The 70,971-nt window shown below is 32.5% G+C and overlaps 8 protein-coding genes, 1 long non-coding RNA gene and 1 pseudogene across 13 annotated transcripts; 4 read left to right on the forward strand and 6 right to left on the reverse strand.

The window, feature by feature from the left end:
- Positions 1–949: 949 nt before the first annotated feature.
- On the reverse strand, positions 950–2,346 carry LOC145586411 (uncharacterized). The gene is made up of 2 exons (XM_081643247.1): positions 1,995–2,346; positions 950–1,312 (listed from the first exon to the last, which is right to left on the reverse strand). Exons 1-2 carry the CDS (start codon positions 2,253–2,255, stop codon positions 1,130–1,132), a joined length of 444 nt encoding a protein of 147 aa, XP_081499373.1. The 5' UTR covers positions 2,256–2,346; the 3' UTR covers positions 950–1,129.
- A 7,117-nt stretch (positions 2,347–9,463) lies between these two features.
- Positions 9,464–12,396, forward strand: LOC145586412 (uncharacterized). The gene is made up of 2 exons (XM_081643249.1): positions 9,464–9,825; positions 11,870–12,396. Exons 1-2 carry the CDS (start codon positions 9,679–9,681, stop codon positions 12,146–12,148), a joined length of 426 nt encoding a protein of 141 aa, XP_081499375.1. The 5' UTR covers positions 9,464–9,678; the 3' UTR covers positions 12,149–12,396.
- Positions 12,397–17,168: 4,772 nt separating this feature from the next.
- On the reverse strand, positions 17,169–18,372 carry LOC145586413 (abscisic stress-ripening protein 2-like). The gene is made up of 2 exons (XM_081643250.1): positions 18,116–18,372; positions 17,169–17,576 (listed from the first exon to the last, which is right to left on the reverse strand). The coding sequence occupies exons 1-2, from the start codon at positions 18,269–18,271 to the stop codon at positions 17,400–17,402; spliced, it is 333 nt and encodes a 110-aa protein (XP_081499376.1). The 5' UTR covers positions 18,272–18,372; the 3' UTR covers positions 17,169–17,399.
- A 4,282-nt stretch (positions 18,373–22,654) lies between these two features.
- On the forward strand, positions 22,655–23,951 carry LOC145586414 (abscisic stress-ripening protein 3-like). The gene is made up of 2 exons (XM_081643251.1): positions 22,655–22,856; positions 23,474–23,951. The coding sequence occupies exons 1-2, from the start codon at positions 22,728–22,730 to the stop codon at positions 23,621–23,623; spliced, it is 279 nt and encodes a 92-aa protein (XP_081499377.1). The 5' UTR covers positions 22,655–22,727; the 3' UTR covers positions 23,624–23,951.
- A 9,451-nt stretch (positions 23,952–33,402) lies between these two features.
- LOC145585172 (uncharacterized) lies at positions 33,403–37,460 on the reverse strand. 3 transcript variants are annotated; one of them, XM_081641902.1, is made up of 6 exons: positions 36,779–37,460; positions 36,617–36,679; positions 35,681–35,744; positions 35,534–35,596; positions 34,320–34,780; positions 33,403–33,435 (listed from the first exon to the last, which is right to left on the reverse strand). In XM_081641902.1, the coding sequence occupies exons 5-6, from the start codon at positions 34,759–34,761 to the stop codon at positions 33,413–33,415; spliced, it is 465 nt and encodes a 154-aa protein (XP_081498028.1). In that variant the 5' UTR covers positions 34,762–34,780; positions 35,534–35,596; positions 35,681–35,744; positions 36,617–36,679; positions 36,779–37,460; the 3' UTR covers positions 33,403–33,412. The 3 variants fall into 3 exon arrangements, with proteins under 3 accessions (XP_081498028.1, XP_081498029.1, XP_081498030.1); XM_081641903.1 differs by having other exon boundaries at positions 36,617–36,702; XM_081641904.1 differs by lacking the exons at positions 35,534–35,596; positions 35,681–35,744; positions 36,617–36,679; positions 36,779–37,460 and having other exon boundaries at positions 34,320–34,835.
- A 1,517-nt stretch (positions 37,461–38,977) lies between these two features.
- LOC145585173 (uncharacterized) lies at positions 38,978–39,983 on the forward strand. The gene is made up of 2 exons (XR_014100579.1): positions 38,978–39,189; positions 39,634–39,983. It is a non-coding gene; the product is annotated as an uncharacterized LOC145585173 (long non-coding RNA).
- Positions 39,984–41,660: 1,677 nt separating this feature from the next.
- LOC145586415 (uncharacterized) lies at positions 41,661–43,388 on the reverse strand. The gene is made up of 2 exons (XM_081643252.1): positions 42,770–43,388; positions 41,661–42,194 (listed from the first exon to the last, which is right to left on the reverse strand). Exons 1-2 carry the CDS (start codon positions 43,283–43,285, stop codon positions 42,000–42,002), a joined length of 711 nt encoding a protein of 236 aa, XP_081499378.1. The 5' UTR covers positions 43,286–43,388; the 3' UTR covers positions 41,661–41,999.
- A 10,646-nt stretch (positions 43,389–54,034) lies between these two features.
- Positions 54,035–62,014, reverse strand: LOC145585175 (protein SET DOMAIN GROUP 41-like; annotated as a pseudogene). The gene is made up of 5 exons (XR_014100580.1): positions 61,242–62,014; positions 61,102–61,144; positions 60,911–61,011; positions 57,840–57,938; positions 54,035–55,016 (listed from the first exon to the last, which is right to left on the reverse strand). The product of XR_014100580.1 is annotated as a protein SET DOMAIN GROUP 41-like (transcript).
- A 192-nt stretch (positions 62,015–62,206) lies between these two features.
- LOC145585176 (uncharacterized) lies at positions 62,207–66,519 on the forward strand. 2 transcript variants are annotated; one of them, XR_014100581.1, is made up of 9 exons: positions 62,207–62,343; positions 62,424–62,489; positions 62,731–62,824; positions 63,351–64,982; positions 65,081–65,258; positions 65,328–65,450; positions 65,529–65,666; positions 65,746–65,939; positions 66,037–66,519. XR_014100581.1 is itself a non-coding variant. In XM_081641905.1 (8 exons), exons 4-8 carry the CDS (start codon positions 64,810–64,812, stop codon positions 65,830–65,832), a joined length of 699 nt encoding a protein of 232 aa, XP_081498031.1. In that variant the 5' UTR covers positions 62,207–62,343; positions 62,424–62,489; positions 62,731–62,824; positions 63,351–64,809; the 3' UTR covers positions 65,833–66,519. The 2 variants fall into 2 exon arrangements, 1 of the variants encoding a protein (XP_081498031.1); XM_081641905.1 differs by having other exon boundaries at positions 65,746–66,519.
- A 965-nt stretch (positions 66,520–67,484) lies between these two features.
- On the reverse strand, positions 67,485–69,342 carry LOC145584155 (protein FAR1-RELATED SEQUENCE 5-like). The gene is made up of 3 exons (XM_081641069.1): positions 68,581–69,342; positions 67,920–68,132; positions 67,485–67,799 (listed from the first exon to the last, which is right to left on the reverse strand). The coding sequence occupies exons 1-3, from the start codon at positions 69,340–69,342 to the stop codon at positions 67,485–67,487; spliced, it is 1,290 nt and encodes a 429-aa protein (XP_081497195.1).
- Between the last annotated feature and the right edge of the window lie 1,629 nt (positions 69,343–70,971).

The following is a 70,971-nucleotide window of genomic DNA, read 5'->3' on the forward strand; positions in this document are numbered from 1 at the left end:
GGTGAATCAGATTCTTCTTCAATTATCATTCTATTGTTTGATTTCTCTATTTTTGTGATTTGAATTTTCTGAAATTTGAAGATTTGAATGCTCTGAAATTTGAGTAAATGAAGGAGTTCTTAGTTTCGCGAAATTAATGCGTTTGCAATTTTGATAGAAATTGACGGCGCTCGAAATTTGAGGAAAATGATAAATGAGAAAAAATTCACACATTTTATAAAATTGGGCGCGGAGTTTGGTCAGGTATCTCAGGCCCGTGCCCTTTTAATTAAGAGCCTGGTCTCACGTGACTCCAGTCTCACACAAACCCCTTTTTAATAGAAAATAATAGAGTAAGTGTAAACAACCGCACAATATCGATTTACACTTTATAATTATTATGAACTCTTTATTTTATTTGTTATTATTATTTTATTTATTTTTTACAGTAAAGCTAGAACTTCTGAATGATCACGCCAGTTGTTTATGGCGTTGAATTATTAAATTATTGCTTGCTTTGTTCACTTTGCCTTTTTGACCAATTATAATTGTCCTTCTCACTTAATTGGCGGGACCTATATTCCACACAAATACACAAGCTCTTAATTTTTGCTACTAGATCAATGTATCAGAGATTATTAATAGTGTCACAAAGAAGTAATTAATTGGTAAAATTAATCATTTATTAAATTAGTCTTTTATCCCACTTTTATTCCTCATCTATCTTTATCGAACAAAAGTTAACTATTATTTTATCTTTATCCCACACGCTATTTCTCACTATCCTCATTTCATAGCAAGAGAATATGACCAACAATATGTAAAGGATGAAAGTGTAACCAAACAACAAGGAAGAGATGTATAAGTAGAATTTATCATAAATGAGTATAATCAAATTGATGTCCCCAAAAAAAAAAAAAAAAAAAAAAAAAAAAAAAAAAAAAAAAAAAATAGTATAAGCAAGATCAAATTTATGAAAATTTTTAGTAAATTTTATTATAAACGATTATATTACATGAGAAAGGGAAACCGGATATAATTTTCTCAATTACAAAGCCATCATAGAGCTAAATCACAAAGACATAGTAGAGCATATAATGATTAATAATGAACAAATTTAATAAAATGTTCATTAATTAAAGCAATTGACTTAAAAGAGGTGGTGGTGGTGCTTTCCTTCATGCTCTTTCTGCTCATCCTTGGCTTCCTTCTTCTCATGGTGCTCATGGAATGCATAGCCACCAGCCCCGACTGCAGCAGCTGCCGCGATTTCCTCCTCAATCTTGTGCTTGTGAGCATGCTCTGGGTCTTTCTTCGCCTTATGCTTCTCATGCTACAATTGTCACACAAATATTATCATTATATTCTAAAATTTCAAAATAGAAACATAACTCATTTTTGGTACTTTATAGACATTTTTATAGGTGTGTTATGGTTTCGAACCACCTTATATGACACACAATCAATAATAAGTTTTTCACTACAAAAAGTCAATGATTTAACTAGGAAGAAAATTATACAATTATTTATTAATTGTGAGGCAAAATTGAATTTATATTTAAATGGATAGATTAATCCTATAATAATTGTCACATTACGGTATCAAATTCTATGCCACCTATAAAATAGTTTATAACACTTTTTAATAGATGTAAGAGTGTACGAATTTATATCAGTGCATCCTGATCTATAGATCGAGATTATTTTTTCAAAAATAAATACGAGTAGTCATTGATCCTTCCAACTTCTGTTCAATAATACAGTAATAGTCAAGTACATTAATTTTAAAATGTCCGAATAAATTTATCACTAGTACGTCCTCCATCAGATGAAGATGATGATAATAATAATAATAATAATAATAATAATAATAATAATAATAATGCGTGATAATTTTATTATTATACCCTTATTAAGATGGAATGACGTGAATACTTCAATTATTAAAGGGATAATTACGTAAAACACCACGTCCAAAAAAATTACGTAGAAAAGAAATTAAAAGAAGTACGTACCAGAGCAAAGGCACCAGCAGCAACAGCACCAAGCTCACCCATATGCTCCTTATGCTTGTGGTGCTTCACTTCCTTCTCATAGTCCTTATCGTCGGACCCGACAACCGCGGTGGTAGTGGTCTCGGTGTATCCACTGCCGTAAGCGGTGTCGGGATAGGTGGTGGAGTCAGTCAAGACAACAGCTTCCACAGGAGTGTTCTCATCATCATTCTTCTTGTGGTGGAAGAGGTGGTGGTGGTGGTGTTCTCCTTCTCCAGACATACTAGTTTTTCCTTAGGAAAAATTAGAGAGAATTTAGATATTATAATAATTTAGAAAAACTAGGATTAATGTATGTGATTTGTGAAATGGATGATTTAGTTAGTCTTAGAGAAGGTTCTATTTATAATGGAATAATGGATGAAGTACATCTAATAGGATAATTAGATATTTTTTAAAAAAATAATAAAATAAAAAAAAAAAAAAGTAGGTATGTAATTGCGTTCATTTCGCCTAATGATCACTGTCCGACACGGTTTGTTTCCCCACATAATTTTTGTGACTGTGAAGAATATCTCTTTGATTTTTTTTTTCCCCCTCTAATAGAATTATTTCTATTTTTTTACTCCCTCCGTTTCATAATGTTAGTCATATTAGTCTCATTTAGAATCTTTTAACTCTTAAAAATTAGAGGGAATCTTCTAAATTTCTCTCTATATATAATAACAAATATAGTCATATGACATATAGTTTTATTTATCTCGATGAGTACTTTATTAATATCTAATTTTTATAATTTTTTCTTGTGTGAGATTAAAGATATTTGCAATAAAAAATTTGCATCAATATACGTAAATGGGACTAACATTATGAAACGGAGGGAGTAACAGTTTTTTTTTCAATGGATTTATTGTTATTACAAATAATTAAAGGGAGATTTTACTTCATCTAATAAATCAAAAGGGATTTTTTTTATCTAATAAGGGAACTTTATCAAACAAATCAAAAGAGATTATTATTTAATAAGGGAATTTTATCCAACAAATCAAAAGTGATTTTTATCTAATTAATCAAAATAAATAAATCAAAAGGGATTTTTATCTAATAAGGAAATTTTATATAACAAATCAAAAGGGATTTTTATCTAATAAATCAAATTTGCAAGGTAATAAATCAAAAGCAAGGGATTTTTATCTAATAATAAATAAAAAGGGATTTTGATCTAATAAAATCAAAAGGATTTTTCTTCTTGATTAAGAATTTACACTGAATATTGTCTAAAGATATTTGAAAAGACAGATAGGTATCATAAAGATATCATCTAATAAAATACAACTAGTATATCCTAAACATATGATTATATAAAGAATAATATTTTGTGTATATTTTCTATCACTTTTGTATAATAAAAAACTAAGTCTTAGATAATATTAAAAGCATAATCCAAAAGCTAGATCACGAAAGTGGAACATTTGGCGTCCTAAGCATTTTCTAAGGCAAATTAACGAATACAAATAAATTTTGAAATAATATTTTTTTAAAAAAATCGCATATATAAAATGTAGCATAAAATTATATATATATATGGGGTAGTAGTCAAAGGCCAAAAGAAAAAAAAAAAAAAAAAAAGGAGTATATATATATATATATATATAGGAACTTACGAAATTAGCCTTTACTTGGATGAAAAGAACTCGGCTTTTTATTGGTTTAGTTCAAAGTGTTGTTTGTGTTGATTCAAGGTACATTTTGTAGGGGGTATATAAAGAGAGAAAACGAAAGCTAAATTAAGAAAATAGAAATGGAGACAGTAATTATAAGGATAAGAGAAAAAGGAGGGAATCAAAAGAAAAAAATAGTAAAGGAATAATAATAAAGGTGTTGGAATGTTTCATCATAAATAAACCATCTTTGTTTAGCAATTAGCATCATAATACTTTAATAAGTGTTTGATGTATTCATTTTAGGATGACACACACAAATTGAGAAATGGTCCAATTTTATTTTATTTTTTGTCAAAATATTTGTCAATATATATATATAAAATTTAGAATGTCAAAATATTTTGTCCTCATAATAGTAGAAATATCTGTATCTTTATTTTATCAAAAGACAATATAAATATATTAATTTTTCTTTGAATTATTGTTCTAAAATAAAACCCCTAATGTATAGTTCAAGTTGATGATTAAACCTCTAATGTATAGTTTTGTCTTCAAGTAAGAATAAGACTAAAAGAAACATAAAGGATTAATTAGTGAGAAGAGAAAGTAGCTCACTAATCATGATAAGATTTTCACCAACTAAAAGCATCATAATGGTAGTGCTTTTGTTAAGACTAATAGTTAGTGATCATAATTCATGAGCTAAATAAAGCTCATTAGTATACAAACAAGTAATTTGTCTTTTTTTTTTTTTTTTTGGTTCTACAATCCATAATAATTGCTCACTCTTTCGGTTTTAGCTTATAATCCTTACTATTTTGTTTTTCATATTCATTTAAGGACGAATTTATGTACAGTTTTAGCCTCAAATGACCCACCATACACTTGAGACTACTTCTATTATTTTGATTAATAGACCCCACTCACATTATATTTGTTTATTATATTCAGTTTTCTATCTCTTGCACATGAGGTCATAATTGTCCTACAATCTTAATTTTAAGAAATACATTTTAAAACTTCAATTGTTTAGTATGAGTAACAAATAAAAAGTATAAAAATTTCAAATGTTGATCCTCTATAAACGAAGGGGTATTCAAATCTAGATTATAATCCTATAACAATAATTGTGTTTGTATAAATGCAATTTGTAAAGGGATTTTAAAACAAAAATTATAGAGGGTTATAAAACACCATTTCAATCCCATTCTAAGTCGATCATATATATATGGACACTTGTAATCTATTCAATAGTCTAAATTGTGAAACAAATTCTTATACGATGTGGCAAGATGATTATAATGTAGTCTTATGAATTTTGACAACCACAATTTTTTAAAATGGACAGTTAAAATTATTTGGCTTTTTTTTTTTTAATTTGTAATTTTAATTAAAATAGTTTTTTTATTATTTTAAATATATTTTTATCTTCCACAAATTATTTTTTAATATTTTTGAAATTCTAGGCGTAATATATATATATATATGTATATGTATAATTAAAAAAATTATTTTTGATTCAAATTACTAATTAAAGATAAATTAAAAAAACAAACAATCTCAGCCGTCCATTTTTTTTAAAAATTATAGTAATCAAAAGTCATAAAACTACATTAGAATTTTCACAATGAGGCATGCCAATTAAGTCATTAATTAGTCAATGCATAAATAATTATATTCAATGTTATGAACAATGTATAAATAATAAAATTATAGCCAAATAACAAGGTTATTAATTCAAAAGACAATAATGATATATGTAGGGTCAAATGAGAAGGTTTTTAAAATGAGAAGAATTAGAAGGATTTTATGTGTATAATTTTTTTTACAAAATATGCATATTTTTTTAACTAAATGTGCATAAAAGAATTTGAATCAAATTTAATGTGCATATATTTTTTGAACATAATGTGCACAATTTCGTTTTTTTCTAGAAAACTCGAAAAAATTAGTACAAACATCAATTATGCACATTTAGTGAAAAATAATATGCATGTTTAGTTAAAAATTTATGCACATTTCATCCTTCTTATCTTCTCATTTTAAGAAACTTCTCATTGATATATATATATATTTCTTTTTGTTTATAATTTTTTTGACGGATATTTAAATGAATTTATACTCTCGATATGCAAATATAAAGATATTCCTAATTTCCAACACTATTGCCAGCTTGTCATATGATATCTCCTTTTTGACCGAGCCTTTCCACATATGAATACGAGTAGTGAAGTATTTTTCAGTTGGCCAAATATTTTATTTTTTGGAAATATTTGTCACAGATAAATATAATTTTATGGTCTTAAATGTAGCCTTCATACCGATCTCAATTTAGCACATGGAATAGAACAAGTCATATAGGACAAATTTTTTTTAAAGTGGTCGGCCACTTTTATTTTAATTTATTTCAATTATTTTTATTATTTATTTATTTTTTTTATTATTTTTATTTGGAAGAAAAGGTTTAGGACTAATATTTAAGAACAGAGGCTGATATGAGTTGTAAATAAATACAATAAGCTCTGCTCAACATAAGGTTAACAGACTCATAGACACCTACAAAGTTACAAGCAAGTATGGCCGTATGAGAAGATTTGTATAGATGGTTGAAATTATCAAAGAAAAAACAATAAAAGCAGAGACACTTTTTTTTTTTTTTTTTTTTGACAAGAAGAGAAAGGATTTCATTAATGAAAGATAGCCAAACGGCACTAACAATTCCGAGGAAATCTAAAATTTCAATACAAATACAATTCACCTTAGAACTAGTTACATCGCAGATTTGATCAACGATCGCCTTTATAAAAATCTTCATCTGAAGCAATACAATATGTGAGTAGCACTAATTCGGCTTGAGATCCACATATGAATAGTTGTTTGGGTGAAAAAACTCATATAGCCTTCTAGACACTTTTGGAGATTGTGAAACCCTAAATCTTCAAACTTTGACAGACGAACAAACAAATAAATTAAACCTAATAGTATATCAAACTTCATCATAAAGATGTGATCTTTTATTGAAAGTAATTAGAAAGTTTTTTTGGGGCTTACTACCTGTAAAAATACCGATGGAAGCCCCCTACAAAAATTTACAATTGAGATCAGAAGAAAAGAGATGGAAGAGAAAGAGAGAGAAGGAGAAGATTGAAGGAAAACCTTCAAAAAAAAAGAAGAAAAATCTAGCAATGGAGGCTAGAAAAACCCTCCCAAGGGAAAAACCCTAGAGGGAACAAAAAAACCCTCCCAAGGAGAAAACCTAGAGGGAACTTGTTATTATGTTTTTAAGCAGAGACACTTACTAATGTTTCTCGGTTGCAAAAAAACTAAAGAAATTGGATTTATCCTTTAACCAAGAGTTGGTTGAGCAGGTCTCTTACACATGGAGGCTTGGCAACTTGCTACCCACCCTAAACAACCTTAGAAAGAATAACTCGACTCTTAAAAAGTTATCTTTTTTATTATGGAACATATAAAAAGAACGAAATTCTATTATTTTTCAAAATGAAACATTAGATATCCCTCGAACTTTTCAAAGATCGCAATTTGTGTTCAACGAGTGGCAATGTCGCACTCTCACATATACGTCTTGTTCCCACATCACGTGTGGGGCTTAATGTTTGGGCCAAGTCCATTGTCCTAAGCCCAGCGACCTGAATTTACAAAAATACTCCTTCATGATCCAACCCATCATTAATCATTGCAAAGTACAAATTTGCCGTTAATCTGGCCAATTAAGTATAGCTTTTGCCACCTGAAAGTACAACTATAAATAGCACTCTAATCATTAATGATGGTAACTTTTTCCTAATTCTCTCTTCTTCTCTCTCTACTTTCTCTCTCTAAGTACACACACTCTCTCTCTACTTTCTCTCTCTAGAGAATACCCTTGCTGACTTAAGCATCGGAGGGGCTTTCCCAAGTCACACCCTCGGGGAAACTAACCTTCCCTATTTTGTAGGTCGAGCTCTCGGATGTGCAAGCGGAGCCCTCAGACATCCCTTTGCTAGGCGGAGCTGAAGGACGTTTGGGGAATTCGGACAATAACTTTAGGACACCTTGATATACCTTATTACCCTAAGACACCCAAGAGTATTCTGTTTTTAGAAACACCTCTCTAAGCTCAGATCACCTATGCAGAGATCCCAAACCCATACCCACCACCAACCCATCCATTCCATTCCGCGTGCAGCAGGTTTCCCGGGAAACACCCCCCCTTAAACTCTTTCAAACTCAAGTTCGACGGTTCACTCAAAAACAACATAGTAGCAGTAGGTGTCATCATTAGAGACAACATTGGTTCCCTTATTGTAGCTCGCACCTTCAACCTTAGCAACACCATTGTTTTTGTTGTAGAAGCTACATCTTTTCAAAAAGCATCCTTCTTGCTCTTCAATACGGGATTCAACATTTAGTCATTGAAGGGGATAATTTCCTAGTAATCAACGCAGTCAAAGGAGTTTGGTCCATTCCATGGCAAATCAATCACATCATCGTCGACATCCTATATCCTCAATCTTCTTCAAAGGTTTCAACAATGAGATATTAACCATGTTTACAGAAAAGCAAACAGAGTAGTAGATTGGATCGCGGATGTAGGTCATCTTGTTAGTGATAACATGGATATTACTCTTTATACTTCCTCATCTTTGTACCCTATTATTTCCTCTGATGCATTAGGAATTCCCTTATTGAGGTGGGGTTCTTAATGTTTTCTTTTTTCTTACCTTTAAAAAAGAAATGAAAATGTAAGTATTATTATTAGGCCTAATCAAACCAAGCCCGGTCCAATATTGAACCATTTTTTAGGCCTGGTCGAACTGATTTTCCCCGAAAAAAAAAGGTTGACAGTCCAAAATAATCCATTTTATTAAAATTTTAGCCCGTCTCAAAATTGAAATAGCAAGCTTGGGCATGTCTTTTTTAGCCCAAAGGCTTAGCCTAAAATGGGCCTGAGTAAAGCCTAACCTAGCACGCGACCACCTTTAGATTTTATAATACTTACAGCACGAAATTTTAACAAGATCCAATTAGCAACATGAACTTACCATACATATTTGATATGATAAACTGTTGGAAATTATATATGATACGATAAATATTGGAAATTATATGATATGATTTATTTGTAGTATATTTTTATTCTCAAGAAATTGCTCTTAAACACTTCTAGTGATGTGGCAGTGGGGACAAGGCATTGGACTATCACATATTCACATTAAGAAAAATATCTACTACTCATAATCGTAATGAATGTAGTTAAGAATTTGGATACTATTATATAGGAGTCTATTATACACTTGAGATCAATTCGCATTTGGATAATATCTACCAATTAACGCGGATAACGCAATTTCTTAACAAATATATCAAACAACGAACATTTTTCTTAACCTATAAGTATTTCTAGCCTAATCATCAATACTATATACTAAAGTAATCATCAGGATTATTCTAGAAATACACGTATCGCGACTATATTAAAAATTTTCTCGCCAAAAACATTTTTTTTCTGTAAAAAATAATAAAAAAAATTATAAAGCCTACATAATAGAACAAAAACAACTTTAAATCAATACTATATAGCAAAGTAATCACCAGGATTATTCTAGAAATACACGTATCGCGACTATATTAAAAATTTTCCCGCCAAAAATATTTTTTTTTCCATAAAAAATAATAAGATAATTTATAAAAAAAAAATTATAAAGCCTACATAATAGAACAAAAACAACTTTAAATAAATAAAATATTAAATGTATACAAAATCTATAATAAATACAAGCTTATATAATTATGTAATTGTATAAATATAATTCTTTTTCCTCTTAACATCCGAGCGTTATACGGGTAAATAACTAAGTTGTCTATATAAACGTTTAAAAAATAAGCTCATTAACCAATAAATTGTGCTCATAATAATTCTCTTAAAATTTGTTTTTGTTTTACTGTTAGCCTAATTATACAGTCATCAAAACTCAACTAATACGCTATTGTCAAAAAAAAAAAAAAAAAAAAAAAAAAAAAAACTCAACTAATACACTATGGATCACCACCATCACCATGGTCACCACCACGGTCACCACCATCATGAGAACGGGCACGCCGATGCCGAGAAGCAACTAAAGCATCACAACACCCTTGAGCGTATTGGTGAGACGGCTGCCGTTGCTGCTGCTGCTTATGCCTTGGTAAGCTTTTTATTTGTTTCCTTAATTATTAAGGGCTTGAGGATGCATTATTGTATATATTGAAATTTCACCAATTATTGGATTGATTCATTGTTGTATATTTTGGTTGATACAAAAGTTGACATGAATGATTTAATTTATATCTTTTCTAATTAATACTCCGTATATATTAATTTTTTATTATTTAGATTTATAGTATTTAAATTTAAGGGCATCTTCTTAAAGCAATTGAATTGATACGTTTATGTACATACATTGACTCAACAAATTCATCATAGACGAAATAAATTAAATATTTTAATTCCATCGATTTCTAAGAGCAACTCCAATGGTTGTAGCTAGGGACTTGCTTGCAATTTTAAATAGTCCCTAGCTACTAGCTTGACCATTGGAGCAAAAATATGTAATTAGCTTAATCAAGCAAATTAGCTTTGCCTGAAAAAAACTTGCCAAAAAGAAAATGTTAAAAGTCAATTAGTAATAAAGATAAAAATAATAAATTGATAATTTAAATAGTAAGCTAATAGCTAGCCATTGGGGATGAAACTAGCTACAAACATAATTAGTTTGAAAGCTTATGTGGCATGACAAGCTAATTTGACAATTGGCTTGCCATTGAAGTTGCTCTAATGATATATATGGGTGAATAATTTAGGGTTTAATTTGAAAAGTTTTTTTCTTTTTCCTAATTAAGGTTTTTTACCTATATGCTAAATTGCTAAGTATACATCCACGTTTGATTCCTAATATGAGTTTAATCTATATATAAACTAAAATAACAACAGATGATGTCATCATTGCCTACGTGTCACTTTTTTATTTAATTTTTTCCCTCCAAAAATGCAAGATTGATGTTATATTTTTTTTCCTTTTTAAGGTACCCTATTTAACATAGCTTTGAAAATATATTCTATTTGAATTTTTAAATTTTAAATTTTGGATTTTCTACACATATTATGCTATTTAGTTAATAATATAATTTAATTGAAATTTCTTAATTAAAAATGAAAATTATACACTTTTGGGAATTGCATATTCATATTTAATTAGAAATTAGTTAGGAAAAATTAGGAAGTTATTTTCTTTCAATAAGTGTTAAAAGTCTATAATTCAATTCTTATTTTAAAACCGTGCATCGCACGGGGTTAATCTAGTTGAAATATTATATATACACACTCGTATAATTTGACGTTGTTAGGGCCTGTTCTCATCAAATTAATTTCAGTTCAGTTCAACTCTAATAAGTTAAGTTCAGTTTATGTCTAATGATATTGCTAATGATATAAAGCCAAATTTCATACTTTTAAGCTTATATTACAATAACAATAATAATAATAATAATAATAATAATAATAATAATAATAATAATGACTATTATACGGTTATATCATATTTCACTTAATGACTATTATACCATATTTCATTATTTGACGAGCTAGGAGTAAAGATAGGATCAAGTTAGTTTTTAAATAAGACCGACCCAATTCTTTGTTTTTTATTTATTTATTTTTTAATTTTTTCATTTTGAGAATTATTTAAAAGTGTTTTGTGTTCTTTTGTCATTTTAATATTTTATTTTTTTAATTATATAGTATATGTTTTTAAAATGTTTTGGGTTCCATGTTTTTAATATATTTTTCATGAATATTTAAATTATATAGTATATTTTTCTTAAATATTTTAATATGTATATTTGTATATACACATATATAAATAATAAATAATCAAAGATTATTAATCCGTAATTAATAAGTTCAGTTCAGTTCAACTCTAATAAGTTCAGTTCAGTTCAGTTCAGCTCAGCTCATTTCAGTCAATGAGAACATGCCCTTAGTGTTGATTTGCTTAGGTTTTATGTATAGTTATGGGATTATTCTTCGGAGTAATATACTAGATTGATTCTCATGTAATTTGTGTCTTTTTAATGCCTATATGTCAATCTATGAGTGTGCCAAATTCAAAGTGCAACAACTAAATATATCGAAAAAGTATCGATTTTTAAGTGGATCGGAGTAATAACGAATTTTTTATTTGTAATATACAGTATGAGAGACATGAGGAAAAGAAAGACCCACAACATGCTCACCAACACAGAGTGAATGAAGAGATTGCAGCCGCGGTTGCGGTTGGAGCTGCCGGTTTCGCTATGTACGAGCACCACAAGAAGAATGAAGCCGAACATGAGCTACATTCTTCCCACCACCATGGTCATCATCATGACTACCACCACCATCGAAGTCATCATGATGGTCATCACCATGACCATCACCACCATGGTCATCATCATGATCACCACCACCATGGTCACCACCACCATCATTAAATTAGTTTGTCCATTATTTTCCTATAATTATATTAGACCTTTATGTTATGTAAGGGTGACTAGTGTTTGATCTCTTTAATTTGTTTGAGATTACAACTGAGTTGGGTCAAGTCAAGTCGAGTTTGAGCTTGATCAAGCTAAGCTAAGCTTTGATAAAATGGACAAATGAAATAACTAAAATTATGTTTAAATACGTTAGATAGCTCGTTAGTTTTTATGTAATTTCAATTAAGCTTTTGATTTGTGTGTTATAATGAATATAGGAAAAACAAGTTCCTATAGTATTACTCCAATATGATTACAATCGATGTTGCTATTATATAAATAGCTTAGCAATAACGATCAATAATGAGAATCAATGTTATAAAAAATTTGCCCTAAACTTAATTGGTATGAAGATTAGAAGATCATTTTATTAATTAACCTGGGATAGTGGATCATCCATGAAGACACCATTTATATAACAAGTTTTTGCATGGAACTAAATACTTTCACAATAAAAGTTCTAGAAGATCTTGTGATCTGCAAATTCTACGTTAATAGCTTTGATCAAATTGTGTGTACACCGTTACTCCTTTAAAACTCCGTTTTTTTGACAGGATAAAACTCTCTTTACACTAAAATATTTTCCATAACATATAATTTTAATTGCAACACATCATTTTTGATTCTTTTGAGCAATGTAAGGGTGCATACAAATATTTTGTTCCTCATTAAATTGCTTGAATTTTGGGACTTCACACAAGATACTCCGTGCTTGTTAGTTTCCATGTATCAGGATTTTCAGCTCTATATTTAAAGGTGGATGTGGGCCCATGTGCTTTGGGGTTTGCTAGGGTCGTATCGGCCCAACATACAAGCTGCTTGTCATGCCATGCCAAAATTTTCAAATAGTTAGCCCTTGTATTGACATATTCCATATGCCACGATATTGGGTTTTCGTGCCTAAGCTATTTGAAGATTTTAGGGTGTTTCGTCGTATTATGTCAAGTCAAGTTATACCATACTTTGTTGTACTTCTCTCAAATAAAGATGGCTTAAGCTTGACCTACATTAATGTGTTGTGCTTTCATCATGCATGTCCATGTGTTGTGTTGTCTTTTTTGGGTCGGCTTGGACCAATGCCACTAGGATATTAAGATAACTTGTGGAGTTGTGGGTTGTGAATTTCATAAAATTGTCTAGGTTCAATTAATCTTCCAGACTTTATAAATTGCTGCAAAATATCTAAGATTTTTATGCTATGCAAAAAGTCTAAAGATTAAATTGAATGGCTGGCCCAGTAATTTGAATATTAAGATTGGACAAATATTCAAGGAGTGGCCTATGGTGTAGTAGCCTAACATGATTACGTAGCATAACTTGAGTTTCACATTACAATTTGTGTAAAATTTGAGTCTCACTTTTTTCTGAGACTAGCAAGTTTTTCTAATAGAATTCCCTTTTGCATGTTTTTCTTATTTCCCTTTTTATTGTTTTTATAATGAAAAAAGAGTAGCTATTTCAAAATAAAAATTAAAACTCTACAAATTATAATTAGATTTAGGTTTATTTAAGAGTATTATGGATAAAATTAGTTGTTGGTGTACCTGGTTATGAAGGGTTTGACAAACCTCCGTTGCTTAAACTCATAAGCCATATTTGACAAGTGTTTATCGTTGGTTCTTTTCTTGATTAAACTATATGTCATTTATGTTGCAATAAAGAAAGGGAATTCAAGGGGTCAGGGTCGGTCGCTCGATTGGGCGAGCATTGCCCGACCGGGCGCGAGAAGGTGTCTGGAAAATGTTGAGTGGTGTTCGCCCGATCGGGCGCGAGAGCAACCCAGTTTTTGGCTAGGTGCTCGCTCGACCAGGCGAGCTCCGCCAGATCGGGCACGAGAGTAACCCAGGCTTTGGCTGGGTGCTTGCCCAACCGGGCGCGAGACTGTCCGTTGGGTTTCAACGACTCTTCTTGGATTATCTACTCTTGTTCTCTTGTTGATTCCTTGTAATCCCCATATTTAAGGAGATGATTAAGATGATTTAATCCTCATTTTTATGTTGATTTACTCACTCTCATTGATGGAAAAGATTCTTCTATCATCTTCCATCTTCTTCCATCCATCATTATAAATTGATGGTTGTTTTTCTAAATATACACACTTGAACATAACCTTCAAACACAAGCTTAGACACATACTCTATATTGGGCATAAGTTACTTGGCTCCAACCTTCCACCCAAAAGTGCTTTTGTGTGGAAGTGGTGTGTTAACCTTAAGGAACGTGCCGGCGAATACAATTGAGCACCACTGTTGCGCCGGTATTTCGTTTTCAAGTCAGTGATTTGCATCACGAAACACTGTACTCTTTCATTGTCATAAGATCATCTTTTCGATTTTATTATTTTACTTTCAATACAGCCTTAAAAATACTTCTTATATTACAACAATTTATAATGATATTTATTAAAAATCAATGATCGAGTGTAACTATGAAAAAACCTGTTAGGACATTATTATGCTTTATTATCCATTTATTATAAGTATAGACAACAAATTATAAATTATTAATTAACAGATTAATTATTATTCATAAGGCCGCCTACCATTTTATATAAACAAGCTAAGCTACACACGAAAATTCGTGTGTGTGAATATATCAGGCTCGATTCTTTGTTTTTACTTTTCAATGGAAAGGTTTTTTTTTTTTTTTAGATGGTAGTTTTTTTTATAGGTGGTAGTTTTTTTGTTTAGATAGTTTTTTTTTAATTTTTTTTTTAAGAATTGTAGTTTTTTTAAAAAAAAAAAAGAAAAAATTTAGAAGGGTATTTTGGGAAAGTGAAATTTATCACCCAAAACCCCCTTTCACTTTATATATAGGATTATAGTATGAATGTATGGCTCACAATATGACGTGCTCTGATTAATTAAGAGTAAAATGGAAATAGTAAATTTTTAATACGTAGTACTAGTGTATGTATTAATATTATATTATATACTAAAGTAATTATCAGGATTACCTCAGAAGTACACGTGTTGCGTCTACATTAAAAATTTTCCCGCCAAAAACTTTTTTATTTTTATTTTTTCCTTAATAAATAATAAGATAATTGATAAAAAAAAAGAGATTATACAACCTAAATAATAGAACAATAACAACTTTAAATAAATAAAATATTAAGGACAAAATCTATAAACAAATACAAACTTATAGTAATACATAAATATAATTTTTTTCTGTGAATATTCAAGCGTTGCTCGGACAAAGAACTAGTTATAGACTATACTTTTACACTTGATAGAGTTTCAAATGCTAGTATTATCAATAACAGTGCAATATATTACAATCAAAGACTTGAAGTTGTGACCTTTAACTTCTCCAACCACTAGCTAGCAATCTATACATTAATTATATTGTGACTTATTATTTAGTTGTAATAATTATTAGACAAGTGATCCCTGTTGATATATGGTACATCTATTTCTGCTCCCGAGTAGGGTATATCTACACCCACTTTCAAGTACTCTCCATATTATCTCATGAAATGTCTCAATTCTTATTTTGATGGTCACTGTCTCACAAAAAGGCTAAAATTCAATATACGTTTAGAGACATAGGGATTATCATCTCATAGAATATCAGAGTAATACTTTGCATAAACTGAATAATTAATTCATCACATGAGAAAAGAAACTTTGAGACCTTATTACTCTAATAATAAGTAGTAACCAATACATATATATAGTGTATTTTGTATAAAAAAAAATAAGAATTCTAATATGGTCAGCTTTATTATGACCATCACTATATACTTGAATATGATTGGCTAATTTTTCCATCCTTAAATAGTTGGTCAAACCTTGTTTTAAATTTTTTTCTACTTTAATTTCTTTTCTATTTTCTGGAAATTATTTTTCTATTTTAATTTTTTGAAATTATTTTGGCTGTGTTTGGTAACCCGCTTATTTGAGCAAAATTAGCTTATTGACTATTAAATAAGCCAACATAAAGTGTTTGGTGGAAAACTTATTCCACTAAATAAGCTCTTTTATAAAAGGAGCTTTTTCAAATAGCTTATTCAATTATTATGATGAAATGACACTTACCCTCATTTACTTTAAAATCCTTTATGAGCTATCTACCCCATAATTAGTTTATTGGTCATTTCACATACATAATCAACTTAAAACAACCAGTTATTTACCAAACACTTTTATACAATCAGCTAATAAAATAAGTTAGTCAAATCAATTAATACAATTAGCTAGTCAAAATCAGTTAACACAATCAGATCCAGCTGGCTTTCAGCTTTAAGCTTTTCACCGAACAGGGCCTTTATTAAAATCATCTTTTAATTATCCAAAAATAAGATTAAATTTAAAAAAATAAAAATCAAAATTTGTTCTTCAGTGTTCTTCGTTGTTCTTCAAGCTTCTTTAATGTTCTTCATCTATAGATGAATTTAACCACTAATTAATGATCTGTGTCCTTAAAATTTTTTAATTCAATTGCATAAAATCAGCGATTTGTCATCAATTGATGAATATTCTACATTCAAAAACAATTATTCAAGAATTTAACAACAATCCCAAATTCGCCAGAACTCGGAATTGGGATATCTTAAAGTTTCGAATTTGCTGTTTAGATCTGGTTGGCCATATTTTGAATACCCAACGATGCGCAATTAACTCTAAGGGACACAAATCAATAATTTGTGGTGAAATTCATCCATAGATGAAGGAACTCGAAAAACATTCAAAATGCTTGAAGAACAACGAAGAAAACCAAAGAACAATCTTTGATTTTGAATTTTGTAATTTAATCTTATTTTCGTATTTCATCAAAAACTAAATTTAATAAAATATTTTCGAAAAAAAAAAGAATTCTGAAGAACTGAAAAAGAAATAAAAATAGAAAAAATTATTGTAAAAAAGGGGTTTGACCAGATTTTACTAAAAAGGAAAAAAAATAGGTAAATTAGTGACGGTCATAATGAAGCTGACTATAGTAGAATTCCCAAAAAAAAAAACATCAGTCCTTAAGCAAACAACACCATATATTCTTTTTGATAAAAGTAGTCACAATATGATGCAATCCCAAATAAAACTAATTACATATATATACACATACAAAAACACACACACTAGTAGATGATCACTTATTTAATTTCCATACATATTAATTACACAATCAAGTACGTACACATGAACTCTCCAGCCGTAGGAAAAGCAAGCAAAGCATCGTATAGAAATACGGTATAGTAACGGCCTTAGAAGAGGTGGTGCTTTCCATCATGTTCTTTCCTCTCTTCCTTGGCTTCCTTCTTCTCATGATGCTCATGGAAGGCATAGCCACCGGCCCCTACAGCCGCGGCAGCTGCGATTTCTTCCTCTAGTTTGTGCTTGTGTGCATGCTCTGGATCTTTCTTTGCCTTGTGCTTCTCATGCTGTATACAACAATACGATTCCACAAGAATTAATTACTTGACTAATAATCTAGGTTACATAGTACAAAAAAAAAAGTGTTTTAAGTGTTATATTATGACACTATAAATCAAAATTATATAATATACTAGTATTGATGAAGAAATCATTAAATTATAGGGCATCAACTTACTTACATGATTTTCACTCATTATCAGATGTTTTCAACTTGATTTTATTTTGATTGTAATTTAAAGTTGAGTAGCTCTTACTTTTCTTAGACTTAAATTTTATCAGATCTTATTTAAACTTAAATTTTTCAAAACAAATAAAAATAGAGTAAAAGAAATCGCCTTATTAACCAATCATTAATTAATCTCACGCACAAGATGGCTAATTTAATCTTGTTGTGTGTGAGAGATTGATGAAACTCCAAATCGCAATATTTAACCTAGAATCTCCTATATGATCGACTATGTCACCGTACCTAGTAAATTAAGACTACACATAAACATATAATAGCTAGTCATTGATATTAGATAACCAAAGTAAGGTGGCTTACAAGAGCAAAAGCACCGGCCGCGACGGTACCAAGCTCACCCAAGTGTTCTTTGTGCTTGTGTGACTTTTCTTCTTTCTCATAGTCTACGGGCTTGTTGTCATCTTCACCATCCTTGTGGTGGTGAAAGAGGCTGTGGTGGTGTTTCTCTTCCGACATGATTATATATATATATTTTGTAACTTGGTATGTTGTGAAAAAAACTACAAGTTTTTTGATTTTCTAATTCTATGTAATACTTAACACTTGATGTTATGATATGAGATTATGTTGGTAGTTGGTACCACTATATATAATGAAATGTTTTCTATGATGGTTCCGTCTTCGACATAAAAATTCACATTTTTGTTATCCTTTTTAGAATGGTGGGTCTTGATATATACAAGTATATACGAAGTATATAGTTTAATTAATAGTTACAATATTTTAGATTTTTGTAAGAATGGGTCTACAAGAAATTTCATGTGATCTGATTCGGGTGAACATTTCACATCAAAAAAAGTTAACCCATTCATTTTGTTGTTGAATGAAGTTGATAAAAGCAAGGGTTAAAATTGAAAAAGTTTAGGTAAATCTAGTAAAGTTAATAAAGGAAAATTCAATAGTTGAAAATCCCAGTCCATATTTATTTACTTGGAATACAACTTTTAGACACACAATTTTATTAGGAGGTGATTAATTAATGAAAGTAAATGAATGATTTTGTCAAAATATTTTAACCCCAAAAATAGAAAAGAGCTAGGTACCATGTGTAAAAATTAGATTAATTAATTTGTCTGTTTTCATTGTATAATCAAGACTCCAAAATACATGCCACAAGGATGTGTTACAAGTAAATAAAAAGAAAAAAGTAATATATATAGATAATATTTTATGTTTTCGTGATTTAATTCTAGTCAATTTTGGGTGTTCACCTCCTTATGTTAACAAAAATGGCAGATCAATTTTTCCTTACAAGCTTAGAACTTATATGTACAGTCATCGGACTCGATTGTGTGCTAAGAATCAATTTTTTTGAAAAAAAATAAAAAATAAATAGTGGGAGTATATGTGTGCCTATACTGTTACAGATGAATAAGTTATATAACTATATTAAATCCAAGGAAAAAATTGTTAAATTAAAACATGACAATATATTGGATTAGGATCGAGATTAACAATTATTTTAAGTTTTTAACCGGACAATTGTATTATTACAACCAAACAAAGTTTGTATACCCCTTAACCAAATACAAATAACTAAGTTCAGGTTATATAAGGCGAAATAAATGCATCCTAAAATAATAGACATGGCAACTAATTAAACTCCGGGTCTTAAGTTTTCTCAAATTCAACAAGGTATTAGAGCCTAAAGCTTTGATGAATAAGTTATTATTGCTCAAGTGCACCAATTTTCTCCAATTTGAACTAGTTCACACATGAGATGAATTAACACGTGTCCATGACTTTTTAGTAGACCTGACAATCGTGTCATGTCGTGTCGTGTTCGTGTTCGTATCGGAAATTAAACGGGTTGGGGTAGGTCAACACTAACCTGACCCATTTAATAAACGTATCGTGTTGTGTCGTGTTGACCCAATTAATTAATCGTGTCGAAAATCCTCAACACTAACCCGCTTTTTTCGTGTTCGATTCGTGTCATATTGTCGTATTGAATTGAAAATTATTGGTCTCGTTCAATAAATTTATCAATAATTCCGTAAATTACTGGGTTTTTATATTGGGCGGGTTATGTCGTGTTGATTTCGTGTTGAGAATCTCAACACTAACCCAACCTGTTTAATTAAACGTGTCGTGTCGTGTTGACCCGTTTAATTAAACGCGTTGAAAACCCTTGACACTAATCTGTTTTTTTCGTGTTCAATTCGTGTCGTGTTATCGTGTCATGTCAATTTTTGCCAGCTCTACTTTTTAGCATACACTTTGTCATGTCTTCCTCTGATTTTTTTTTATTTTATTTATTTTTATTTTATTTATTTGCATCAGTTTGACCGACACATTTACCGAGACGCAACTTTGATCATCAATATCTTTAATTGTTAATTAATAAAAATTATAACAAAATTATATTACGAAACTAGACATTATGATGAATCCAATGATATGTTATATAATAATATTTATTTATTATATGGAGGTGAAAAAATTAAGTCAACCATAATATATAAATAGTGCAAAAATCAAAGTGATACATTTATAAAAAAAAATAGAGGGAGTACAATTTTAATTAAAAGCAACTATGATCAATCCTTCTTAAGGCTACAGTCACTTTTGTTCACCTTAATTCAAAACCTCATAACATAATATTTTAAATAAGTTCACATCAAATGAGATAAAATCAGTTTCATAAAGGACAAAACATCCCCTATCATGATCCACCGACGAATATAAGGGCAAATAAGATAATAATGTGGACATTGAGGGGCAGTAATGTATGGTTTCGTAGGATGTACAAGGGGCCAGATGAGATGATATAATCGTGGAGTGGTTATCTTTTTCTAATCTGCTGTTGAAATGAAATAATGTTTCTTGGACACTTGGCCCAACTAATGAAAGTCATCAACATCACTAATTAAGTTGCTATCAATGAAGGATATCATTCAATACTTGTTATAATTTTGGTCAGTTTAATTGGCACCTTTTGTTTGAAACCATTTGTTTGTGATTTTTTGTTAGTTGAGAGAATTTTGGCACTTGTATGATTGTATCTCTCACTTACTTGTTTTTATAAAGGATCTTACTAACGAACGCTCCGAATAAACATTTAAAATATTACTTAAAATGATATTAATTTTGAAAAGTATGACAAAATCACGCGTCAAACGATGTAATTAATGTTAATTTAATTTTTAATTTAATCTTTCGACTTTTAGCTGGTTATCCAACGCCCCCGAGATGTTCTATAGCTTTTGCCTTTTATTATTGCATATTTAATTATTTATGGATTATTGTTAGCTCATCTGCAACCATTACATGATTTTTATTAAAACAATTTATGCCATAATTAAACAATTATTTACTACACTTTCAAAGAAGTTAGTGATGAATCCTTCGTAGAAATAAAAATACATACAATAATTTCTTATTTTTAACTTGAAAAATTAATCCATTGTTTAGGTAACAGTTCATGAATAAACTCTTAACATACAAAAAATAGTCTAGTACGGAGTACAGAGAAAGCTAACACTTGTAAATATTTGAAAATAAATTCATTCCATGATTCTATTTATGGTTGTCATTTGAAAAATAACAAACTTAATTTTAAAAGGATCTTGCTGACGAGCGTCCTGGGACGTTAGATAAGGAATAATTATATTGGTTGAATTAGTATTAAGTTAGGAATGCATAATAAAATCACGCGTTGTTCGGTATAATTAATATTATTACTCTAATATTTCCACTTTTAATTCTCTTATCTAACGCCCCGGAGGCGCTCATTAGCTTTTCCTTTATAAAAAATGAATAGTTCAGATTTAATGATTTTTGAATTATTTGTAAACGTTAATATTGATTAAAAATTAAATTAATTATTTCCTAAAAAAAAATTAATTTAATTTTCTAATTTTTTTTAATTATTAATTAAACTAAATTGCTATTTGACGACAAAATATTACTCATAAAGACGGCGTTAATGACCATCTTACCCTTATTTTAAATTGTTATTACTTCTGCATCTTCATCCATATTCACCTTCAAGTCTTCAACCCACAAAATCAGACCACCTCACACCATCACCAAGACTGTCACCACGAGTAATACTACAACCACCACTGCCGCCACCACCACCACTACCACTGCCACAACCGTGCACCACCCCTCTATTTTCAGTGATTAGATATGAGAGGTAATGTTTGTGATTAGATGTCATATAAAGGCCTTTCTTAGGCTTGTTGGTTGTGAATTTATGATTTGATATAAAAAAATTTAGGTGATTTTAAATTTTTAATGGATACTTGACTAGACAAACTAATAATAAATCCAAAGAACTCCAACTGTTTACGCAAGAGTGTTCCAAAAATATTACTTGTTCACTCGATCTATTTAATTTAAGCTTGCCAATGCAAAGCGTTATTTCAATCTATCACTAATATATTTAATTAACAATGAGTAAAAACTATTAATATTTAATTTGATAGTATGAAAGTATACATGGGACAAATTTAATACTCCTAATTGTTGAAAAAAGAGAGGAGGAAAATATATAATAATACAAAAGATTTACTTAATACACATCTAATCCAAATTAAATTAAAAGGATTATTACAATTTGATGACCAGTTAGCATTTTTTATTGTTTAATAACAAAAACTTGATGACGTCGTCTATGCATGTGGAGTTGCATGGCACCTTCTCCAAAAGGATTATGTACGTACGTAATATAAATTCAACGCGTTAAGTGTAATTAAGCTTGCAAAATTGTTGAATTTTCATCTTTGTCACACGTAATTATAAACTTAACTAAGAAGTAAATTAATATCACTTGTCTATATATAGATCATCAAACAAGCTTATAGATATAAGTATTTTTCATTTATAATCATAACCAAACTCGAGCAAATTCTTGATACCTTTCAACTTCTTATTAACACTACAAACAACTTTTCAATTTAGCATCATGACTGGTCTCCACCGCCATCACAAGGAGGATGCAGCATCTAAAGACCCGAAGAAGGCAATGAAGCACCATAAACACCTTGAACATCTCGGCAAGGCTACTACCATTGCTGCCGGTGCTTATGCTCTAGTAAGTGTCGATATCTTTTGGCTAATACGCAAAATTTAATTAAATCTATGTCAAATACGGGTCTGGGCCGCACCTGTCACCAGAGAGTGCAAGTCCACCACTTTACAAAACCAAGGAGGTTCCACTTCAAAACCATAAGGCAATGAGGGGAGTAGCCCCTTAGCCTTATATTGTGGTGGTAACTCTTGAATTCTTTCAATGTGGGATTCTATTACCACTACACTTCCCCTTTAGTCATTTTTAGTGTGGGACAAGAGAATATTCATATGTGGGTTGTTCATGGGTCAACAATCTAATATTTGTGATTAGTAATTTGGATTTTATAATTAGATACAACCATTTAATTGTACGTGCGATATTAATACACCTAATTTAAAAATAATTTCAATAAGCTTGTTACATAATTAATTGAATAATTTACATGCATGGTTAAGATATAACAAAGAATTATACAAAATGTTCTATGTTCTATCCAAACTCTTAAAAATAATTCTTATGCATAACCGAGATTTATAAGTCTTTTTAATATCATACAAGTATTATGTTTTTTTTACCTACATTGAACATTTTATTATTTTAAGAAATTAATCATCTTTTTAACCCATAAATTTTTGCAGCATGAGAAACATCAGATCAAAAAAGACCCGGAGCACGCCCACAAACACAAAGTAAAAGAAGGAGTTGCCGCCGCGGTTGCAGTTGGGGCTGCTGGATTTTCATTCCATGAACATCACAAGAAGAAGGAAGCCAAAAAAGAACTTAAGTAAAACAAGCACAAACACTAGTGTATCAAATGCCCTAGCTTATAATAACTCGATCTACATAATATATAATGAGCCTCCATTATTTTATTTTTGTTTATTTTACGATTATGTGTAGAATTTTTATCATAAATTGTTTTTTGTGATTGATTGTACGAACCATTGTTATCTTTGTATTTTTTTTTTTTTTTTTTATATATGATCATTTATTTAAATTCTTTTTGTACCATGTGATCAATTATTGTCTTATTTTTGTGACTATTACGGAGTATTCTCTATTTGTATCATCAACTTTAAAGTAGTATTTGTTAGATTTCGGGAAAACTCCTCAATCTGGAGTGTGTACCATTAATCAAATATATAGAGTTTACAACGCTAGGCCTAATCATGTTAGGAATCCTAGATACGATAAACATACAAAATATACATTAAATATATCCTAATCTGTGACAAATATTATCCTAAATATAATATCTATCACACCCCCGCGGTCGTACCGGGAGGAGGTCGTACGCTAAGACTGGACCTAAATTCCAGAAATAATTCTCGCGGTAGGCCTTTAGTGAAAATGTCTGCAAACTGATATCTAGTAGGAACATGGAGAACCCGAACTTGCCCCAAAGCAACCTTTTCTCGAACCAAATGAATATCCATCTCCACATGTTTGGTGCGTTGGTGCTGTATTGGGTTGCCAGAAAGGTAGATAGCAGTGACATTATCACAATAAACAATAGTAGCCTGCCGTAGAGGACAATGTAGCTCAAGTAAAAGATTACGTAGCCAACACGCCTCAGAGACAACATTTGCGACGCCTCGATACTCTGCTTCTGCACTCGAGTTAGATAATGTATGTTGACGCTTAGATGACCAAGATACGAGGTTGTCCCCAAGAAAACAACATTAGCCCGAATTGGATCGTCGGGTATCGGGACAACCTCCCTAGTCAGCATCAGTGTAAGTAATAAGACGATGAGAAACAGCAAGATATAAATGTAAACCGTGATCAATGGCACCCTGAACATAACGCAGAATGCGTTTCAATGCCTCATAATGAGATTCTCGGAGATCATGCATAAAGAGACACACCTGTTGTACCGCATAGGAAATATCTGGCCTGGTGAAAGTGAGGTACTAAAGAGCACCTGCTAAACTGCGATAAAAAGTAGGATCCCGAAAAGGTGGCTCTGCATCTGCACTAAGTTTGGACTTAGTGTCAACTGGAGTGGCTGCAGGTTTAAAAGAGGTCATCCCTGTACGCTCTAAAATCTCCTGTACATACTTTTCCTGTGAAAGTAGCAAATAAGAAGGTTTTCGGGTTACTGCAATACCCAAAAAATAACTCAGAGGTCCCAAGTTAGACATGGGAAACTTAGTTTGCAATTGAGAGATGATCCATGTGCGCAACCTGTCAGATGAGGTAGCTAAAATAATATCATCAACATATAGGAGCAAATATGCCATATCATCTCCCTGCCGGAAATTAAAGAGAGAGTTGTCACTTTTAGTAATGACAAAACCCAATTTAATAAGAAAATTCGCAAAGCGTTGGTACCCTAGGAGCTTGTTTCAAACCATAGAGAGCCTTGCGGAGCCGACAAACATGAGAGGGAGCCCTCCGATCAATAAAACCCGGAGGTTGATGCATATAAACAGTTTCCTGCAAATCACCATGTAAAAAGGCATTTTTGACATCTAATTGATGTATCGACCACTTTTTAGCCAAAGCTAAACTGAGAACAGTGCGAATAGTGGCTGGTTTAACTACCGGACTGAACGTCTCATCACAATCCACACCAATTTCCCGCGACCTGCCATCACAAGAAGTATTATTATTGGAATAAAAAAAAGGAAGTCTAACATGTTTCCTTATTTGACAAGAATTGCAAAAACTGGAGGTATGCAATTGAGATCTAAAACCTAAGCTCTGATACCATGTTAGATTTGGGGAAAATTGCTCAATTTGGAGTGTGTACCATTGATCAAATATATAGAGTTTACAACGCTAGGCCTAATCACGTTAGGAATCCTAGATACGATAAACATACAAAATATACATTAAATATATCCTAATCTGTGACAAATATTATCCTAAATATAATATCTATCAGTATTCAATATATATTATGTATCAAATAGTGACTTGTGTCAGTGCAACAACATATGTCATATGATAATAATAAAGTAGTATAATAGTAATATATTACTTGTGCTACTTTGATTTAATTGTAAGAGTCCAAGGGATACCTTAATAGGCTAGCAAGTTATTGGTGATGGTGTTACTTGTTTATGTGTTGAATATGTTTAATTTAAGGTTTTAAACCTGTGTATAAGTTTTAAGGGTATGATCTAAGAATATGAAATTCTATAAATTTAAGGGTATGAATTGTGGTTAGGAGATTTGTTGGAGGAGATATAACTAAAAACTAAGGCATAAAGTATATTTTCTTCCTTTTGAATTTTATTTCGTCTTTGTTAACTCCTTTAAGTAATTGACTTTAATTTTTTACCTCCAAAACTTTGATTAGAGATCATATAACGCAACTCTAATAGTCTTTAAAAGAGAATACAAAAAGATTTATATGAATCTTGCTCTCATTCATGTGTTCTTAGAAGTACCATTATTAAATTAGCTATTTTCTAGGCATTTAATGCACATTTTATTTAGTCACTCGGCTCGGTGACCTCAAAGCCACATGATGAAACTCTTACCAACTATACCAAGTACTATTTGTTTACTTCTATGCACATAATTGATAATAAGTGAACAAAATATTAGAGATAATTGAAAAATATGTTTCTAAATTAGGGACAAAATCAAAAATCCGTCTCTAAATTAGAGACCGAATTGAAATTCGCCTCTATAGCAACAAATAATAAGAAGAGTGTCTCTAAATAATACTATACGGAATAGCTAAAATTGACCTACATATAAATTAACAATAAACTGTAACACAACTTGTTTTCAATGGCAAAAATTAGAATTTGATGTTATTATAGTAACAAATAATAAGAAGAGTATCTCCAATGGCAACAAATAAAAATATCGTGTCATTAACTGACATTGGTAAATGGCAACAAATAAAAAATATGTTATCATCTATCAACAATAGTTTAGACGACTTGATCTAATGACAACAATTCAAAAATTCACTGCCTTTGTTTCTAAATCAATACAAATAAAATATCAGTTTTCATAGTTTGTTGCCATAAACTATGGCAAAAAGACAAAAACATGATGCCATCGAGTAACAACTAGTAAGACAATTTGTTTTAAATAGCAACAAATAAAAAAAAATGTAGCTATTAATTATTAAAAACCTAAAGCATAAAATATTGCTTTTAATTAGGCAATGAAAAAAATTATTTTCGTTGCTATTTAACAACTTTTTAAAAATTTGCCAAACTTAGTTGCTAAAAAGCTTTAGTTTTTTTTCGAGAAGCAACCCCAATTTTTATTTATTTATTTATTTATCTTTTTCGAGTAAGTTAAATAGAACAAAGTTTTTGTCAAAACTAAATAAATGATAAATTTAATAGGAAATGGAATACACCATTTATATGATACAGATGTACACTTGCATTAACGTATATTCATTTCAATTGATTTTAACTTATGAGGATTATTCTTATCATATAACTAATATATAAAAGCTAAACTTTTAGCCAGGCCACGAGACAACGACACTTAGCATCTCAACTTTTCACCAAGTGTCGCGCCACGTATACATGGTAGAGGAATAACCGGATGTTGGACAATCACCCTAAACCAAACAATATTTCTACCTAAACTAACCTAAGATAAGTCTAGAGTAAGTAGAGGATCGTATCCACATGGAATGGGTAAAGATTATCGAGAGTATGAAACGGTTGTAAGCTAATTCGGTCACAAATTGGGTTTTGATTAGTTAACTTCTATATAGAAGAACGCTAGGGAAAATGGGATTCAACACCAACCAAACCAAATAATCAATAGCAAGAATAATCCATGAGCATACATGGGTGATAGAACAAGAACTTAACATCGTCTTCTTTCAAAGTCATAATATAAGTATTCCCTAGATCAAACACTAACATGACAAGGATTAAGTCTCAAGGATAAGAAGTGGGTTTCTAGCTCGAGTTTGTTTCTTGATCGTTGCAAACTAGAATGAAGCACAAAAAATTGGGATTTCTCACCTAATTACCACCTTAAAGCATCCTATTCAATGAAACCAAACATCCATAATCATAAAAGTAGTATAATCTAATTGCACAAGAAAGGACTAATCCTTAAACCCCATCTTTCGATGCAAGTAGAATAATGAACGCATGAGCATAAAGTGGCCACCAAAATACACATGCAACAATAAATTCAAGCACAAACAACTATCAATCCAAAGTAGAACATGAATAAATCCAAGTCAATTGACCATGGCTTGGTTCAGTTTTCACCCAAAACCTAACTAAGGAACTACTCATTATTAAACATGGTGGAAAACAAACTAACAATTAAATCTGGGGTTATCATGAATTCAAGTAAGCTAGGAGAGAGATAAAACAAGGACGGATTGAACATGCAAGAAAAATTAACAAAGATTAAGCAAGAACTAAGATTAATCAAAGATAAAATAAGAAAATTAAACAACAAAGGAGAGAGAACGAGATTACTAATTGATGCTTCAAAGTTGAGAATAATTGTTGTTGAAATTGATAGAACAAACTTCAAATAATTCTTACAAATTGAGTTTTTGAGAATCTAAACTAAGGGAGATGAAAAATATGCACTAACTAAGAGAATGAGCCTAAGGGAGTTAAGAGAGAAGAAGATCCATACAAATGAGCTCAATGGAGGTATTTATAAAACCCCCAAATAAAAAGGACGGAGAAAACAATAATCGGCTCGACTGCAGGCTTGCACGGACGTGCCAAGGTCGGCACAGACATGCATCCTAAGTTTCACAAACATGCCACCCTGTACACGGCTAGGGGTGTCCATTCGGACTTTGGATTGGACTGAAGCCTAGTCCAATCCAATCCGAAATATATTTGGACTCTCATTTTATAGTTCAAATCCAAATCCAAAGTTTTCAAAATTCAATCCAATCCAATCCAAATTAAAACCTCATAATCCGAATCCAGTCCGATCCAATCTAAATTAATAATAAAAAGAATTTCCCTAAGAAATTCATAAGAATCATAACTCCAATAAACAAAACAAATTCGAATTAATAACAATAAAAAAAATTTCCTAAGAAATTCATAATGGGCGGGTATTGGGTTTGTTATATGGGTTCAGGTTTATTATTATTATTATTATTATTATTATTATTATTATTATTATTATTATTATTATTCTTATTATTATTATATATAATTCTGGACTATTTGGACTGGATTGGACTTAAAAAATTTGAGTCCAAATCCAATCCGAAAATCCGAATTTCAAAATTTTTGAGTCCAAATCTAATCCAAATTAAAAAAAAAAAGTCCAATCCTAATAGCTTATTTGGACTGGATTAAATTGGATTTTGAATTGGAGTTTGAATAATGGACACCCCTATTCACAGCCGTGCAGAACCTGAGAAATAAGATCAGTAGCTACTATTTCGAATTGTGCACTTTGCACGGGCGTGCTAGGAGTGACACGGACGTGCCAGGTTCTTCCGCACGGACGTGCTAAATGTTGCATGACCGTGCAGGACTTGGGAAAGCAGGCTAGTAGCTACTGTTTTGATCTAAGGCACCCTGCACGGACGTGCAGGGTTAGTTGGGCACGGGCGTGCCAAGGTTCTACATGGATGTGCTTGACTTTGCACGACCATGCAGACCTGGGTAGTACCAGCTATCAGTCCGGAACACCCCTGCACAGACGTGCAGGAGTTAGCACGGCCGTGCACGGTCTTCTTGACCTTGATTTCCCTTCTTTCTTTAATCTTGCTTCTTCTTCTTCTTCATTTTTGCTTCATTTCTTTTCCTCTTTGTTTAAAATCCCTTGCATACTTCCCGAGATGCTTCGTAGTTTGATCTTTGGACCTAAAATGTCATCAAAAACAATAACAACCCGTGAAGCACGTAATACACGAAAAATGCATAAAAATAGAGTGAAAAATAAAAAAAGGCATCGATTCCTCACATATTCAACGTTAAAAACCACTATATAATTTTACAAAATAAAAAGCTATCAATACAATAATTAATAATTAGTATGACATGCAGGATGAAAATATTACATAGATTTAGATAGATTTGTAAGATTAAAAAAAGATATTAGTTTAGAGTTTTACATTCAATAAAATTTAGATAGATTTTTAGGATAAAATTATTGATCTAGAGTTTTATCTTCAATAAACTTCCAATATTTTAAATGTTATATGTCGTCGTATCTATAGAAAACACCACTAAATTATAAAGGTCGTCCAACACTATCAAATAGAATTTGATTCGAAAGTTTCATAACACTAAGATTTTTGATGCTTTTTAACTTCTTTCGTTGTTATTAAGCTGAATTCTACTTCCTTCGAACTCTATATAATAAACTTCAGAAGTCTTGATAGGTTAATATTTATCATTAATTATAGTAAATTACAAATATAGTTAGTGGCACTAATTAATCACTAATATCTATACCTATTGTAACACTTTTCACATATTAAAAAAAGGAAAAATTGTCAGGAATAAAACGGCCTTCGGTCTTTCAAAAATAAAACAACTTTTTGATTATTCCGGAATAAAACGACCTTTGACATGGATCTGCTCTAAATAGGACGTAACCGGTTGGTAACCTATTTGGTAGGTTAATTTTGATACGTGTCATCATGTGATTGACTAATTTTTTTTTTTTTTTTACATTTTATTTTTTTTGGGAAAAACTTATTCTTATAAAAAAAAATTATTAAAAAACAAATCATCATCCCCAATTCCCCACTGCATTACCGCCCAGCCACCACCAACTGGAACGGTGGAACCCCTCATCTCTACCAACCACCGGCACCAAAATCCACCTACGGCTTCAGCGAATTCAACCCTGCCCCCACCATTCTGGCCGAAACCCCCACCTTAGCCTTCCACCGCGAGCTTGAAACGACAAAACCTCTAATCCTCAACGAACGCCCAACAACAGCATCAACATACCAAACCACCAATCGCACCTCCATCACCGACAACATACAACAGCCGCCCAAATATAATTATTTTGCAAATATACCTATTTGTTGACCATTAATAATGGGTTGAAGATTGAAATAATATAAAAATCATCATACTACTAAAACTATAAAAAGTACACCATTGTTTTCACATACATTGTTTGTTTGTTTGTTTTTTTTTTAGATACGGAGTTTGTTTCTATAATATTCATTATCACATAAATTAATTGTATCTAATCTTAAATCAAAAGAGATAATGTCTTTTCATAAAATATGATTTGTGTTGATATAGGTGAAATGTTGGTAATTGGGACAAAAAGTTTATCTTAAAATTTTAAAAACAACCCGGCATTGCACGGGCACAAACTAGTTTTTTTTTTAACTCTTATATTAGCGGTAAAATATATTTGGATAATACTTATTAACGTATCTTTATGGTAAAAAATCCATGCTAATTTTTTCTAAAACTCATCTTAATTATCCAAAAATATAAGTACTGATAAAGTTTTTTTTAGGGTTGGTGAATGCACAACGAAAGCAAATTAAAGACATTAAGATTGACAGGTATATATAAAGGCAAGATAAGTAATAAAGACATAAACACTTAATAATTAACATAAGAAAAATCATCAAATAAACCACGAACGACCTATGTATATATATATAATTAAAGATGGTGCTTAGATTAAATAGCCGGAAGATTCCAGAATTGAACCTCCTTCATTATTTTTGTAGTCATAATATTCTAGAGGTTCATAAACCATTTTTCTAGTTGCTTCCACTGACAAGAATTCTTTAAAACATTAAGTAGATAATTCTAGAGAAATCATGAGCAAGTACTAACCTTACTTGATTTTTATGGAAACTTTTACTAGAATATGCACAAATGCTCCCTAATGGGCCAATAAAATTTGGGCCACACTGACAAGTTTAATTAGGTCTGATGGATTCAGATTAATTTAGATAATGTTAAGTTCAAATAAGTGAAAAAACATGTTGAATAGAAGACACTACACTTCTTATGACTTAAACGTATTAGATAATAACTTGTTGTTTGGTTAACAATTGTAATTTATTTGAAAAGTACTGTTAAAAAGCCGAGTGTAGTATTTATAGTTTATTAGTTTAGGGGTCTAACTTTTTGGTCTAATTTTTTTTATCTAAGGTTAACGATGAGTTAAATTAAGGTTAACTCACCAGAACTTCTTACCTAGACCCAAAACACTAAGGTTAACTCACCAGAACTTGTTACCTAGACCCAAAACACAAAGTAATAAAAAGTTGAACCCCAAGCACACTACAAAAATAACGTGTTTTTGCGACCGCCACAACCGGTCGCAAATATGGGGAAAAACGGTCGCAATTAAAAATTGGACGGTCGCAAGACGCCGGTCGTTATTTTGATGGTCGCAAAAAAACAAATTTGCAACATTATGGCGGTCGCAATTATTTTTGCGACCGTTTTTTGTATTTTCAACGACAGGTTAATTAGCTGTCGCAATTTAATAAATTTGCGACAGGTTTCTGACGGTCGCAAATTTCATATATTTGCGACGGGTGATAGACGGTCGCAATTTTTTGTATTTGCGACCGGTGCTTGACGGTCGCAATTTTTGGTATTGCGACAGGCTTGTGACGGTCGCAATATTTAGTGCTTGCGACAGGCATATGACGGTCGCAATGTTTGGTATTTGCGACTGGGGACTGACGGTCGCAATTTTTGGTTTTTGCGACTGGCAATTGACGGTCGCAATGTTTGGTATTTGCGACTGGCGAATGACGGTCGCAATTATAGGGAAGCTTAAGCTATAATCTGTTATTATTACCATCAAAAATCATAATTTTAATACCATTTGATTTTGCGTTGCCATCCTAACCTGAACCTATAACCTGGTTTTATATTTCATAAATTTAAAAATAATTAAATTAAAACGCATAATTCATACTAATAAGTCCAACTTTGAACAATATTTACAATAACAATGCTCAAGTTAATAATAATAGTAATTAGTTAGTAATAGTTTTATAAGGTAAACTAAAAACTAAGTTAGGCCTATATGAATTAGTAATGGCCTATGTTCTTTCAAAAATAGATTAGGCCAATATGCACAATATAATACTACGTTAAGGACTATGTTCCCCCCCAAAAAAAGCTAAGGCCTATATCCCCAAAAAAAAGCTAAGGCCTATATGAACAATACTAAACTAAGAGCTATATGAACAAATAAACTACGACACTGGAGCCTGTTGACCTACCCCACCACCACTCATGTCCGGGTCATCTTCCCTACGAAGCTGAAATGAAGGACCACCTGAACAGTTAGAGAACAAGTTCTGCAACATCGTCTCCATCATTCGCTTACTCTCAATTGCCGCCTCCTCCCGCTCCTTCTTCAATGCTTCCTGCAACTGCGTAGCAAACTGTGCCTCCATCTGTGTTTGCATCTGCACTTTCGCCTCCTCTATTCGCTCGGCAACCTCGGCTTGCACCCGTTCCTCCAACTGTGAAGCTATAGAAGGATTGTACGATTGTGAGCTTCTCTCAGAAGAGGGGCTGTAAAACAAACTAGCGCTTGCACCTAGGCCCTTCACTACACCCTTTTTCCTACCACCAACAACCTCCCAGTATAGCTGGTTAGGGTCCGTTTGTGACCCTTGAGTGGAAGACTCGTCAAGCTTCTTTTGGTAGGCATCCTGTAATCAAGAAAAATCATATTCAACATATTAAACATGTTTATAGGTTCAAATTGCAGAAAGCATACCATAGGCTGGGAAATCACTTATAGTCCACAAGATTGCTGCACGCAAATTGAAGTTTCTCCTTTGTGAAATGTCATAAGTTGTTGCACCAACGTCCCACAGTTGTTTCAATTCTTCAATTAACGGTTGCATATACACATCCAAGTTCACCTTCGGATTTTTAGGACCAGGAACGAGCAAAGAAAGGAACATAAATGGTTTTTTCATGCACATCGATGGAGGCAAGTTATAAGGGGTCAGAATGACGGGCCAACATGAGTACTGACCCCCAAACTTGCCATTAGGAGCAAACCCATCAAAACACATACCAAGTCTTACATTTATAGGTTTAGATGCAAAATCGGGGAAGGATCTATCCAAGTGCTTCCAAGCTTCACTATCACTAGGATGCGCCATTGTGCCTTGGACTCTAGGATTTTTGGAATGCCAGGTCATTTCCTCCGCAACTTTCTTTGTTGCAAACAACCGTTGTAGCCTTGGAGTGATGGGAAAATAGATGAGTTCTTTTATGGGAACCAATGACCCCTTTGAAGTCCTCTTGTATCTGTCCCTATCGCACACTCTGCACTTATCCAACTCAGCATCAGCTTTCCAAAATAACATACAACCCTTTGGGCATGCGTGAATCTTCTCATGCGGAAGCTCAAGTCCATTAAGGATCTTCTTTGTATCGTAGAATGTTTTTCCCATCTTATTATTGTTGGGAATTGCTTCATTTAGTAATGATGCAAACCCATCAACACACCTATGGGGCAAATTGAATTCCGATTTCAAAGATACAATTCGAGATGCCATTTCTAGCACAGACATGGAGCTACCTTCGTACAGTGGTTGCTCGGCAGCCATTAAAAGCTCTTGAAATGCTTTTGCTTGAGCATTTGGCTCTTCCTCGGAACCACTAGTACTATCGTCACCCGATGGTTCATGATTACTCCCAAGAGCATCGAGAACCATCTCACGGTACGTATTTGGTTGCTCTACACTTGATGTAGGAAACCCTTCACCATGAGAAACCCAGTCATAGTAATCAGGTATAAACCCCTTTTTGAACAAATGGAGTTTTACTGTGTTTGCATCATGAAGACGTCTATTCTTACATAACAGACAAGGGCATCTTACTTCATCTACGCCCGGGCTCTCAGGATGAGCTTCACAGAACCGTATGAATTGTTCAACACCATCCACAAACTCTTGCCTAAGTTTACGGGTATTACGGCCATCGTATCTATCATACATCCACCAACGCTCTTTCCTTTTCATGGTTACAAAATCTACAACACTATGAAAAACAAATCACATTAATCATACACACTGAACTTGTATTCATTATCATAATGGCATAAGATACAATTAGAATCGAAATGATATCCAAAGGTCCTTATCATGACTTGAACGGGAAAGTTGATGTTATAAATATTATTCTTTATTAAGAGATTTAACCATATATATGTCGATTTCACAAGCTTTCAACTTTTTACTCATCAAAATTATCACAAACCCCTCATATAAACACATATATTTTTAAAATAATTAATAATAATTAAAAAAAAAAGCCATGGAAATTAATAATACATTTGTCCCCACTTCACATTTCTCCATTTTAAACAAGGATTATCATCATGTAAATAATTTCGATAAGCTAAAACAATTCTATAAGAATCCTTTTTTTAAACGGAAACATAAATTAGCTAACACATGAGTTCATACCAACAAAATGTCTATTTCAATCAAAATACATCCAAATATACTTAAATTTTTTACCCACTACATACATTTATATGTGAAAATGCGGGAAACTAATTTAAATGGCCAAGGTACTTTAGAGTTTTACAATTGAAAATGTACAAAACCATCCACCAATTTTGAATGGAGAAAACTAATTTAAATGCTGAAAACTAATTGAAATGGCCAATGTAATTTTACATGTGAAAATACACAAAACCATCCACTAAATTCAGAGTTTTGGCATAAATTAACTAAATTTCAAAAAAAAAAAAAAAAAAAAAAAAAAAAAAAAAAATCAGCCACTTACCTGAGTTTAATGGACGGAAAACGGAGGAGGGTAGGATAGAAGAGGAAACCGGCGACGATAGGCCTGCGAAGGAGTTGATTTGTGACCCAAATTTAGGGTTTTTGCCCAAATCAACTAAATTAAAAAAAACCAAATTGCATGAATTACCTGGAGTACGGTGGACAGCTAACGGAGGAGGCTAAGACAGAAGAGGACACCGGCGACGGTAGGCCTGCGAAGGAGAAATTTTTTACCCAAATTTTAGGGTTTTCCACTACAACACAATTCACACATACATATCAAATTACATGAGTACAAAGACTAAAATCACATTACACACACATATTATCAAGTTAATTCCTATGAGCACAAAAAAAAACGTAAATTTACACTACATACTTGTGATAGTCCATATGGTATGCACAACAGTCTACAATTACTCATCAGTAGATTATCACATATTCACATAAATGTAGAAAGATGCCAAGTATGGATATTTCAATAGTGATATCCACGTACTTGTCCCAACATCACAAATTAAAGCAATCAGAATCAGGAGGATTGCAAGTCTCATTTTTTTTTTCCAGCTTTTCCAGAATAGTAGAAAACAGAACCAAAATTTTCTAGAACTATACAGCTTGCTGGAAGTTCAGAATAGTATGCTTGTCACTAGTCAGCATCTTAGAATTCCCAGCATCTTAGAAGTTCGAAAAGGTTTTGTTAGAATTGTGAGGCATCATTCTGTTTTAGTAAACGTCTGATAGTCAGATTGAATACTAACACAAGCATGCCTGATCAATTGAATTGCAACTAACATAACACACATTTACAAATTCCAATCATACAAAACATACATTTGATATTTACAAACAAACAAATTTGGATTTAAATTAACATAAAACACAAGAAAAGCTTTAAAAAAAAAAAAAAAAAAAAAAGAAACCTGAAACAAACCCAGAGTGATTCCAACCAGCAGAAACATGAGAAATGTTGAAATTTGTCAATGAATCCACAAGCTTAGGGTACAAGCAATTAGGGAAATAACGACTTAGGGTACCCAAATTAAACTGAAATTCAAAAAAAAAAAAATTTACATCGACTTACCTGAGTACCGCCGTCGGAAAACAAAGGAGGGAAGAGCAGGAGGGGAATCCGGCGACGGTGGGCCTGCGTGGTGTTGATTTGCGACCCTAAGTTAGGGTTTTCGCACAAAATAACGACCCTAATAAAATCTAAAGAAAAAAAAACAAAATTAAAATGACATACCTGTGTAGCGTCGACGGCCGGAGTCAAGTCACCGATGGGAGCACCTTCGGAGCAGCGACGACGGCTTCAGTTCGGTTTTCGAACTAATTGAGACCCAAAGTTAGGGTTTTCGAACTAATTAACTAAACTAATAAAATCAAAAACAAAAAAAAAAAAAAAATAGAACGGCATACCTGTAGCGTCGGTGGCCGGAGTAAGGTGGTCAGTGAGAACGACGGCGGAGCAGCGACCGTGTTCTCCCTCTTCCCCCTTCTTCTCTACTTCAAACTTCCCCTTAGAAAATAAGAAAGCCCGACTTTCTTTTAGTTTAGGATTCAGCGAAACAAAACAAAAAAAAAAAAAATTAAAATGTTACGACCGTCTCTACGACTGTTTAGAATGGTCGTAATTATTTTGAAAAAAAAAATAAATTCTAATAATATTAACGACCGTTACAACGGTCGCAATTTAATAAAAAACGGTCGCAATTAATTAAAATTACGACAGGCTAATAAACGGTCGCAAATAATATTTATTGCGACCGTTTTTTGGCCAGTCGCAAGAAAACAGTCGTAATATCCCCGAATTTTAGTAGTGGCACAATATGTATCAAAAAGTTAGACCCCAAGTACAATATGTATCAAAAAGTTGGACCCCAAGTCATTTGTAATCTTAACTCAATGTTTAGGTGACACCAAATGATAGAATTCCCTCCACTATTTTTTATTCTACAAATTCACTTTCTCTAAAGTACTCTACATAATATCTTAAATCTTCGTAAATATAATTACTTTGCTGATATTACATCACAATAATAATTATGATCAGTAATAATTATAAAAACTTGATATTTTGAAAATATTTTTTGATGAATCTAATTGGCTTCATTGTCATACAATAATAATGTGTTATGATTTTAAAACCACAAAACGGTTTTTTTTTTTTTTTTTAGGAAAAAAAAAAATTCCCGACTACAAAAATATGTAGCTGGTAAAATCACAAAAAATAAATAAGTCGTAGTACATAATTGGATAGAGAAGCCATAATATGTGAGTAATGTGACTAAGGGCCTGTTCTCTTACGTTGAAATTCAGTTCAGTTCAGTTCAGCTCAATTCAGTTCAGTTCAGTTCAGCTCCTAATTTCCTTCTCTTATAAAATATTCATTTCAGTTCAGTTCAGTTCAGTTCAGCTGAGTTCAGTTCAGTTCAGTTCAGCTGAGTTCAGTTCAGTTCAGTTCAGTTCAGTTCAGTTCAGTCGAGTTCAGTCAATGAGAACAGGCCCTAAATGCCTTGTACAATATAATATGATTTTTTGTGGGATAAACAGAGCCACAAAGACAAATAATATAGTTATAATTTGATCCCAAGTCTTAAATACAAAACGAACCTCAATTTTTTAGGTACAAAGGGAAAGAAAAAAACAAACAGCAACCACAACACCCAACAAACTAAAACTACCAAACTAGGGAGGTACAAAACGAGGAGTAGTAACTCCCCTTGCATCCTCCATTAAAATCCTACCAAAATCAACAGAAATAAAAGAAACAAGTTTAAGTCTAGTGTCTTGAGAGACTCCGCGGTTGGTCAAGCAATCCGCCGCGCGATTTCCTTCTATATATGTGTGTCACTTTCACCTCCCAACTTGAGTCCCTTTAGGCTTTAGCTGCTCCATCACAATTGAGAGCATACCACCCAACATCCGGAGCATGCCAAGTTATATTGGCTTCCTGATGAGTCTGCACTCTGCAAGCTACGAATCACTCTAACTCGAATGAATGCTCCAATATCTACAGGGATATTATTCCCTCTATTGTGATTTGAATCATTCAATGATATAAAAATTAGGTGATACAAAAAAAAAAAAAAAAAAAAAAAAAAAAAAAAAAAAAAAAAAAAAAAAAAAAACTCTAGCTACTTTACGCGGATAATTTACATTTAATCTAGATGAGTACAATTTGATGACCAATTACGTCGTTTAATTATCCTACAAAAACTTAAGGATAGTGTTGTCTATGCATGTGAAGGTGCATGGCAGTTTCTTAATTAAACATGAACATATACGTACGTAATTTTCAACGCGTCAAGTATTATAAAATTAGCTTCCAAATATGTTGAATTTACACGTAAATGTATACTTAGCTGAGAAGAAAATGAATATCACTCTCCTATATATAGATCACAAAAAATGCACATAGATATAATTGTTTCTCATTTATAATCATAACAAATTAAACTCAATCTTTATATCTTTCAACTTCTCAATCCATCTTTACACTACGAACAACTTGTTATTAGCAACATGACTGGTCTCCACCGTCACAACCATCACAAGGAGGAGGCACCTAAAGACCCGAAGAAGGAAATGAAGCACCATAAACACCTTCAACATCTCGGCCAAGCTACTACCATTGCCGTTGGTGCTTATGCCCTAGTAAGTGTCGCTATCTATTTGCCAATGAGCAATAATGCCCATAATTCTTAGCTAAGTAATTATATTAAGTTAAATTCAATATTTTTTGTGATCAATATAATCTGGTTTTTATAGTTAGGCTTGCTCATTTATATACAATATACCTAAAGACTACATTTTATAATATATTTTAATGATATTCGCTTCATTTATAAATGTAAATTATACATAATAACCCTTTTTATCACCCGGAATATTTGATTTTTTAAGATATTAAACTGCTCTTAATTTTCCAAATTTTTATCAACCTTCAAACTGTATTAATTTAGTTTTTTTTTTTTTTTTATTTATTAAAAAAAATCTTTTCATTGCAACAAATATTACCTATATTGGATTGATGAAATGTTACTTGTATTAATTTACAGAAATTAATGTACTGTGTTTGCCCTTTAAATATATGTATAGCATGAGAAGCATCAAGCTAAAAAAGATATAGAGCATGCCCACAAGCACAAGGTGAGAGAAGGGGTTGCCGCTGCGGTTGCAGTTGGGGCTGCTGGATTTTCATTCCATGAACATCACAAGAAGAAGGAAGCCAAGGAAGAACTTAAGAAACACACGCACAATCAGCATAAACACTAGTGATATATCAAATTAAAAGCTCTAGCTTATGATCACACATATTACATATAGCATATATATATATATCTATTATTAATTATATGGTCATTTGTATAATTCATGTTATAATTTTATTTGATTGATTATGTATTGTAATTTATTTTTATTATATGATTATTTAATTATTAATTTCATTCATTTGCATCATTTGATATAAATTATTACCTTATTAGTTAATTGGTGGTCCGTTTCGGGCTACTATTCTATTCTGCATTATCAACTTTTCGATCTCATTTTATACTTAGCGTCTTCCTTTTTATTAAGTTGACAATTTAACTTCTGCATTATTCATAAACAACAATTTGACTAGATTTTATGAGTTATAACTATGATAAACCATAGTTTTTTTTTTTTTTTTTTTTTAATAAATTTACAATGTTGATAGTTAGAGATATTAATCATTATAATTATGCATTAGCAAAAAGTGTGATGAAGTTAAAGAAAAGTATCAACTAAAAAAAAAAACACAAGGTGGTATTATCTATAGTACAAGAAAATATGGTATTGACGTATAGTAGTATACTATTATTAGTGCTTTGTGCACCTCGCTCTAATTTAATTTGTATGGGGTCCGATCCAAAGGACCATTGGCTCCCAATAGCCGGGTACAGTATTTGTGGCCTGAGTCCCTACTAATTAATTACATCTTGAACTTATTTCTAAGGTCCTCAATTAAGTTGTGTACCTTAAGGCCAGTGTTCAGTTTTTCCCTAATTATTATAGCCATGCATTGCGTGATGGCCTGATAAATATCAAATCTTATTTGATCTGATTCGATTCTAACTATTAGATATATAACTAAACACATTTATATTGAGGAAAGTTCAATCTTGAAAATTTGAATATCTAATCTGAAATATCCAAATGTAATAAAAAGGGATTGGATATCTGTTTTCTTGGATTAAATATCCTTATTTTGATGTTTTCTGTACTAAAATTATACAAGTAATTGGTAACTGTTTAGGGTTTACTCTTAAGACGTTTTTAATTCATTAATCAAATATTTTGTTGATTGCAAATTTAAAAGATTGGTAACAATAATTCCACAAAAAGAAATTGTTGTAGTTTGGAGTAAGGTAGAGCTAGCAAGTGAAATTAAGTGATTGGAAGTTAGGAACAATGTTCCATGGTTGAACTTTGAAGGTCCCTTAATATAGAGATAATTTTCAATAACTAATAAAAATTGACTAACTATTGAATATAGAGCAATTGTGTGAAATCACACTTGTCAATCATTCTTTTAATTGATTATGCTAGAACTTTGGTCATTATTGAGAGGTTTGGCACTTCTGTTTGAAACTTAAATCACCACATAAATGGGAGAAGAGATGTTCAACGTACATTAGAATCGTTATGTATGTTATCATGTCACGAGAACCAAAAAAATAATAAAAAAAAAATAATAAATAAATAAATAAAGTAAAGGGGCCTAAAATATCAAGAACTTGTGCAGTGGCTTTGATTATATTTTGGCAAAGTCTTCAATGAATTACTATACAAAATTATGTGAACAACCAACTTTAAGGTATATAGTTCGGATACATGGATAATTGTAATGTGAAAGGAGGTTTTGGATTACTTTTTGTAAAGAGAAATGATTCAATAATATTTGTGAAACTCATTTAGAGGTAATTATTATTGAAATATTTAAAGAGTATGAATTAAGAGTTACTTCTTATGAGGACATGTCCCACAAAAAAATAGTGAAATTGTCAAATATACAATCTTTTAATCAAACATATACATTTATATAAAATATTTTTTTTTTAAAAAACAAAATCTATGTCCCACAAGTAACTTTCAATAATAAATACGAGTAATAACAATAGTAATATTATTAACACATCACTAATTACAATCAACCGGATATAACCGGTTTGGTGATGATAAGGAACTTAAGATACAAGCCAAACATATCACTCACTTAATTACAACAAACATTATTGAAACTAAGATAATAACATGAGGCTTATCACTTAAATACACCAACAACATAAGTGTTTTAATTTTCTCCCTCCATGACAAAATTATAAAAAGAGTACCAAATAAAAACCATCTTTTTTATTTTTTGTTTTGTTTTTATGGGAAAATTAAAACATTTTTTTTTAAAAAAAGCATAGTATATTAAAGTTTAAAGGGGTTGATTAAAATTAGAAGAAATGGTGCTTCTTTTCCTTGCCCTCCGCCTCTTCGGCCTCTTCTCGGTCCTCCTTAACACCCTTCTTTTGGTGATGCTCATGGAAAGCAAAACCCCCGGACGCAACCGCGCCGACAGCTGCCACTTCTTCAGCTATCCTGTGCTTGTGTGCATTCTCTGGGTCCTTCTTTGCTTGGTGCTTCTCATACTATGATTTTCATCCAAAACAAATATAACAATAATTAATTTGAGCATCAATAATCATATTTTAACTACTAATCATCACATGATAATAGGGAAACATATTTAGTCAAAATTATAACATAATAAATAAATAGACAGCTTTTAATTTTTCCTCTTACATTTAATTTGATCATTGTACTGTTTTGATCACGATGATATAAGGGTTAATAAGTTTAATTATTAATTCAATTAAACATTTAAACTCGGGAAAAAATTGTTTAGGTTGATGCTTTTCTTATAAGAGTGATAATGATTACCAATTTTGATCATAAACTAAAATATGATTTCAAAAAATTCAAAAGTTTAAATAAGTGAAAAATCGAGTAAATATTAATTTTTGTAAGGTGGTGTTATTACTAAAATATTTTTAATTTTTATTAAAGTGAAGTGAACAAAACCTTAATACTTGTATATAATATACACAACCATGATCTTTTATACTATTCATAGTTATTCATAACATATTTATTGAAAATGTTAACCCAAAACAAGTTATTGTAGAAAAAGTGTTAAAAAAAAAATGGGTATAGAAAAAATTACCATAGCATAAGCACCGGAAGCAACAGCACCAAGGCCACCAAGTTGTTCAAGATGCTTATGTTTCTTCTCTTCCTTATCATAATCCCTAGCTGGCTCTTCACTCATCTCATCACTATTCTTGTAGCCACCTTCCTCTCCATACTTCTTCGTCTCACCACCATACTCGCCACCGGTGGTGTTGTCGGATCCATACCGGTTACCCTCAGTGGACCCATACCCACCACCACCAACACCACCGGTACCAGTGTTGTAGTCTGAGGAACCATAGCGGTTGCCTTCTGTCTCACCACCATAGCCACCACCACCTCCAGAGCCATAGCGGTTGCCTTCTGACTCACCATAGCCACCACCACCTCCAGAGCCATAGCGGTTGCCTTCTGTCTCACCATAGCCACCACCACCACCACCAGAGCCATAGTGGTTGCCTTCTGTCTCACCATAGCCTCCAGAGCCATAGCGGTTGCCTTCAGTGGCACCATAGCCGGTGTTTTCGGAACCATAACCACCTCTTTCCATTTTGTTTAAAAGAGTAGCTAGGGAAGTGTAGTAAATTTTAAGGTTGTACTATCACTGAGCTTAATTACTAGGGTTTGGTATATAGAGAGTGTATAATTAGTTGTTTGGTTGAATGATGTGTATGATCAAGTTTAAGGAGCTATTTATAGTAAGTTGTTGAGCAGAAAATCTACGTATAATACTACGGAAATACCACGTCAATACTACGTACGTATATTTGGCAAGTTTGGACGTAGAGAATTATTGTGTTGCAAAAATAGTACGTATGATGGTTTCACGATTTAATGACGACAATGACAAGTTATTTCTTTTTCTTCTTTTTAACTAAATTTTTAATTTTTGATCTTCTTTTTTTTTTTTGGAAGGGTGTATTGACTCGTCAAATAATAAAAACTTTGAGAGTACGATTCTTTCTTTCATCTATCCATTCCAACTGTAAGGTTATCTAGTATAGATAACCTTAATATTTAGTGGAGTTTAAAGCTTTTAAACTCAACAAAAAAAGCTTAAAAAAGACTCATCAACCAAAAAAAAAAAAAAAAAAAAGAATAATGAGTTAAGACAATCAATGAACTATTCAATTTCTTTTGAGGAAACAATGAACTATTCAATTAATTAAGTGCAGGCTTAACTAAAGCTGTCTTATGTTCATTTATAATATAGGCTTCGAAGCTAACTTGAACAAGTTTTGAAACTTGATTAGGAAAGGAGTTTTAACAATAATAAAATAAAGGTACAAAATCGTTCATGAATTACTTGTTTATTGTATTTGTGCAGTTACAAAAAGACAATTTAATTAAATTAATAAAATCACAATACTTGATATTACTTAACCTATTTACAATAATTTATCTAACAATTATTGGACTTTGATTTTTTTTTTTTTTTTTTTTTTTTTTTTTTTTTGCTTAGTTTTTATAATTTTAAAAGTCAAAAGCACATCTACGGAGTATAATTTATGAGAAATAAACTAGTTTTTGGCCCGGGTAATGCCCTGGGTCATTATATGTATATTATAAATGAGGTTTTATAATAAAAATTATGTGATAAAATACAAATATAGATTAAATTAGTTACATTTGTTGTAAACAAAATAGTATTCTAGTACAAATAGTATAAAAATATTTAAGTAAGATCAAAAAGATAATCTCACAAATAATGGAACAATATCGGTGTCTCGTGATACAATTCATTGACTTGAAAATGAATTTCTAGCGCAATCAATGTGCTCAATTGTATTCGTCGGCACGTTCTCTAAGTTTAACACACCACTTCCACACAAAGATACTTTTGGGTGGAAGGTTTGAGTCAAATAACTTATGCCCAATAGAGAATGTGTATAGACTATTGTGCGGATGTATTTTTGAAGTGTAAAAATCAGAAGAAAAAAAAACAAGCTTTTTTTATAGAGAAACATGAAAGAACATAGAAGAGGAATCCCAAGCATCAAAGGAGTTAGGGAGGTGAATAATCACCTTAAACATCCTCTTGAATGAGGGTTATGAGAGTTACTTATCAAAAGAATAATGGTGGTGATTAATCATCTTAAACATCCTCATAAATTGAGGGTCATAAGTTTGAACATTGATGCTAACAATTCATTATTTTTTTAAATGAATTATAGTAATTGTATGACATGGCGCCACATCATTTGCCTAGTCATGATGACACGTGGCGGGCTAATGTCTTCTCATCTCTACTAAAATATTAAAAGGCGTTTCCAACAACGTCCACATGTCACGTAAACTCTCTTCATTACGCCACATCACCCATACAACTACTCATAACGCCATGTGGCTCTCCCTTAAAAATAGTTCACCACAAGATTTGAACTCAAAACCTCTAATTCTAGAACTAATTGTCTTACCACCAAGCTATGTGATTTTGTATGTGATCTTTTGAATACAAAATATTAATACTTTGTATATAACATATGACATTATGAACAACAAATTTAACTTTTTTTTTTTTTTGGATGAGGAACAACAAATATAATTAGAAGAAAATTAAATCATTTCAAAAATTACAACATATATTACTGATCAATTCCATGTAATAATGCAAGGTATCGCCCGGACCCAAAAACTATTTGACTTTTAATATATATATATATATATATATATATATATATATATATACACACACACACACACACGATGAACTTGGCTTTATAACTAAGTGGTACACTTTATGTTAACGCCATTTACAAATAGTGCAATCAAATAGCTAGGGAAATTGAACTAGCTTGAACAAATTTTGTAGCTTAATTAGTCGAAAACTTGGGTTCGTGTTCTAGGTCAAAGCTCATCAAAACTAAATGAACATGAATATGAACAATACAAGACATTATTTGGTCAGATTTATTTTCTTTAGGAGTTAATCGCTTGACTTTCCTTTTTCATTTGAATCAATTTGATGGACATACTTTTATATTTGTGAAAGAAGCGAAGTATAATTCAGATCATGAATAATAATAATAATAGAACAAATAAATGCTTCTAGTATATTGCTAGAGAACTAGCTAAGACGTTTTGTGATAGGATTTAAAACATTAATAGCAACATTTCTTTTGGCTTCAGTTTTTGAATTTCATCTCCAACTTAGCCGATTTACTCGTTCGTCTCAAGTGAGTCGCCGTCTTCCTCCATTGCAAGATTGATCCATTGATTGAATAATTCCTTAGTTTCTTTAGAAATATTTTGTTTGCCAAAGAATTCTATTGGAATATCTCCATCTAAATTACTTATTTAATTCGCTCTCCGAGAATAGGTAGTTTTTTTTTTTTTTTTTTTTTTTGTTCAAAGTCACAAGGACAGGTGATGAGAATTGATTTCAAGATTTCTTGAAATTGGGAGAGAAGATCTAACCACTTGAGATACTTCCCACTCTCTCAAAATTATTATAATTATGAAACAAATCTCAGGGTGTGTTATGTTTAGTTGAACGTTAATACTAGAATTTTAAACTAATAAGGGTCTGTTCTCATTGACTGAACTCAGCTGAACTGAACTGAACTGAACTGAACTCAGCTGAACTGAACTGAATTGAACTGAACTGAACTGAAATGAATATTTTATAAGAGAAGGAAATTAGGAGCTGAACTGAACTGAACTGAACTGAATTGAGCTGAATTGAGCTGAACTGAACTGAACTGAACTGAACTCAGCTGAACTGAACTGAACTTCACTGAATTTCAACGTAAGAGAACAGGCCCTAAGTGAGTGTTACAAACAAGGATACTTGACAAAAACTTCACAGGAACTTAACGGATTAATTATTCACTGCAGCTGGTATGAGTGAGCTATGTCTCGGACCCAACATCCACTATTATTCACGTACATACATTAGCCTTTTTTTTTGTTTTTTTTGGGCGGATTTAAGAAGCTTCTAGGTACGTCGAATCATATTACGCTTTGTGTACGACTTTTCAAACTCACTATGTGTCTCATCTTTATCAGCTAAAGTCTTTAATATATATACCGCGAATTATATATATTTCATGTAATGTTGTAATTAGTTTGAGATAGTGATTAATGTATAATCCTATGTATTTAAGTGATTTGTTTGCCACCTACTGTGTGAACTAGAACGGAACAGGGACCATAGACGATTCATGAACTCATGAAACAAATCTTTCGTCGACAATCTCCATCATTTGAAACGATTTATCAACGGTCGTAAAGTTTAAGCTAATGAGGCAATTGCTATCATACAAGATTAAGTTAGTTTGGTACGTTCCTATTCACAGCCAAGTGTACCCCTTATCTTTAGCCAAGTATACACTATTACACTACCAAATGGATCGGATGTGGATATTTGATTGAATTTTACTCCTTTAATTTTATACTCTTGAGTTGTTAAATTTGTAAATTTGGCCAAATATAAAGATATGAAATATTGATATATAGTCTACACTATACAATGAATCCAACGATGGTTAGTTGTAATTCGTTATTGTTAGTTACAAGTAGTTTTCAATATATATATGGATGAAATATTTTGGTTATTCAAAATAATGTATGATATCATCAAAATTTTATATTCATGGTCTCAAAACACCCTAGTAGAGTAGGGCTTCAATAACATATTGTTATTCAAGAAATTAATAAAATGTTAACGAAAATCAAGAAACGAGTAATTTATGTGATTCACTAGCGAAAAGTTAGTTTTAGCTAATACTTGTATATGTTATGTAATCAATATTGAAATTATGAGTAATATTTTCCATATTAATTACATAGCATATCTCATACGGTTAATTATATATATCCACAAACAAGTGAGAGAATGGAGAGCGCTATTGATCTTGGTAATTGTACAAATTATAGAAAAGTAATTAAAATTAAACACAAGAAGTTTATATATTTTACTTCCTAAACAAAAGCGCAAGGGATAGAAAGATAGGCCTATTTAGTCTACATGATATGACCCCCATAACAATCACTTGACGAGGATTAAATTGATTCAAAACATATTCTAACAACATAAGTCTTAGTAGAGGCCTCCTGATCAATATATTCATCTTTTTACAAAACATAATTTTCTTTTTTCTATCTTTTGGAATAGCTATCAAATTATCGTGTGAGAGAAGTAAATTAGTCAGCATGAATCATGCATTAATTGTCTAAGGTTTATAATTGTAGCCTTGTAGGATACATTATCTATTCAATAATAACAATAATAACGGTCTACATAAAAAAAGTAGCGATGAAACAAGGAAAATGTGACACGAGGTTTCCTATAATCCTATGCTTTTGCTTTTTTTTTTTTTTTTTGAAGAAATAATCCTATGCTTTTTTATCCAAAGATATTTTGGAAGACCTGAAATTAGATAATTTTAAGGGAAAAACAAACTAAATTTCTAAGGGCATAAACTGTTTAATTTTGGTGTAACTTTAATTTTTGTCAAATCTCTTTACCACAAATAAAAGACATAATTGGACGGTGGTATTACCCAATCTCATGGAACTTTGGTGAGTGGCCCACTGTCGGCAACATCTGATCTTTCAACAAAGCAAATTGTAATTGGTACAACTTTGTAATAGTACTATCTTGTGCGTTACATGACTTAAGTTACATCTTACAATATTAATTGTGAATTTAGGATTTTGATATGGACATGCAACGTCATTGTATTCTTAAAGAGTTAAAGGTAGTTTGTTCACATGTGTTTAGCCTTATCGAAATTGTATGGCCTTCTTTGAGGTTAGCTATTAGCTGTTTGATATACTCCGTTATGTATAATTAGCTTTTAAATGATTGTATTAGCTAGTTTAACAAGTTATTTATATGTGTCCACAAATTTATAAATTGATGCTATTTTTTTTTGTTGATTTATGACCCTATATTCCGGATCCTTTGCTTTCTAGGCACTGTTCGACAGAACATAGATGTAGGGGTAACTATTAGTTGTTAACTGTTAGCTATAAGAATTGATAAGGAGTATATATCATAATAAAATATATAACATATTCCCGAGTCTCAACTATTAGCTTAAATTTTTGGGTTTAATTGAAACTTTTATGTGGTATTAGAAGTCAATGTGACAAAGAGGTCATAGGTTCAATCCCATTTGCCCCTCCTTTGAAAATGGAATTGTAGGAGTTTATAGGTACGAATGCGGAAAACATGAATCATATTCATATAGCACCTAATCCCAAGATCATGCATAACACATAAAGAATTAGAATTAATACCTTTGAAGCGTGATTCCACAAGTGATCGAGCAAGAACAAAGGGAGATAAAGAACCCCAAGCGTGATTCCTCTACTTGGTCCACGAGCACGGATCAAACCTCTACTAATGCTAGTTAGTTGTGATCGAACACTTCAATCAACCTTTGACGGAGATGTGAGTCACGAGCATGCCACAAACCACCCACGACACCACCACACGCGCCACCCAAAGAGGTGGGGCCGTACGGACAGGGAGGAGAGAGAGAGCCGAATAGAGAGAGAGAGAGAATTAGGGTTTTGGTCTTGGTTGCTTGATTCACAATTAACTGTTAATTGTTGTATGTCATACAACCCTAGGTATGGATTATATTTATAGATCACATCTCTAAATAAATCCACATCAAACCCAAAACATATTAAGCCCTTCTAACTATTCTAGCCCAACAATCAATGTAGCATGTCATAAACTCATGAGACCCAATAATGGGCTTCTAACTTGTTTAACCCAATACTCTTGTGTGTGACTTCATAGGATCCATTCTAGCGGGCTTTGGACTATTTGACTAGCCCAAAGATCATTGATCATAGTCTAACAACAGATAATGACGACCCAAAAGAACGAACTTATTATCTCCATAATAGTGATCCTTGATATATCTAGTAATTGCACTTATCGAAGACATAATTCCTTCAGGAACATCTATACTTCAAGTCCAGCAAGCTCTCATATGATATGGTGTGATATAGTATATAATATATTCTCGAGCCTCAACTGTTAATTAGCTTGAGTTTATGTTTGAATTAGTCCCTTAATACTCACCGATAGTTTCTTCAAAATTAGCCTTTTGGGGTCAAAATTTACTCCCAACCTTCTTTTAGCCAGATATTACCAATAAGGTTTCAATTAATTTTTTGTGTTAAACTTTTTTTTTTCCCTAACCTCTCAAACAAAAACTCCCCTGTATTACCTTGTTCGACAATTAGCGGTTCTTAGCATAGAATCGCAATAATCATTAGCGATTTTTAGTTAAGAATTACAAATAATCCACAATCACAGTTTGCGGTTTTGTTGTGAACTAAGTAACCAGGTGAAATTGGCTTTGGCATATTTGCGCATTGAAACCGCAGATGCCAATAGCGGTTCTTACCTGTTGCTTGCCCACAAAAATCTCATTTTGAAGCATAAAGTACATGGATCAGACATTATGCTCTTATTCATACATGATCTAATAGTAAAGTTATGCAAAGTAATAATAATGCATGTTTAAACTATTAACAATTAGATCATGTGTATGTAAACTAAACATATCCTTTTCTAAAATTCTTTGAAAAAAAAAAAAAAAAAAAATCAACTATGGTACAATGTCCAAACTAATGGGCCTCCATGGTTGCCTTTCTCCCATCTAGGTGGATCATTACTCATCATTTAATCAAACCTCTAACTTAATTACGAAGAGATCAAATTGTATCCTTGACGAGACAAGTCTATATCCATATCATACTTTCAAATTTTAAGAAAGACAAATTCTAATTAATTTACATTGATTAAGATATGCTTGTATATATTATATATGGATCCCTAAAATAAAGAAGAAAAAAAAAAAAAAAAAAAAAAAGATTTTGTAATGCCACATGTATTACAAAAATAATAAAAGTGTAATCAGTTGCTAAGCTAATTTATGTCTCCATTGTCCAAACCCGTGGATACACCTGTATTATTGTAACGAATACGGAAAATACAATTGTTGGTCTTAAATTTCTTAACTGTCAACTGTATCTTCCAAATTAAATAAATAAAGAAACTGTCAACTGTCAAACTGCATGAATTCTGGCTTTCTCAAGTGGTAGGGAACTCAACAATTCATTTGAAAGTAGAGGCGTGTTGCCACGTCTATGGACGTGAAGGCACTCTCAAAATATCATACTCACGATTAAAGTTGTGCGTGGGTCGGGTTGGTACAAGGGCCGATTAGGCACGGCACAAAATTGGCTTGGTCCGACAGTTTTGTCACAAAGCTAATATAATATGAGAGACATATTGATGGATCATGTAGGGATATCAATTTTAAAAGTTGGCATGAACTCGGCATGATAGGCAAACAAATGTATCAACTAATAATGTATTTCGACCAATTTATAAATAAAGAGGAATGATAACATGACACAACATATTGAACAGTTCAATCTGTAGCCAATTAGCCATGTTTATGAAAACAAAATTCTCCTGAGTGTGTTAGGATATTTCAGGTATATCAAGATGTCTCGAGTCAATGTCCAATTGTCCTCAAGTCTGAGAGCTCCACCTTGCAAAGGTATGTATGAGAGCTTCTCCTTGACGTCTTAGGGATCAGCCTGCAAGACAGAGAAGGTTAGCTGCTCTAGGGGTGTGACCTAGGAAAAAACCTCCTATGCTTAAGTCAGCGAATCATACTTTTAAAGAGTGAAATTAGAGAGGGAGTGTACTTTCTAAAGAGAGAAAGTAGAAAGAGAAGGAGAGAGAATTAGAAAAAGTTACCATTTTTAATCATTTGAGATCATTTATAGTTGTACTTTTAGGTGGTAAATCTGTAATTAGTTAGACAAATCAGTGATAAATACGTACTTTGTAATGATTAATGGTGGATTGTTTCATAAAGGGGTAATTTCGTCATTTTAGATCACTGGGCTTTGTACATAGACTAGACCCAAACAAGTCATATAGGCTCCTTTTATGAAAGATGAGCACTACACAGGAGTACAAGTTTAGGATGCTATTGTGCTAAACGGATATCCCTATGACCCACAAAACAAAATCAATGCGTATCAAGTCCTATCAACGTCTATTTCGTCATTTACTCACCCAACTAACTTCTCTTTTACTTATTTATTTACAAATGGTAATAAGATAGCTTCTAGAATCAAGATACCAGATATTTTAAATATCTTCTTTTGTTGAGTGGATCAGGAACTTGTGCTTCACAATAAGCCACTAAAAGTTAAAAGTGAACTTACATATGAAGTCTTAAAATAGAGGCAATGTAGGACATATTCATAAAAGTCATTAAGTTTCATTTAAAAAAATAAAAAAATGTCGGTAGTTTTTGTGAATATTTTAATGCTTTTTGCCCAACTTCTAGAAATTGCGCTTTTTACAACTTTTATGTTTGTTCCAACTAAATTACTAGTATTTTTTTTTTGAATAGATGCGGAGTAGAAATTTACGTATATTTATCGATATATCTTATATGAGATATTTTCAAATTTGTCTAGTATTATGGTTTCATCATATTAACTTCGATAGTTTAAATTAGACTAAATATACACTTTATTCATTCTTCTTTATTGCAACATGGAAAAAGGACACGAATTTTAAGAAAAGATGAGAGATAGAGAGGACTTAAGATAGAGATCCATATCGGAAGAGAAAACGGAAGAGAAAACATACGCAACGGTGCAAATAGAAAAATATTGCAATACTTATGAAACTTTTGTTGCAATATTTTATAGAGCGGAAAAAGTGCATAGTAGTATAAACTTTGAACTTGTAATACATTATGTTAGCACAACACAAAATGACAGCCCGGCCAATTAAACAATGTGATAGTTTAGGCAATGTTTACAGAATTACAGCACACACAAAGAGGCCCAATTACAACTGCTTTTTCCAGTAACATTATTACTAGTAGTTTATTTCACTGCTATTTTGTAAAACTTGTAACAATTGACTTATGCATTGTTTGTACAAATTTTGATCTTAAATTCTTTACTAATATTGGATTTAATATTGTTTATATACAAAAGAAATCCTCCTAGGGCAAAAATTATTCATACTTATCTGCACATCATATGATAAAAAGAATACAAACTGACGTGGGAAAATCCTCAAACAACTACGGAGTACCATCTAGTCATCTACCTATCTCCCACGAAAATATACAAGCTAACTCATAGGCAACTATATTGCCCTTCTTAAAGAGCATATCAAAATGAACATCTTACATAAGATGGAATGAGCTATCTCGGCTTCTCAGTTGTCGACTGCTTTTACCAGTACTTCACTACTTGATAACCAAATCATCTGCTAGTTTCATGCCCACCAAGACTGTCTTGTTTTCTGAAATTTGCACACTAAGCACACAGAGCTGCCTTCCTATCATCCTGGAGTACGACACCAATACCCACCCCAACTGAGCTGCGTAAATCAGCATTAACATTAACCTTGACTCTACCCACTGCAGAAGTGCAGAGTAGCAAGAAGGTGCAAAAAAAGGTCTTGTTGTCACGTCAACAATAAGCTTATCATAAGCAGCAGTAGAAGAGGGGGTGTACCAATCATGCTATCTAACACCCTTGCAACGAGCTCCCCTAACGGCCCAACATAACACCATAACCTGCTTTCTCGTCTCCTCCTCTAACTCCTGAAACACCTCTAACAGACACCAGCTTCCCAAATTGCTACAGCTACAGGACAGCACAATAGAGCATAATATCCACCACATGGGTCATCCCAACACACTACGCACTCACTCACCATGAAGTTAGCACGCTTTGCAGACCATCATCATAAGTGAAAGCATATGCAGTAGATTGTACCTCACAGAAACCACACAAATTCAGCTCCTCTGAAGTTCTGAGTTTGATCATTGCTGCCCTGAATCCCTGATTTTACTTGACAGTTGCATATAGAATCTCTGTATGAATTACACTAAATCCTTATAAAATATGACAAAGGCACAAAGGATTATTTGACCAGTATCAGCTCAATGTTCTAATTTCCTAGGTCAGGTGTCAAATGTGTCGTGCATCCACCAATCCCTGACTTGAAATAGTATGACACAATAAAGATTGTCTCATCATTTAATTTGATCCGAATGAGGAATCAAATTGGAATAGTAACTGAACTAAAAATATAGCCTAAAGCTCCAACAAAAAGATTCTCAAATGTGATTTGCTTAGGTTGGTCTACGTCAGGGCTTAACATCGGTTTAACCAAAAAATCAGGTAGAGTGTTTGGAATCATGACTGAAATGTTCTTGTAATCTCAATCAACTATCCAAAAATGATCAATGTATTCCACTGTAGTCATACATATAACTGGCGTTGAAATCAAATGATCATATATGAATCACATTTCGTATCAATTGAGTGCTACATGAATGACCATAGCAAATGCTTGACAAGAAGCCACCATACAACAAACAATGCACACCTAGTTGGAAGGTAGCCGTCCTTACATCTATGGACTCATTGCCCGATACACATTTGCTAAGATCTCTGTTCTCACTTCCACGACTTAAGTTGAACTCAGCTTGCTGTGACCAAGTATACTCAAAAGTCCTCATACCTTGAATCCAACTGAAATCAATGGGATCCTTAACATCTTTCAAGTTTTTGCAACCTTGAATTAAGAAGCTCCAAGCCTTTGGAGTGATAATTGATGTACATTTGTGAAATTCTTGAGTTGTGTCATCAAAAAGCTTATTTTGAGTTTGAGTAAAATTGTAGTGGGACTTAAAGTTATCCATCAAGGAGCAGCCAGGGCAATTAACATCAGGGACAGCTGAAAGATTTCGCAACTTTCCATTTGCAAAAGAATTCCAAAATGGACAGCCAATTGATAGTAAGGACTGTCCAGCATCTATCCAGAAAGTCGCGGCAGAAGCAATCAAAGATGGCTCAGACAGAAAAAGATTGTGTGTTGCACCAGCAAGCAGCAAGCTGTATGCTGCACTAGTTCTGCTCATGTCAATGCTCAAGTGGTCCATTTCACCACTCAAATTATCACGCATCTTGTATGTAGAAATCAATGCAGTGTATGCATTCAAAGAGAGATAATGAAAGGGTGACAACTTGACATCTATAGCAACATCTCCTTTAGCTTGCCCCAAATGTTGATTTAACAGGCCTTCAGAAAAGAGTCCTTCAAGCTTCTCACAGCATGATACAGGATCACCTACCTCCATATACTCCTCAATAGTACTATCCAACATATCACTCAACAATTCAACCACTTGATCCATATAATTATTGTCCAGAGTTTTTGAGCAACCTCTGGTAAAATTGGCACAAATCATCTCCTGAAAAAGTAAGACATGTTTTAATCATGATTGGTAAGCATGATTGCTTCTGAATGAAGGAAATTTGACAAAGAAAGCTCCAGTGGGAAACCAAGGAGGTGCCATCAAGTCCAAAAGTAAGGCAGTACTATCAATTGTAGAGGCAAATTATAGCACTACATTAGAGAAATTCAAACAAACTACTTACATGCGTTTGGTAAAACACCAGCAGTTCAATCAGAAAAGTTATGAAACATCCAACTATATATGACTGAATTAAGTAATTAATTAGTTGACTACAGACAATCCAGGTTCAGAGGTACTACACCAAACAACTCTTGCATCTGATTGGCTTATGTTTATAACCATGCTTATGCCTCATACTCCTTACAGCAGCTTTTAATGATTAATGCTTGATTATAAAGTATGGATATTCTATTTTCATCTTCAATTCATTTCTAATGGTACATCCAGCATACAAATTTTACGTACTGACATGCTCTCTCCACCCCTAAATGTCGTCTTGTTTGACTAATCCTTTAATATTAGAAATTAATGCATGGAATTTGACCCATAAATCAAATTATAGAACTCAACTTGCACCATTTGTTAGACTGAATCAAATTTTTGGCATCTTCACCACATCAAAATCAACTCATCCCCTTTATATGTTTAAAAACCCATTACAAAATGAAACGAAAAAAACAAATAAACCACTAATCCCTTTGTCATATGTTTCTATTTTTGTGGTGAAAAGCACCAAGTTAGAAATTACAACCAATTTAGATGGGGGATGTTTACTATTTTGTCCATCCTTTGTAACTCATTTGCCCATTTCCTTTGGAACTCCATAAGTCCAGTTATTCCACTCATATTTCACCAAAGGGGTAGTCATCCAGACGCAATCTAGCATACTTTCTTCTTAATACCAAATTGTACTGTGAAAGTTGACTTCTACAGTTCTACTTGTAGTTGTTACTTTTACTAGTGCTTATGGGTCACTCCTCAAACTGCTCAGGTTTCCTATTTCCCATTACCAAACCAAGTCTTGGTAAACCTGTTCTAAGTTCCACTTGGGTTTCTTCTTATCCACTTTCATCCTGTTATTCTAACAGTCTCAGACTTGCTCTTCAAGTAATTGTGTTGAGATTCTTCCATACTAGTGTTGACTTTTTACCACTCACTAATCCAATGGCTACATAGTACATACTCTGTCCTTGATGATACCCCCCCCCCCTGGATCTAATCTCAGTGATAGATATCATGATAGATAAATACCAATATATATAATTTATTAGTTCCAACATCGTTTTCTTACTTTTGGGGCTAGACCAAAGTAGAAAAAAACAAGTGATGCGAAGAAATATCTTCTCACAACAGAGACAAGGGATTTTATGTAAGAGACCATTCCATATATATTGCATAAGGGCCGACAAAAAGTAGAAATATGAAAGAAGAAGTAGATACATAAGCTCTCATGTTTCCGGATGCTCCATGCTCCTAGAAACAAGTATTTATTCTTCTTTTGACAAATGACACACTTGCTATACCAAGCACTGTTAAGGTGGTTACATCATCAATAGTTAATAAGACCAAGACTATCACACTTAAATATGTCTAAATAGAGCCATATTGCATGTCCTGCAAAATCCTAAATGACGCACGAACAAGATGTGTTGGACCCTGAAGGGGTTTAATGACCCTCAGTCCTCACCAATCAACTTCCATTGAAACGGGCCTTAATTTAGAAATAATCATATCTAATGTTATAAAACAAAAACCCTCGATCTGTCGATTGAAAGCCAAATACACAAACCTTCAATCAAGACACTAAAGCATTGGTTTGAGGTGAAGCATTAATCCACCATCTTATTACACGTCAATGGTAGGCCAAGCTGCTTGTCAGCATTCTTTCCCAGCTAGATGTGAAGTAAGTCTCCATCCTTTCATTTTCCTTCTTCTTAATTCTTTACTAACAGCTCCTTTTTTAAATAGTTTCTTTTCTCTGATTATTATCTCTCTCAATCACCTTCAAAACAAGGTGAAATCCTATAATGTCATGAAAACTTTCAAAACTAAAGGATTTGAACACCTACTTTCATGAGAGTACTCAACAGGTCTTATTATTTTCACCACATAAACAAGGTCACTTTTATTAATCTGACCTTTTCACATAATAATTTTCTTTCACAATTACAGCTGTAGGCAATTATTAGGATTTTAAAGATCCATGTTATGAACTCATAATAAATTTCTGAATCACCCAATGAATCCATGTATCATTGAATTATACAACTTAAAAATCTGATCCATGACTTTACCTGTAGTCAATCCTTATCCATAATCTAGGTTAACATGTCTCTACTCGCTAAGGTGAATTTAGACTCATTGTACACATGCATGTTATTAATGAGATGATAACTTGGACAAACAAATATTTTTAGGAGCTTGTATTGTAAATCACGTAATACAATATTACAACGATGTATGAGACAAATTAAATGTAGGTAAAAAGGTTACTGAAAAGGAAATGTATACTTCATATAAAAAACTTAAGGAATCCTTAATGATAGTCCACTTGTATAGCATTTTGGGTAATATTTGAGAAATGCAGAGATAACATACGTATAACATTTTGTGTACTGGTGATTCAATCGCCGAGGTCAACCATGCCATACATATGTTATCTCTCTAATTTGGCAACCTTAAAGTTCTAGAACCAGTACAAAATGACATGCTCATTGTTAGGCATAACAGAACAAACTCAACAAAGCCAGGCAAGTTTTGTGCAAATTGTAGCAGCAACTTTAGAAAATAAAAGTGCTTCTTGAAAAATAGACCTACCTGCAGAGCATGATCAACATAATCGTGAGGTACTGCACTACACCGTTTACAACTACACAAGAATTTGTATTCCAGCAACAACTCTGATTGCCTCAGCGCCTACAAAATTGACAGAAAACAAATTATAGCACAGATTTGTAAAGATCTAAAGAATATTAGGGAGAAGCTGTGTTCTAATAATTTTTAGAGAAGAATACCATGAATCAGCATAACCAACAAAAATAGAAGATAACACGACAAAATACGAATTTTACATCTCAAATTTGTTTATTACTTGTCATGCTTTCTCCCTCATAAAATATATTCACATGGTTTTTGTACATAACCTCTTTGGTTAGAGATTCCTGAAGAGTCAGTCGTAATATGTCAGCTAGTAAAATTGCTTGTAAGTCAAGAGGCAGCTATATTTACCAGCAACTTTAGTTTTAAGCATGCCGCATTGTTCAATACATAATGAAATGGGCTTTTTCATGTGGTAGTAGCAATTTGAGTATTTAGTACGGAGTAACAATCATCACATGTGGAGACGTGTGTGTGTGTGTGTAGGGGGGGGGGGGTTCTTTTGCAACGAACCATGGGATTACTCGTGACTGGATTACTTACAGCAGGAGGGGAAAGCACAATCTTGAAGAAGAACACTAGTGGAGCAGCAGTTAGCAGAGCAACAGGACAAATGAGTAATGGGATAGCTGTTGGGTAGGTAGGATCCTTGGTGACTTGGCTTTTTCTGAGTGAATTATCTACATATAAAAAGGGCAAGGGGGGCAGGAAATAGGCAGCTTATGTGTGTAGAAATTGGGTAATGAGAGTGATGACCTAAAGCCACTAATTTTGGAGATTTGTAACCAGAAGTTACAGCTTGTAAGAAATCCTTTCTGCATTAATCAAATAGCCCCCCTTATTCTCTCAAACATCTCTTAGTATTTCTGTGCTTGTGTTCATATAATCATATTTGTAGATGGTTCATAACATCTTTGTACAGCTGCAGCAGCAGGGATTAGTACACTATAGGATTGTACCAGAAAATACTCTCTTAACCCAAAATATGCAATTACTACTCACAAAATCAGAACTCATAAGCACTTTGATTAGTAACTTTACTGCCATGTAAAAAGGATACTTTGTTTGAATCCAAATCATGCTCATCAAATAATTTGACACTTTCACCAAAACACTATACCGGCTTCTTAGTCAATGTTACATTATCATCAAGGATAAAAACATGTTACCAAAGGCCCATAGGGGGCGCTGCATTCCTCCAGTTATCACCTCATCTCTCTAATTAAATTGATTGTAGGGGCACAGGCTTCCATTCCTAGTGTTATACCATATGAGCTATCTTACTGGAACACTACATTTCATCTCAAGGACCTGTGTCAGATCCTTGATAATCCAACATGAGAATAGACATTTTGAATCTTCATTCTGGGTCAAAAATATGGGAAAATTCAATAAAATCTGAGTCAGACACTTGGACTTGAAACAGTATATGATACAAGTACCCTAGATAGAGTAAGATAGCATAAGAGAACCTTAATCTGCATCATACATTAATAAAATTGCTTGTTTGCTACAGGAAGGAAAAAAAAAACAATGGAATTCAAGGTCTTAACCTAGCATAGGTTTCTGAAATATTTCCACCCAATTTTCTCTTGACCTCACACCTTTTCTAAAAACATATCTTCTAGATGATCAAGAACCGGACACCACAAAGAAGTTTCCAGCACTCAGTATTCCTATGCCGCAAGATTATGGAACAAGCTTCCTGCCTTTGCTGATTGACAAAATCTAATATCCTGTTTCGGATCCATGATTACAGCTCAGACCTAGAGGATACTGGGAAGTACTTTTCTTTATAATGCATCTTAAAAATAGCATAATGATGCACAAAACATAGAAAGCTCCTTTGACACAGTCAAATTATTCTTGCTTCTTTACTACAGTTATTCCCTTAATCCTTTCCACGCATGAATAAAACCAACCTATTTTTTTTAGAACTCTTCCAAATAAATGAGGGCGTCCATAATTATTATATAACAGCCCTTTACTCGTCCATATAATTTATTAAAGAAACCCATGACATTGACCCTACCCCCTCTGACCCCTTTCCTGATACCAACATCCCTTGCTAAGATATATGCTGCACATAATGATGCCTCTATATCTTCTTTCCTACCCTTTGCTTCATTTATTTAACAAATGCCTATTCTCCCTGCATTTTTTGTACCAAGTTCATTGCATAAGTCTTCCTAGCTAATGCATAAAATCACAAGTCACTCAGACCAATTAACATGTCAGTGATTTCGTGATTATTGCGTTATAAATTTGTTCAGGAACCTAAAATTAAGTCTTTCAGCATTTCCAATATCATGAAACTGTTTATCCCATCAGCAAACCTTCTCAAGGATACAGGATCCGCTTCACAATAACTTCCCTACACTCTTTGCCAGACCATCCCATACAACATCTAGATAGACCAAAAATATATAGCAAAAAATAAAATAAAATGCAACCCACATTGTTTATGACATTCCCTTAAAACATAATTAGAGCACTCCTAAGTGAATACCACAAAGATATTAGAAATAAAACTTTGAATACAAAATATAAACCAATTCTCATAGTTAGAATTCCTCTTTTTTAAATAACTGTAGACAATCTCTTTGACTTTAATCACTCTGTTCAGCTCTTCTGCATATAATATTCAATTATACAATACTTTTGCCTCATTCTCTTCAATGCCATTTTGCAACTTTTCACCCTAAATTTATCCAGTATTGAAGCTGGATAAACAGTATATTAGCCTTTAAAAAGTTTTGTTATTCTATTATTATATGATTACAATGCCAAATACGGTATTTATACATTATTAACTCCCCAAATTTGGCATAATCAACACTACCAGCTTGAAAGTACCACTAATTTATCCACAACGCTAAACTAAGATCTTCAACATCACCAAAACATGATATTGTCATCCGTCACACCAATGCATATACTTTCACTCCAAACAAATGCAACATAATATAGGAAGGAAGAGGTGATCATCGACAACGTTAGAAGAAGTGTACCGTAGGCCGCAACAAATCGGTATATGTAATTGTTACCTCCTCCCCTCTTTGAATTTCTTTAATACTTCTAACAATTATTCTTGGACCATAATTCCCAACTCCTACATCTCATTCATATCAACAAAATCAATCTACTTTCTACAATAAACTCAATTACCAATTGCAAAACCTTTATCCCTTAAAAAACTAACCTTTAGCCAAATTACCAGTAGTACTACCCCCTCTATCTTCCATCTACACATAAAAACACAAAACAACACTGTAATTAGATCCCAGAAAAAATGCAGCAACACTAACACAAAAACAAATTCAAAACACGAAAAACAAATACATGAGCTGCATCACCACAAGGGAAAATCTGCATTGCCGTGGACGACAACAAATAATCATCCTCTGAAACCGGAACAAACCGGAAACACGAAGTGGGAGAGCAACTATGATTAATCCAAGAGAAGCGGCAATCATAAACCCCAATTCCAACCCTAACACCATTAAAATTAATTTCAACAGCATTAGTAATCACCAAACACAAACACAGCCTCCTCCAACTCACAATTATCAAAATCGGACTCTCCTTTATCCCTGATTGCCCGCGCCATGGCCATAACCCTAGCTCCAACCCTAACCCTAGCTGAATCCCGAAATTGATCTCGATTAGTGAGGAGGCGAGGAGAGGGGGAGTGGGAGTGAGAAGGGAGGAGGTGAAGGAGGCGGAGAGAGAGGCGGAGGTCGGAGGAGTCGGAGTGAGGGAAGAGAGAAGGGTTGGAGTGGAGGAGAGAGAAAAGGTGGTGTTCGCCGGAGGAGTAGTGGAGAGATGCATCAATGGTGGAGGAGCAGCCGCCATTAGAGCAGTATTTGATGAAGGTTGCGGTGGTGGAGAGAGGAAGGGAGCAGGAGGAGCAGTGAGAGGAGAGAGAAGAGTTGTAGAGAGAGAAAGCAAGAGGTGCTAATGGTGGAGTTATGTCTTGTGATATTCGGATGTCTTCCTTTGCTCTCATTTCCATCTTTTTTCTTTTGGGAGGGCTTCTGGTTTTTGAGTTCTTCTTCCCCGGGAAATATAGTTACTACTCTTACTAGTAGCTGAGTACCTGTACGCTGGAAGTCTGAAACACTATTGTTTGTTCACAAACTTTTATTAAACCGGATTTTTGCTATTTAATTGAAAATCGAAAGAAAGAAGTCCAAATTGGGTGGTCCAATTTTTGCTCACACATGTAAAAGAAAAAAGAAAAAAAAAACTTTCTTATTTTCTCTTTCCTCTTTATTCTGCTTTCCTCTTCATTCGATCTTTTTCTCTCTCCTCTACTTCTCTTCTTCTCTTGTTTTTTCTCTCTCCTCTTTTGGCGATTTGCATTTTCTCAATTTGCTACTTAAATTTTTCTCTCTTCGATCTTTAATTTCTCAACTTTGAAGTTGATTGTTGCTAATTTCAGGTTTGTTTACTCAATTTTATTTCATTTTAATTTTTAGTGTTTCGATTTTTAGGTTTTTCGTCGTTTTCGATTTTTTGTAGTTTCTGCAATGGTGAGGAAGAAGAGTTTGGTTTCTGGTGATGATGATGTTCATGTTTCTGCTCTAGGTTAGTGTTCGTACTCTTTTTCGCAAATTCGTTTTTACTTGTTCAATTTGTGCTATGTTTGTCTAATTGTGCGTTTTAATCAGTTGCTTTTACTTAGATTAGGTTTTTGTGTTCTTAATTTTGTCAAAATTTGTCAAATTTTCTGTTGTCATGTTTTTTTTTTTTATTTATTAATTGGTAGGATCTATCAAAGGTTTTCGTTATATTAGAACTGAGAAAAGAGTAAATAAAATGGATGCAGGAGGAAAAAAGAAGTTGAAAGGTGAAGGAAATACATCCAAGGGAAATAAAATGAAGAGGCATGTAAATGAGGATGATGATAGTTCTGATGATGAGTAAGATTTTATGTTTTAGAATATTGTATATTTGCTATACTTTTGTGAATAGAATTGTGACTTTTGTAAGAGTATACGTAACTTTGATTAATTATGTTTTTATGTGATTTTTGTGTCAATATATTAAGTGTTACTTTTGTGAGTATATCTTTCACTTTTGTATGTATAAATGTCACTTTTGTGAGTACAAGTATCATTTTGTGAAAGTTTTGATAGTAATCACTTGTCACTATTATATCACTTTTGTGAATATTAGTATTACTTTTGTTCGTATTAGTGTCACTTTTGTGAGTGCAATTATCATTTTTGAAACTTTTGTTAGTAATCACTTTTGTGAGTATAATATCCCTTTAATGAGTATAAGTATCATTTTTTGTGAGTATGATTGTCACTTTTGAATAAGTATAAGAATTTGTATAAATGTTCATAATTCATGTTTAATTTTATATGATAAATTAAATTTCAGTATATAAGTATGTTATTATCATGTTTGAATGGTAAGCATCATTTTTTTTTATTTTTTCAGGCCTGATAGGAAATTTACCTGTCGTTGTAGACCTTCATTCATTGGTTAAGGTTGTAAGTAAGCTTTCTCCAACTCAAATAAAACATGTAGAAGAGGTTGGATTTGGTGGTTTGTTGTCTTTACGTGTGAAGAGTATGGTTGGAGGTATACTTCCTTGGCTTGTTGAGAGTTTTAATGGATATACTTGTATGTTTTGTGTTGCTGATGGTAAGGAGTTTGTTGTGACTAAGGATGATGTGTGTGATGTTTTTGGTTTGCCTAAGGTAGAAGGTCGTGAGGTTCCTGAAATGAAGGGTAGTTACAAAGGTCAATCTCAAGATGATAGTGCGTTGAAGGATAAATGGAGAGCTGCTTTTGATGTTGGTGTTAATAAGTCGATACCTTTGGCTAAATTAGAAACTAGGATGAAGGAGTTGGTGGATGGAGGTGATGAATTTAAGAGGTTATTTGTTATGCATGCTCTTAGTAGTATGCTTGTTCCTACCGCTAATAGGACTGTTAATTTTAAGCTAGTTAATGTTGTGGATGATGTTGTCAGATTAAAAATCTTGATTGGTGTTCATTTGTTTTGAAAAAGTTGATGAATTCTGTTGTTAGTTACAAAAATTTTGAGACTAAAGATAGTGTTAGTGGATGTTTGTTGTTGCTTAAGATTATGTATTTTCATCGTTTGAATTTCCAAGGTGTAGTAGAGAACTCCACTATTCCTCTTATATAACACTGGACAGATAAAAAAGTGAGAAACAGGGTGTCCTTGGAGTTGAAGGCTGGTGGATTTGGTCAAGGGGTTTTGAATGAATTGACTTATCCAGTTTTTGCTAAGTGAGTTGATTCAAATGTTAACTACTTAAGTAAGGGTGAAGTTGGTGCAGTTCATACTGATTACGATAATGCAAGGAGGTTTGATTATGGTAGAAGATGTGTGACTTTTGATTTGCCTGAAGGAGTATTAACTGATTCTGAGATCAAAAGTGCTGCAACAAATGTATGTTTTTTTTTACTTTAATAAAACATTTGTTCTATTCTGATATAATTGTTTGTTAATGTGTAGGATTTTCATGAGGCGTTTCTTTTTATGAAAAGGAACATGGAGCTGTTTTCATCTGTGAATTCCAATTGTTTTCGTACTTTGCAACAGTTGGTGAATAGTCGTTTGGTTGAACATTCTGTTTCTTTGGATGCTGATTCTATTGAGTTGTGTCAAACACAACAAATTTTGTCTAACCCATATTATCATAAGCTTCTTGATGGCTTAATTGATGAGTGTATAAAAATGAAGTCAGTGAATGAGTATTTTAAAGTTGATGCAAGTAATTCATTAAAGTCTACCCTGTGAGATGATGTTGGTCGAGGTGGTGGAGATGGTGGAGGTGGAGGTGGTGCAGATGGTGGTGGTGGAGATGGTGGTGGAGATGGTGGAGGTGGAGATGGTGGTGGTGGTGATGGTCCAGTTGGCAGCATGAGAACGAATAAAAGTTTGTGTTCTTTGGACTGTGGTGCAATTGGTGGTCAGAGTGTAGTGTTTGTTACGCCATTTATGAAAAGTAATTCTCATGCTTTTAGTGAAAAATTACCTCGATTATTTTTAGAAGCTCTTGATTATTGTCTGACGGATCACTTATTTAATGATAAGTAAGTTCTTTTTTAATTGTCATATTTTTTGAAACTTTTTATTTTTCTTTTTCTTTTTCTTTTTGTTTTGATATTAATAATATTGTTTGACCTTGCAGTGAGAATCTTGTTACTTTTGGATTGCATTTTCTCATTCCAAGAGAGGATATGGTGTCTTTGGTGCATCCTAATTTGGTTCGTTGGTCAGTAGTTGATTGCTACTGCATTTATCTAAATGAATCGTGTTTTCATGATTCTTGTGGTCCTCAAAGATTCTTTTTTGGTGCAAGGCAAAGTGTAAGCAACTTTCTTGTTTTGAGTTATTTGTTTTCTTAATCTTTTCATTTATTTATTTTTTCTTTTTAGTTTGCTTTCTTGCATGTATCAGAGGGGAGTGAAGATAGTTCTGCTGTGTCGGATTTGCACGGAATTTGGGATGAATGGGTTACATATGAAAATTCTGGTTGTGTTGTTATTGGTGCAGACTTGGTATATATCTTAATGTTTTTATATATATTAACTGTTTGATGGCTGTGCTTTATGCTTACTTTTGTTCTATTTTTTCAGGTTTATTTTCCTATTCTTGTTGATGATCATTATGTGCTATTTGTGATTGATCATAACAATGAATTGGTTCATTATGTTGATAATATCATTTGGAGTGATGAGACGATTACATATTTTCAAAATTTGACTTTTTATCTGGTATGTTATTGTCTGTTTTAAAGTATGTTTCTATTTTAATCTGTTTTTTTTGTTGTTTTTAATATTCTATTTTTTTCAGTGTTCTGAATTTGCTGATTTTCTTGCACAAAGAAATCATCCAAAGAGTGAAAAAGTCCCTTTTTACAAGTTCAAGTTGCCGATTTAGTGTGGCGGAAGAGTAAGGTTTGTAATAATGACTATGGTGTGTTTATGATGTGTCATATGGAGCATTTTGTTGGTGATACGTCGTTTTCTGTAGATGAACTTAGAACAGTAAGTGATCTTGAAACTGATCTGAAACAATTCATTTGATATTGTTTATGCTAATGTTTTATACATATTAATGTGCCTTTTATTTTCTTGTTGTGAGATTGCTGGGAGGAAATTTTTATGTGCTAAGATTTGTGCGAACCTCGTGTTGTGTGACATGAACGAATCAAGATCTGAAGTCTTAGCAGAAGTTGAAAAATTTAATGAGAAAAAGAGCGATCCTGCTTATGTTACTGAAATTAAAGAAAGGAGGAAGGCTGTAGCAGCGGAGAAGAAAAAGAAGAAATCTGAAACTGCTCTCGCTGTTGACACTGCTCCGAAAGCAAAACGGACTACAAAGGCTACACAGAAGTACACTCCTTCTAAATTTTAAGTAATTTTGGAAGTTGTTAATAGTTAACTACTTTTGGAAGTTGTCGTTAGTTAACTACTTTTGGAAGTTGTAATTAGTTAACTACTTTTGGAAGTTGAAACTAGTGATAAATAGTGACACTTAAACTAGTGTTAATATTTTCAAAATGTTTGTACAAATTTTATTATATATATATTGGTAATCTATTGTTCTTATTTTTATTTGTTTATATTTCTGATTATAATTTTATAAGTGTATCATATATCATCATACGGAAATATTGTTGATTTAAATGAAAATTTAAAGTTTATCATATATTACCATTTTATTCATTTAAAAAACGGACACTTTTGTGATTATTATTGTCACTTTTGTTAATATAAATATCACTTTTGTCAGTTAAATATTTCTTTTGTGAGTATATGTAGTACTTTTGTGAGTAAAAAGTATCACTTTTGTGAGCAGATGCATCACTTTTGTGAGTATTATTGTTACTTTTGCGAGTATTAGTGTTACTTTTCTGTGTAAATGCATCACTTTTGTTAGTGTTAGTGTCACTTTTGCGAGTATATGCATCACTTTTGCGAGTATATGCATTACTTTTTTGAGTATCAGTGTAACATTATATAAATGTTCATAATTCATGAGCAATTCCATATCACAATTTAAAATTCAGTATGAAAGTCAATAGTAGCATTAAACAAAAATAAACTACTACAAGTTTAGGAAAGTTTGCCGTTGTGTTTCATCCAAACTCACTACAAGTTCAAAAAAGTCGCACAGTAGGTGTCTTCGATCCAAACTCTGAATTTGGATCTGGTAATGCTTTTTTCTTTGATTTCTTCCCTTTTTCAAGTGCTCCTTTTGCTCTCTTGCTTCTTCCCTTTGTTACAGCTTTCTTAGGGTCTAATATAGTGGGTATGGTTGTACTTGTTGATGAAGAAGCAGTATTATTGTTACTCTGAGCACTCTCTGCCACATCAAAATTGTCATCACTTACAGCAACCTCCTCTGTAATAGCATCAGTCGCAAGTAAGTCTTCCACCATTTTCATACAGCTTTTGAAGTTTTCGTCCATGAATGCTCTTGCATTTTCATTTTCTTGACTCCTTAAGATTAAGTTATAATATTTTCTCATCATTATCTGTTTCCATGGTGTATATGGGAGTGTTGGATCCTTTTTTTTCCATTCTATTCTATACTTCAGACTTTGCAAGCTTTGTCCATCTTTTGGTAATGTACTTCTCTGGAATTCTTGTAATAGAATGTAGATGTAAAATTCTGAGGCAGTGATAGCATAGCCAACCAGATGCTTCGAAATTCTTGCAAGTGCACCAAATAATTTGGCTCTCATGTATGTAACTTATCTGTTGGGAAGACCATGGCTTTTCTTCTAGAGATACTTCATAAAGAATAATGTTTTCTTCAGTTCTCCCTAGCATTTTTACTATGGTTTCCATTGAGTAGCCAAATTCCTCTTCGAAGTCTCTAAACAGAGACAATGTGAAAACCTGTACATTAGAACAATATCTTACTACCAGTCATGTTCCTTTGCATGTATCATTTCTATATGTGCTTATGTTATTTGTTTTCAGGTCTTAGATATATGTAATAAAGGAATATAGAAGTACCTGTGCAGCATGCTTTAGCATTCTGGATAGTGGCAATGAAGTAAAGGCTATTGATTTGCTGCAGGTAAACTCATTAAACTTCTCTTCACTTCTCCATCTTTTTATGGTTGTTACAAAGATGCCATAGAATTCTGTCAGTGTTGTTGATTTATTAGCTCTAAATCCTACTGCATGGTTCGTACTTTCACTTCTTTGTGATGAAAGAATTCCTGCCTAGAAGAAATCTTTACTGAGTGTTGGACACCACTTTTCCTTTAGGTTGTACACCCTTTGGTACCATGCATGATTAACCAAATCAAATTTTTGTATCATTTCTTTCCATCTTTCTTCAAATTCTGTTTCTGTCACACATCCCTTCAAGCATTTGTTGAATTTTTTTTTGAACTCATTATCCTTTTTAAGGGCTCCAATCGTGTTATTGCATTTTGTTCTAAGTGCCATATACATAGCCTATGCCTTGTGTGTGGGAATACCTGCATTCAGAATGTGATATGTCATTAAATTTGAACACTTATTCTCACAACAGTGACATTTTTACTCACAAAAGTAACATTTTTACTCACATAAGTGATACTTATATTCATAAAAGTTATGAACACAAAAATGACTCAAAATGAGACTGGAATCAGTGAATATGATATTCAAATAGAAAAAGTAGTACCTGCTCAATTGCATTAGCCATAGCCTGGTCTTGGTTAGTGAATATGGAGGTTGGAATTTTATTCTCCATAGATTTTTTAAAGGTTTCAAGCAACCACACAAATGACTCTGTTTTTTCATTACCTATGAATGCACATGCAAACATACAATTTTTCCAATGGTTATTTATTCCAACAAAAGGAGCACATATAAGGTTATACCGATTTGTTCTGTATGTTGTATCAAATACAAGAACATCTCCATATATTTTGTAATCCTCTAACATCAATGCATCTCTCCAAAAAATGTTGGAAATTCTACCTTCATTGTCAAATTCCACTCTAAAAAAGAAGTTAGGATCTTCTTTTTGTTCTTCGATCAGAATGTTCACTAATGTCTGAGCATCTCCAGCCTCTATTTGTTCCATTCTTAGTCTTGAGCAGAAATTGAGGTGATCTACAACACTATGCCCCAAGTTTTCTTCTCCATTAGCTTCTGTACACATGTAATTATAAGTGTCCATTGTTGAAAGTCCAGCAGATTTCATTGTTTTAATTGCTTCTGCCTTTTCTTTTGTTACTTCTCTCTCAGATCGATGCAAATAATGCCACTGCTTTCTTGTTAGTTCATGATTATGCTGTAATACATGTGACACCACCTTAAATTTTCCATCATCATTTATTTTTGCTCTTAGGCTTGCCTTGCAGTTAGTTCTTGTAATGGAGACTTGTCTTGGTTTTCTTTGTTTGAAATCCTTGTTATCTTCATCAACCATTAGAACCATATTTGTCTTATTTGCTGCAGTGTGTCTTTTTCCTTCCGCAGAACACACATAATATTTCTCTGTGACTATTCTTTTGTGTGTGCGATACCTTGTTGTATGCTTTCTTATTGAAAATCCCACTGTAGAAGCATGTAGATTGTACAAGTCATAAATTTATTTATAAGTGTCTCTTTCCACTCCAACTAATGATCCTTCCATATCTAAACCAGTGGTATCTATTGGTTTTGGATTTGTATCTGTGCATTAGTAGAATAAGAGATATTTAGCATTTTCTAGGAATAAGTGTAACCAAAATCACAATTACAACATGAACAAAATCACAAACAAGTACCTAGAGGCATGAGAACATGGGAGCAGAGTGTTATAAATATAGGTTATGCACTTAAGCATAAGCATAAAGAATAAGTTATTTAGTACAGGGGTATATAATACAAGTAACTTCTGTATTAATAAAGGTAACTTTTGTAATGTATTGGTAACTTTTGTACCATGAGACATGCATCAATGATTTACTAAATAAACATATAGTCAATGTAACTTCTGCCATAATATATGTAACTTTTGCCTTAATTAAAGTAACTTTTGTAGAATGTTACCTTCATCTTCATCTACTGGTTGTCCATTTTCATCTAATGTGTTCGGAATAACTTGATTTTCATCTTCTAATGTATTTGAAACACCTTGATTTTCAATATCTACATTAATTATTGAAAATCAAATCAAAAATTTAAGGAAAAACAAACAATAGGTTTGTATTTGTTTAGATTATTACCTTGTATTTGTATTTCTGGAATTTTTGAGTTTTGAATGTTATCATCATTAAATTGATCGAGATCATCAACGAAATTCTCTGCTTCACCTTCTCTGAATGTTTGATTGAGGTCGAAACTCCATGTTTTCTCTGGATGTTGCGTTAATGGTGGTTGATTTTCTCTTTGTAATTGCAGAAATTCTCGCATTAGGTTTTTCGTAATTGGACAATCTGGAGGTTTTCCGGCATTGTTGATCGAAAATTGGAGTTTGTATTGTTGCGTGAAGAATCTCGAAAATTGGAGTTTTCTCTCTCTCCTCCATGGTTGCTTGGTGAAGGAGTTTTGAAGGAGGAAGTCGATGTTCGTTATTTTGGAAAAAGGAAAAGAAAGAGAAAAAAAAAACGGAACACTGTTCACACGTGAGTATTTACGTTGTACAGTATTTTTACTGCACACCGGTTGCATGTAAAACCTTTTGTTGTTTGTTGGTGGAGCCCTTTAAACCTTTAGAAGGCTCTTTGTCAACGCAAATTTTAAGATGTATCATGGTGCACCTAGAAATAGGTGCATCACGCCTATATTTTTGAATATTTAGTAAAAAATTTGAATAATTGCAAATTTTAAACATGTAGTAAAAGCATCTGAATATCACAAATTTTGAACATTTAGTTAAAAAATCTGAACAATCGCAATGCATCACGCTTATACTTTTGAACATTTAGTAAAAAAATCTGAACAATCGCGAATTTTGAACATTTAGTAAAAAAAAATCTAAACATCGCAAAATTTGAACATTTAGTAAAAAAAATCTGAACAATCGCAATGCACCACGCCTATACTTTTAAACATTTAGTAAAAAAATATGAACAATAAAAAA

This window comes from Chenopodium album, chromosome 16, assembly GCF_948465745.1.
Source record: "Chenopodium album chromosome 16, dcCheAlbu1.1, whole genome shotgun sequence".
In the NCBI taxonomy this organism is placed as follows: Eukaryota; Viridiplantae; Streptophyta; class Magnoliopsida; order Caryophyllales; family Amaranthaceae; genus Chenopodium; species Chenopodium album.

What these genes read in the sequence shown, in the direction of transcription:
- LOC145586413 (XM_081643250.1), bottom strand. Translation starts at nt 18,271, where the DNA reads ATGTCGGAAGAGAAACACCACCACAGCCTCTTTCACCACCACAAGGAT. An exon ending in CGGCCGGTGCTTTTGCTCTT is followed by an intron (nt 17,577 to 18,115) that starts GTAAGCCACCTT and finishes TGTTGTATACAG; the next exon opens with CATGAGAAGCACAAGGCAAA.
- LOC145586411 (XM_081643247.1), bottom strand. Translation starts at nt 2,255, where the DNA reads ATGTCTGGAGAAGGAGAACACCACCACCACCACCTCTTCCACCACAAG. An exon ending in CTGCTGGTGCCTTTGCTCTG is followed by an intron (nt 1,313 to 1,994) that starts GTACGTACTTCT and finishes TGACAATTGTAG; the next exon opens with CATGAGAAGCATAAGGCGAA.
- LOC145586414 (XM_081643251.1), top strand. Translation starts at nt 22,728, where the DNA reads ATGACTGGTCTCCACCGCCATCACAAGGAGGATGCAGCATCTAAAGAC. An exon ending in CTGCCGGTGCTTATGCTCTA is followed by an intron (nt 22,857 to 23,473) that starts GTAAGTGTCGAT and finishes AAATTTTTGCAG; the next exon opens with CATGAGAAACATCAGATCAA.
- LOC145586412 (XM_081643249.1), top strand. Translation starts at nt 9,679, where the DNA reads ATGGATCACCACCATCACCATGGTCACCACCACGGTCACCACCATCAT. An exon ending in CTGCTGCTGCTTATGCCTTG is followed by an intron (nt 9,826 to 11,869) that starts GTAAGCTTTTTA and finishes TGTAATATACAG; the next exon opens with TATGAGAGACATGAGGAAAA.
- LOC145584155 (XM_081641069.1), bottom strand. Translation starts at nt 69,342, where the DNA reads ATGGTTCTAATGGTTGATGAAGATAACAAGGATTTCAAACAAAGAAAA. An exon ending in TGGCTAATGCAATTGAGCAG is followed by an intron (nt 68,133 to 68,580) that starts GTACTACTTTTT and finishes GATTTCTTCTAG; the next exon opens with GCAGGAATTCTTTCATCACA. An exon ending in TGCTAAAGCATGCTGCACAG is followed by an intron (nt 67,800 to 67,919) that starts GTACTTCTATAT and finishes TCTAATGTACAG; the next exon opens with GTTTTCACATTGTCTCTGTT.
- LOC145586415 (XM_081643252.1), bottom strand. Translation starts at nt 43,285, where the DNA reads ATGGAAAGAGGTGGTTATGGTTCCGAAAACACCGGCTATGGTGCCACT. An exon ending in CTTCCGGTGCTTATGCTATG is followed by an intron (nt 42,195 to 42,769) that starts GTAATTTTTTCT and finishes TGAAAATCATAG; the next exon opens with TATGAGAAGCACCAAGCAAA.
- LOC145585172 (XM_081641902.1), bottom strand. Translation starts at nt 34,761, where the DNA reads ATGAAAAGGAAAGAGCGTTGGTGGATGTATGATAGATACGATGGCCGT. An exon ending in CGAGCAACCACTGTACGAAG is followed by an intron (nt 33,436 to 34,319) that starts GTAGCTCCATGT and finishes TCTTGATTACAG; the next exon opens with GATGCCTACCAAAAGAAGCT.
- LOC145585176 (XM_081641905.1), top strand. Translation starts at nt 64,810, where the DNA reads ATGAGAACGAATAAAAGTTTGTGTTCTTTGGACTGTGGTGCAATTGGT. An exon ending in TTTTTGGTGCAAGGCAAAGT is followed by an intron (nt 65,259 to 65,327) that starts GTAAGCAACTTT and finishes TTTTCTTTTTAG; the next exon opens with TTTGCTTTCTTGCATGTATC. An exon ending in TTGTTATTGGTGCAGACTTG is followed by an intron (nt 65,451 to 65,528) that starts GTATATATCTTA and finishes CTATTTTTTCAG; the next exon opens with GTTTATTTTCCTATTCTTGT.